Raw genomic sequence first — 72089 nt, forward strand, 5'->3', positions numbered from 1 at the left:
TAAATCTTCTACCTTGACTATGACCACTACCCATTCCAGAGTTTCCTTGGTCATCTTTTCCATCATCCTTTCCTTGCAGTGACTTGTTGGTTTTGCATTTGGACTTAATTACCTTCTCCCCCTTTTTGGCATCAGCAGGTAATAAAAGAGAGATAAGTAGTTCCACTGAGGTCTGGATTTCAGTAAGTTGCGATTGCTGAGAAGCTTGATTTGTCAGAATTTGATCAATCTGAGCTTGTTGCTTCTCTTGAGTTTTCTCAATATAAGCAACCCTGTCAATGGTAGGTTGGAAGAACTTTTTCTTATCAAGTTTCCAAACTTGTTCCTGTTTAATAAAGTTCTCCTGAATCTTGTGTAGCTCTGCATGAGTGTTGGAATGAAGACCTTGTAGATGTTTAGTACTCAATGCAGTGACTCTAAGCTGGGTTTTAAAATCATCAGAATTTAACATTTCATCAGCTTTAGTCAAGTGCTCAGCAAGATGTAAAGCATTTGGAACACATGAAACTGAGTTCCATTCCTTAGTCCACTCCTGTCCTGCAGGAGTTTCACTCCAAGGTACTGGTGCATCCCTGATAACAAACTCCTTTAGCAGTTCAGACTTAGGAAGAGTCAGTGGAGGAGTATGTCCTGAAGGTCCTGCTGCATCAGCATCTACAGTTGTAGCAGCTTCACCAGTATCTCCAACATTTGCAGCATCAGAACTTAAAGAATCAGTATCTTCTGATAAGACAACTGTATGAGTAGCAATGGAGGCTTCAACATCCTCTAATTGCTGATCTGATACTAAGTTCTGATCAACAGCCATATCCTGATGCTCACCTAAAATCTGATCATCATCTTGATGCAGAGAAGGTGTTAGTGATAACTCAGGAGTTTGAACAGCATCAGTAATAGGTGTTGTGAAAGGATTATTTGCTGTTGGAGCTTCTAAGAAAAGTATTTCAGGCACAACCAAGTTCTGAATATCAATTTCAGCACTTGTGCCTGGATCAACAAGAGATAAAGAAGGTAAATTAGCCTTGTCAGATACAGGTTCCTGAAATGGAGTTGATGGAGAAGAAGTGACTGGAGCAAATTCCTTGTCGTGTGAGATCAGAGATTCCTGATCCCCTTCCTTAGCTGCTTCCTCCTCATCATCTGAAACTGGCCTCTGTGCCCTCTGTTTCTTGTACTTTCTTGTTGATTTGGATTCCTTGGGAGTTGCAGGAACCGTCATACGTCTAAGCCTCTTGAGAAGCCTAGAACCCCCAATTGCAGAATCCTTCTGAGAAGTTGCCTTCTCAGCTTCATCTATCATAGGTTCTGAAGATGGAATCTGATCCTCAGAATCTGATTCATCTCTCAAAGTAATCCTCCTCTTCTTCTGAGATGTTTGAGGAACAGTCTTTGTTCTCTTTGGCTTAGAGGATGTAGGCTTCACAGTAGGTGCTGAAGAAGAATATTGAGCAGTCTGTGAAGTGGAGAGATAGGATTTGAGATAAGTTCTGAGGGTAGGTTGAGTAGAATTAGAGGTAGGGACTGAGGTTGATGGATTTTGGTTATGGTGAGTTGGTTGAACATTTGAGTAAACAGATTTGTAAGTAGCTGGATCAGCATTTACCAGAATCTGTTTCACAGACTGAGGAATCTGTAATTGTCTCACCATTGATTTCTTTGTGTCAGCATTTATCAGGTCGTTAAAGTACCTTTTTGCAACCTTAAAAGGTGGGGTTTGAGTGCTGACTAACTGGGGTTCAGCAGTACAATACGTATAAATAAGTTGACAGAATCTAGCAAAATAAACAACATCTCGATCCTCTGTCATCCTATCCCCAATAAAACCAATTATTCCAGTTGCAAAATCAAAATGAGTTTGATGGATAATAGCATACCCGATGTGCTGACTCAGAATTGGGATAGCATCAAAATTAGAACATTTGTTCCCAAAAGCCTTGGTGATGCAATCGAAGAAGAAACTCCATTCTCTTCTGATATGAGCCTGTTTCAACTGTCCAAGTTTCGTCAGACTCTGTTCATATCCCAAATCAGTCATTAACCCCCGAAGTTCTGATTCCTCTGGTATAGAGAAGGTACAATCTTCTGGAAGATGTAATGCTCTTCGTACTGTACCAGGAGTGACTACATAGGAAGAATCACCCACTTGGAAGATAATACTGGGAGTTCCTCGTTTACCACCATCATCAAAAATTCCAGTCCTCCAGAACCGCAGAACTTGTTGACTTGAAAATAATTCAGGCTGAGTTAAGGCGTACCCAACCTCACTATGTGCAAGAAGATCTTGCACAAAATGCAATTCAGATGGAGCGTCAGCATGATCAAGAATTGCAGCATAGTTGTTTGGAACAAACTTTGCTCCATCAATGATTAAATCCTTTGGTGCCATGTGAAAAATATTGAAATTCAAGTATGCCTGTTAGGTGTTTGAGATAATATCTGTATGAAAACAACGGAAATAGTAAAGTGAAGGAGAGTAAAAGTAAGAAGAGAGATAGAAGATGAAGAAATTAAAAAGATTAAAGAAATCTTCTCTCTGCTGTACTTATACAAAAGAAATATTACCGTTGGACACCTGTCAGACAAGCAGTAATAACGGATAGTTACTGGGCTCGAGAAAACAATAATCAATACTTACCTATTTGCCGAGTTTCAAGGAAAAACTGTTCCATTTATCAATGGAAACAATTCAAATTTTAACCCGTTATCACTGATTGGTTATTTTGCACTGCAACATTAATATTCTGAAAATGAATCATGTTAAAAATGACCGAGATAATTTCGATGAATAAGTGCTGACTAAGAATCAGGACTTAAATCAGAACTTAAGACAAAATTTAAATGGTCATCAGAATATCAAGCAGGATTTAACAACACAAGATAAAATAACTCAGAGACAAAATCTTGAAGTAAAAACAATTTTCATTAATATATCAAGTCAATACATAAATGAAATAGAAATTACAGCAATACAAGATTTTCCCTAAGCTTCTAATCCTAACGTCAACAGCTTTAGTCCTAGCTAAGAAGCCTGACAAAGCTGAGGATGAAGAAGAACAGGAAGAAGACGAGATTAAGTCATCTTCCTCTTCCTATCTTCGACAAACAAGATAGCGAGTCGAATGATTCGCTCTTGCTGACGGATAGCTTCCCGCCTTTCCTCCTTCAGGCGCTCCAGATGGCGATGATAATCCATCTCGAAGAATAGAAGGTGAGCCAGCACCTCCTGTGGGACAGAGTCCCAGATCTCCTCAGGAATGGCTGTTATATGCCACTCCTGCTGCCACTCGGCACAACTGAGCTCCATTGTGAAGGTTTGTGTGTTCAAAAACATGTTGTATCGAACCATTGTGTTTTTGACAGAAGAAGGAGGATAAGTGTGTGAGAAGAATGTGATGGAAAGACTGATGTGAAGTGGTTGCATATATAGGCAAGAGAATGCCAAGAGACACAAAGATATTGAATGCAGACAGGTAGAATTAATTCTACCTCGTCTCCCTAGACCTTGAAAAAGAATAACAGTCATTGGAAAAGGAATGGGCACATGTAACAAGAGTGAACTGTTCAAGGACGAGTGCCATTATGTTTTAACCATAGACTATTAATCTTCCACTTCAACATTTCGAAATTAATCTGAGACTGTTACCAAATTTTACTCATAAATAAGTCAAGTAAAGGGTTAGACTGAAAAATCAGAACTTAGACCTATACCAGAACTTAACAGTCATCAGAACATAATGTCTTACCTCGAACAAGGAATATCTATCTTAGTAAATACTCATACAAGTTCTTAGTTATGAACGTCAGAACTTAATCATCAGAACGTGTAACTAGAACTTGTCCTCAGAATTTGTGCAGAAGTGACACAATGACTGTTTATCTAAAATAACATAGATCACCACAGAAATTTCATCATTCATATGGAGTGATGTGTGTGTGCATTAAGCTAAATAACCGACAAAGAGTAAAGTCTGATCTACTTCAGTACATCTTAGAAATAAGTCATAATTAAAATTTTGCTAAAGAACTGTCATTATCCTGAAACCTACTGATAAACGAGTTCATGCATGAGTCCACCTCAACTGTTTTTGTGCTAATTTTATGCATCTTTTGAAATTCTATTTTACAGAGGCTTCTCAGTGTAAGTGAGTCACGACTGTTTATTAGAATTTATGCTATTATCAGAGTATTTCTCCATTAATCATAGAGTGTGAAAAGTCACCAAGAAAATATTTTGCTTTTCTAATGCATATTTACTTAATACCAGCAATGCACTTGGGTCGTCCCTTTCACATTTTTACTCTAGATCTCAAAGGAGTACCTGATATTATTCTTTGTTTTATTGTTCTTCTTCTTTTGATAAGTGAGGTTTATCAGCACTTAGTACATTCAGCAGTTTTACTAGAATCAGAACTTAAACAGATGAGTAGCATTATTCTAATTTGTGACTTAGTAATAAGATATACAAAGTAAACTTAACTAAGCTCAGTTATCAGAATTTGCTTGTGTCATAAGATTTCCACAGAAATAACTACTTCTTTCATGGGATCATTTGTTTATTGAAGACTAGTAGGTCAGTATCTAGCACAGTTATCCTCATAGGATAGAAGAGTTACTGAAACAGACATATCACTTATCAGAGTTTAGACACATATATCAGACAACAGTCAGTACTTGAAGACATTTATCAATTAATGCACAGAATATACAAAGAGATTAATTCTGTAAATACTGATCATAAAGTCTGATAACATAGAACAAGTTTAAGCAGATTTAGAGAAAGAACCTGAAATCATTCCAAGTTCATTTACCAATTTTGAAAAGGTAGCTTCACACAGTGGTTTTGTGAAGATATCTGCTACTTGTTGATCTGTGGGAACAAAATGCAATTCCACTGTACCTTCATCCACATGTTCCCTGATGAAATGATACCTGATGCTGATGTGCTTTGTCATAGAGTGTTGAACTGGATTACCTGTCATAGCAATAGCACTTTGATTATCACAGTAAATAAGGATTTTGAAATATGTTAACCCATAATCCAGTAACTGATTCTTCATCCAGAGAATCTGTGCACAGCAGCTTCCTGCAGCAATATACTCTGCTTCTGCAGTTGATGTGGAAATTGACTTTTGTTTCTTGCTATACCAAGAAACCAATCTGCCTCCAAGAAATTGGCAGCTTCCACTTGTGCTTTTCCTGTCAATTTTGCAACCTGCAAAATCTGCATCTGAGTAACCTATTAATTTAAAATCTGATTCTCTAGGATACCATAATCCTAGATCAGCTGTTCCTTTAAGATACTTAAAGATTCTTTTTACAGCTGTTAAGTGAGGTTCTCTTGGATCTGCTTGAAATCTTGCACAAAGACAGGTAGCAAACATGATATCTGGTCTACTAGCAGTTAGATAGAGAAGTGAGCCAATCATACCTCTGTAATCAGTAATATCTACTGAATTACCAGTATCCTTATCCAGTTTTGTTGCAGTGGCCATGGGAGTGGATGCACTTGAACAGTCTTGCATTCCAAATTTTTTCAGCAAATTTCTGGTGTACTTAGATTGACAAATAAAAGTTCCTTCTTCACTCTGCTTGACTTGAAGGCCCAGAAAATAACTAAGTTCTCCCATCATACTCATCTGATATCTTGACTGCATTAGATTGGCAAACTTTTTGCAAAGTTTGTCATTTGGAGACCCAAAAATGATATCATCAACATAAATCTGGATCAAAAGTAAGTCCTTGCCATGGTTGAGATAGAACAATGTTTTGTCAATAGTTCCTCTGTTGAATCCACTTTCCAGAAGAAACTGAGTTAAAGTCTCATACCATGCTCTAGGAGCTTGCTTAAGTCCATAAAGTGCTTTATCAAGCCTGTAGACATAATCTGGATGTTTGGAATCTACAAAGCCTGGAGGTTGTTCAACATATACTTCCTCTTCCAATTCTCCATTGAGAAAAGCACTTTTCACATCCATTTGAAAGACAGTAAACTTTTTGTGAGCAGCATAAGCCATGAATATCCTTATGGCTTCTAACCTAGCAACTGGAGCAAATGTTTCATCATAGTCAATTCCCTCCTGTTGAGAATATCCTTTTGCAACCAGCCTTGCCTTGTTCCTTACAATTATGCCATCACTGTCAGTTTTGTTTCTGAATACCCACTTTGTACCAACAACCGATCTATTCTTGGGTCTTGGCACTAAGGTCCAGACTTTGTTTCTTTCAAATTCATTCAACTCTTCCTGCATTGCTTGCACCCAATCAGCATCTTGAAGAGCTTCTTCCACTTTCTTTGGCTCAGTCTGAGAGAGAAGAGAATTGTAAAGACATTCATTCGAAGTACCTGTTCTAGTTCTGACACCTGCCTCAGGATTTCCAATTATTAAATCAGGTGTATGTGATTTTGTCCACTTCCTTGCAGATGGAAGATTTTCTCTAGAACTGGATGCTCCCCCATAATTCATGCTGTCTTCGATTTCATTTTCTGATGCTCCCCCTGAAACTATGCTCTCTGAGTTGGATCCTTCAGTATTTAGATTTTCAGCACTGTCAGTACTTGGCTTATCAGAACTTGACGAATCAGAATTTGACGAGCCAGATGTATGTTCTGATGCTTCTTGAGATGTGATAAAATCTTGAGTATGCTCCCCCTGCAATGGTGCATCTTCCTTTGACGTAGTCACCACAGTTTCAATAACATCAGAGTTTAATCCATCAGAATTTACAGTATCAGGACTTTGACTGTCAGGACTTGAGGTATCAGAATATGAATCTTCATTTTCAAATCTCAGCTTATTATGATCAATGCAATCTTCAAGTCCAGTGATCTTCTTGTCATCAAAAGAGACATTGATAGATTCCATGACCACTTTTGTTCTCAAATTATAGACTCTGAAGGCTTTTGTAGAAAGTGGATATCCTACAAAGATTCCCTCATCAGCTTTTAGATCAAACTTGGATAGCTGTTCAGGATGAGTCTTGAGAACAAAACACTTACATCCAAATACATGAAAGTATTTGAGATTTGGCTTCTTGTTCTTCACCATCTCATATGGTGTTTTTCCATGCTTGTTAATGAGTGTTGCATTTTGAGTAAAACAAGCAGTCTGCACAGCTTCAGCCCAGAAATAGGTTGGAAGCTTTGCTTCTTCAAGCATTGTTCGTGCAGCTTCAATTAGAGTTCTATTCTTCCTTTCAACAACTCCATTTTGCTGTGGAGTTCCAGGAGCAGAAAATTCCTGCTTTATTCCATGATTTTTGAAGAACTCTTCCATTATCAAATTCTTGAATTCAGTGCCATTATCACTCCTCAAAATTTTCACAGAATCTTTGATCAATTTATCCAGATGTTTGACATGATCAATCAGGATAGATGCAGTTTCACTTTTTGTGTGCAAGTAATACACCCATGTGTATCTGGTGAACTCATCTACTATGACCAACGCATATTTCTTCTTTGCAATAGACATGACATTCACTGGACCAAATAGATCAACATGAAGTAGATAGTAAGGCTCAAGAATTGATGATTCAGTCTTGCTCTTGAACGAAGATTTTCTTTGTTTAGCCTTCTGACATGAGTCACAAAGACCATCAGGAACAAACACTGATTTTGGCAGTCCTCTCACAAGATCTTTCTTGATCAGTTCATTTATCTTGTTGAAGTTTAAATGAGAGAGTTTCTTGTGCCAATTCCAGCTTTCTTCAGTTGAGGCTCTACTCACTAAACAGATTGCAGAACCATCAGAACTTGTTGAAAGCTTAGCTTCATAAATGTTACCACGCCTGAATCCCTTCAGAACAATTTTTCCTTTAGATTTACTAACTATTTCACAATGTTCTGCAAAGAAATCAACATGATAACCTCTGTCACAGATTTGACTTATACTCAGTAAGTTGTGTTTAAGTCCTGAGACCAGAGCTACATCTTTAATAATGACATTCCCAAGATTGATATTGCCATATCCCAAGGTTTTTCCAATGTTGCCATCTCCATAAGAAACACTTGGGCCAGCTTTGTCCACAAAGTCTGATAGCAGGGCCTTATTTCCAGTCATATGTCCTGAACATCCACTGTCCAGAACTAGAATATTTTTCCTGTTGCCCTGCAATCAAAAAGACCACTAATTATTAGTTTTAAGGACCCAGACTTGCTTGGATCCTTTGGCCTTTTTAGGTTTGTTAACATTTGCAGCGGATTTAACATCAGATTTTATGTTAACAGTTTTCTTATCAGACCTTATACTAGGAGGAACAACAGAAACTTTCTTTAAAGAAGGTTTTATTTGATAATAATCATAGTACAAACTATGATATTCCTTACAAGTATAAATGGAATGCCATAAACTACCACAATGAAAACAAGGATTTTGTGGTTTGTATCTAACAGACTGACTCTTAACTCCTGACTTTGTAGATAAGGAGTTAATATTCTTATTCTTCCTGCAAAAAGAAGCCAGATGGTTAGAACTTCCACAGTTATGACATGCTTTTCTAGGAGCATCAGGAACAGATTTATAGTTATTGCTTTTATTCACACCTTCCTTTCCATTCCTGTTTTTCCTAGGTGATTTTACCTTGTTTGCATCCTTAACATCTTTCAGCTTATGCTTAAGCTGCTTCTTCGTCATTAAGCCTATGTTAACTTCAGCTGTCTTTTCCTGTTTTAGTTTGTCAGAAGCTAATTCCTTTTTAACTTCTGATTTCTCATTTTCGGATTTTTCAGTTACAAACTTAACAGGTTTTAACTTCGGCTTTTGCTTATCAACAGGCTTAATTTCTACAGTTCCTTTTTCATTTACTCCATAGCCTAAACCCTCTTTCCAGTTTCCACTGCTTAGCAAATTTTGAGTTGTTTTGCCAGAGTTAGTCCAAGTTCTGATAATCTCTCTCTCCTTTTCTAACTCAGTTTTTAGAGATTCATTCATTTTTAGCACTTCATCCCTAATATAAAAAGCATTATCTCTATCCTGCTGAGTTTGATGAAACATGACTAACTCTTTTTCTAAGAAATCATTTCTTTTCTTAAAAGCAAGATTTTCAGAAGTTAATCTTTCACATGTTAAAGTTTGATCTCTATAACTAACAAACATGGTTTTAAGATATCTTCTCAACTCATCAATATCATCAGTATGAAAAGCATAAGTAGTCTGAGGTACCTTTGTTTCAGCAGCTTCAGAACTGCTTTCAGAACTTGATTTATCAGCATTTGCCATCAATGCATAGTTCTCCTCACTTTCAGAGTCTGAGGTGTCTGTCCAGCTTTTCTGCTTTGTGACAAGAGCTTTGCCTTTGTCATTCTTGGTCTTCTTGCAATCAGGAGATATGTGGCCTTTCTCACCACAATTATAACATTTAACATTAGCGTAATCTCCTCTGTCGGACTTTCCTCCTTTTCCTTCAGATCTTCTGAAATTCTTCTTATCAGAACTTATGCCTTTCCTGGAAAACATCTTTCCCTTCCTGAACTTCCTGTATGCAATCTTTGTGATTCCTTTCACCATAAGAGCACACAGCTTCAACATCTCCTCATCAGCATCAGTTTCAGGCAAGCTTTCAGAATCTGAGTCATCATCACTCTCAGAACTTGATGACTCAGTATCAGATTTTATGATAAGAGCTTTACCCTTATCTTTCTTTGAGGAAGGTGGTTTGGGGGATTCCTCTTCAACCTTGAGAGCAACTGTCCTTGACTTTCCTCCTTTTCTCTTGCTTCTTTGTTCCATCTCAAGTTCATGGGTCTTGAGCATTCCATAGATTTCATCAAGAGTTGTTTCATCAAGATTGTAGTTGTCTCTTATTGTTGTTGCCTTCAAATCCCAACATTCAGGAAGAGCTAACAGGAATTTGAGGTTTGTATCTTCAAGATCATACTCCTTATTTACTAATGACAAGTCATTCAAGAGTTTGACAAATCTATCATATACATCAGTCAATGACTCATTAGTCCTAGAGTCAAAGTGTTCATACTCTTGAGTGAGTATTGTCTTCCTGTTCTTCTTAACTGTTTCAGTTCCTTGACACCTTGTCTCCAGTGCATCCCATATCTCCTTAGCAGTCTTGCAGTTGATTACCCTGTTTGACATTACATTATCAATGGCACTATGCAATAAGTGACGTACCTTGGCATCCTTAGCAATAGATGCTATATCTTCAGCAGTGTAATCAGTCTTTTCCTTTGGTACGGTCATTGCTGCTTCACCTGCAACTACAACAGCGAGCTTGGTAGGTTTGTGAGGCCCTTCCCTGATTCTATCAAGGTATTCTGGATCTGTTGCTTCCAGAAACATGGTCATCCTTACCTTCCATATGGGATATTCAGATGGTCTCAATATGGGAACTCTGATAGTCTCATATCGACTCTGAGTTGATATCTTTGATGATTCCTCAGTTTTGTTAGGCTTAGTTGGAGTTTCTGTGTCAGACATGATTGTGTTTGGATCTTTAACTGTATGTGTGTTAACAGATAGCTCTGATACCACTTGTTAGGTCACACTTTCACTGTAGAGGGGGTGAATACAGTGTTTATTACAATCAAATCAAACTTCAAGAACTTATGTAACAGAAAACAAACTTTATTTAAACAATAAACTCTGTTTCAATCTGGAACTGTTATCTCTCAGTGATGAACAAAATATCACGAGAGCTGCTAGAGTTATATTAAATAATATTCTCGATAATGATAACACTTCTAGTGTAAACTCTATTTCTGTGTTTATATACTACACAGTTACAAGATATTCGCTAATTGATATGGAATATAATTCTGCTTCCTAAAATATATCAATCAGATATCTTCTATTCCAAGTATTCCATTCTTCACGGAATTCCTTCTTCATGCATATCTCTTCTTATGTTTATCTTGATCTTCTTAACTTTAATCAGCTACTGTCCTTATCTGATCGTCCTTCAGCACTTAAGTTCTGATATCTATCTCCTGATAACATAAGTACTGATATCCCTTAAGTTCTGACTTCCAGTACCTTAAGTTCTGACTTCCAGTATAAGTACTGATCAGTTAAGTACTGATTTGTTCTGTTCAAATAAGATCTGAAATCTAAACATAAAACATATTAGCCATGACATTATCAAATATATCTAACATTAGGTCATCATTCTTATGTCATCCAATTGCCACATGTCTCTTCCTTGTGGTTTGATGATGTCACAATCCTTGGCTTCTTGTACAAGCTTGTCTCTTGGTCGCTTATTTGTTTTACGGTTCGCTTAACTTTCGTTCTCGTTCGACGTTTGAGGGATCATATCCGGGATCTTATTACTTGGGTTCCCCTAAACCTTTCTCAATATTTTATATTCCTTTTTATGATCCCCTCTTAAAATCCTTGAATTTAAATCCTTTTTATCCTGTCACCTTATACTCAATTCTTTCGGTATCTGGTGGATTTTCGGGAAAAAATCAAAGTGTTCGGATTTGGATTCTGACGATCTTTACATACACTTATTTACTTTACGGAGTACTAATACGATCTTAGAATTTCCATAACAGTACTCCTATATAGCGTGGTCTGATAATTTTCCTTAATCAGTATCATCAGCAAAAGTTACTATTCATCCGTGTTTCAAAATTTTCCAAAAATTGGGGTTATTACATGTTGATTTAAAGACACAACTCAAGATCACTGCTCTATCTACCAATCATCTTCAAGGTCTACATTCTTCTACTCATGAAAAGGTTGATACACTAAAGGAACATGCTGATAAGCTAGATCTACAGGTTAAGCTTGACAAGAATAGATATATCAGACCTACTCTTGAGAAAATCAAAGCCATTGAGAAGATTCAAGAGAAGCAACAGGCCCAAATTGTTGAGGTCCTGGCTAACCAAGTTTCTCAGAAAGCTCAATTGGAAGAAATCCAATCTTCATTTGAACTTCTTCTTTCTCTCTTACTTCCTGATAATGCCAAAAAGGGGGAGAATGTAGTTAAGTCCAAATGCTCACCTACTGAAATACTGAAGAAAAAGGATGATAAAGGTGATGATTAGGGAAACTCTGATAAGAATATAGGTCAATGAAAAGTTCAAGGAAAATCTTCTATATAGAACAAGTCATGTTCTGATGTTGTGAATGCTAAAAGTCTAAAGTCAAGTTCTGATAAGCAAAGTCTGATGTCAAGTTCTGATATTCTGATTCAGTCAGGATCTAAAGACTCTCAGAAGTTTTTACAAACTCTGAAGCTAAAGGGGAAGCAGACTACTGTTTATTACAAAAATCCTAAAATCCAGACACTTGATGAGGAGATAGCTAGAAGATTATTTCTGAAACAAAATCCAGGAATGGATTTGGAAACTCTCAAGGAGGAAGAAGCTAGATTTGCTGCTGAGAAGACAAATCTTAAGTCTAAAGCTTCTGATACAAAGAAACCTCCAAGGCCTAAGGAAAAAGGCATTGTGATCAGGGAAAAGTCAAATTCTGAGACTTCAAAGACCAAGACTAGATCACAAACTGAGATTGATCCTAAATCAAAAGGAAAAGAAAAGGTTGGTGAACCTTTAAAGATTGAGAAAAAGATAAGTTCTTCCATTCCAGTCTATCAAACTACAGTGCATGATGTTGATTTGATAGAAGATGAAACTGTTCAAATTCTGAAGAAAAAAAAAGATAATTGAAGAATATTAAACAACCTCTGACACTGCTCAAGTTGTTCTGAATAAAGAACAGCAAGATACAGAAGAAACAACAAATTCTGATCAAGTTAATTTGGAAAAGATGACAATTGCTGATAAGAAGAAGCTGTTATGGAAGAAAGCTACTCCAGTTGAACCAAAATCCAATCTTATGATGAGTCAACTTGCAACATTTGGGTTGAGATCCAAACAACCTAGAGATAAAGCTGGATTAGGTTCTGATGAAGAGAAAATACAAATAGGAGTAGAAGTTACTCTAAGAGATCATTTCATGTTGACAGATAAACCATATGAAGAAATCAAACAAAAGCACCTTGACAAAGTGTTGTCTGCTCAAATCGTGATAGATGCTCATGATAAGGAAAATCTAAAGGAGAAATTGATTTTATTTCTCTATGATGGATTAACTTACAGACTAGCTGATAATGATGTGCTAAAGAAGTCTGTCAGAGAACTTCAACATATTCACTATCTTCTGGAAGTAAAATCTGATATTACAAGAAGATGGTCAGAATACATTTTGAAGGCTATAAGAGATCTATTTAGAATCTCTTGTACAAAGACTTCTCAGTATATACCAATGATTACTGAAGATGATGGAAGAGAAATTCCTATGCTGAAGAATTCTGCTAAGGTGGAAGTTATTCTGAAAGGAAGATGCTTATGTTATAATGAAAATTCTTCACATCTCAGGGTTATCAGACTTGGTGAAGGACTTGAAAGAACATCAATTCAAGCTCTCAAAACAGCCATTTATCAAATTGGTGATAGTAAAGATGAAGAACTGATGCAGGTCAAAGCATAGTTAGTTGAATTTCTGAGGAAAGCTGAAGACAAGCTGGTAAGAGATTTTGTTAAGAATCATTATGGATTCAGATTGATCCAGTGAAGTTGGTAAAGCTATAAGGACTGTAAGTTGTAGTTAATAGTCTTATTAAACTCTTATTACATTTGAACTTAAATGTTTTTGACATCATCAAATCTATTAACTTGTATATTTTTGCATAATTTACAAGTTGGGGGAGATTGTTAGATATATTTGAGATCTCATGTCTAATATGTTTCATGTTTAGTTTTCAGATCTTAACAAACAGGAAATATCAGTACTTACTGAAATCAGTACTTACTAAAAGTCAGAACTTAAGGATATCAGAACTTAGATTATCAGAAGATAAATATCAGAAGATGGATATAAGAACTTAAGTACTGGAGGACTAACAGTTAAGGAAGGAAGATGATTTACAGGAAAGAAGATCGAGACTAATATAAAAGAAGATATGCATGGAAAGAGTTAAAGGACTTAAAAACTTGTATAAGATATCTGATTGATATATTTTAGGAGATGGAATTATATTCCATATCAATTAGAAGTTATCTTGTAACTGTGTACTATATAAACACAGACATAGGTGTACACTATATGTGTTATCATTATCGAGAAGATCATACATTGTAACCTAGCAGCTCTCGTGATATTTGTTCATCACTGAGAGAGAAAAGTTCCATTGTAACAAAGTTTATTATATCAAATATATCTGTTTATTGTTACTTGTGTTCGAAATTGATTTGATTGTATTCTACAATGTATTCAACCCCCTTCTACAGTGTTGTGTGACCTAACAAAGATCATTTTCAATACAATTAAGAAAGCTCTCATCTTGAGACATCAATTGAAGTCTCATTTTCACTTTCCAATAAGAATACTATTCTTTATCCAGCATTGAAATCTTCACACCAACATCCTTCTTACACGTGATTGATCGAACAACTTCAAGATCTTTATATCTTCATTATGTTATAAGGCTCGTTATGATACCAATTGTTATATACTATCAATCAATAACAATGTGATTTGTAAAAGGGGGTTGAATACAAATCAAACGTTTCTCAAACTTGAACTTTAAGATTTACTAAACAGAGATAAAAATACCAAATATAAATATTTCAGATGGTTTGTTGTATAACTTACCACCTGATATATATATATTGAATAAATAATATTTGTAAATTACAAGCTAATCTCATAACTTCTTTTACATTGTTTCTCTCGGAAATATTTTTCTCAACAAAACTCTATGAAAAACTCTATAAACTTATTTCTTACTTGAAGCACTGCTTCTACTTGTTACAATTCTACTAGACAATAAATATTACATGTCTCTAGGTCCAGTTAGATTTCTTCTGCATTCCATCTCATGGCCCTTGATTGAATTGCGTTTATTGATCTTGATTATTGAACCTTAAATGTGTTTCCAATTTGTCATGCATGGAAATCGAATGTTTCTTCTTCTTCAGATTCCAAGACAGTATAGAAATTTTATCTTTGGCTTCCATTTTCAAACAGAGATCTCCATCAATCCATGTGCTTTGTCAGATTGGATATATGTGCTATATTAAGTCACTATCAATTGATATTTGCTACTCTAACCATGGATAGTGTTTTCCTCTAGTAGTTGATGAGTTGATTCCGTTAGTGATTGATAAACTCTAGTATAACGACTCGTATATTTTTGTATTATTTAAAAGTGTAATTATTATATGATTAAATAAATAAAATATGTGTAAGGATTTTATCGACTGTGTATTGCTTTGTTATTAATTATATGTGTTTATTTGAGTGTGAGGATCATTTGTATAGTAAATTATTGAGTTGTATTGTTTTATTTCTAGTTTTAAAGGTGATTTTATGAAAGATTTATTTCCATAAATATTGAGATTGTCTCAAAAATTATTTCTATGATTTTATAATTTCAATAGATATTTTTGGGATTTTATAAAATTTAGAAATCAATATTTTATTAATTATTTATCTTTAAAAAAATTTCTGAGTATATTTATTTGTAAATTCATTTTTTAATTCCAGGATGCTTCAAAAATTACGAAATTCAAATTTTAATAAGTTTGGAATATTTGGAGAATTTTAAAATTATTTTGGAAATTTTTGGGATTAAATCACCCGCACATTTATTCGCTAAATCGTTAAATGCGGGTACGAGTTGTGTTTCAAAAATGGTTTAAAAATTACGAAAAATTTAATTTGTTAGTTTTTAACTATTCCAAGGGTTGTAACATTTATTTGGTATTTTAAGAATTTTATTTAACTACGCGATTATTTGTTAAATGGCAAATTTCGGGGCGGATTTATATTACAGGACACGTGTTCGCAAAATGTTTTTGCTGCGTGTCTTGTTTGTTGCTTCGTGGCAGCAGCAGAACAAATTAGAAAAAATAATAATAAATAATAACCGAAACCCCCCACCCCCTGTTTCACTCCAGTTTCTCTCAATCTCTCTATCGAACTCTCTCTCTCTTTCTTCTTATCTCTCCGTCCTCTCTTTCTCCTCTCTTTTCCCGTCTTTTTTCTCCCCTCTCCGTTCTTATTTCTTCCCCCTGTTGTGTTTGTTCCCGTCACCGTTTTCCGGTGCATTCTCCGGCTACTCGGGTGTCGTTTCTCTGATATACATATATACGTATGTGTGTGTGTATATAATATGTGTGTGGCAATCTGTGAGAGTATGTGTGGATGTGATTTCTGTTGTTGCTCTGATTTGGTGGTTCTGGCGGCGTGTGTAATACACGTGTATGTATGTTTATGTGCAGTCTATATTGCAAATTGGTTTATTATTGTATTAATTATTTTATTCCTTTTTTCTGCAGGAAATATTGAGTATTATTCGTGAAATAAATTACTTTCGCGCGGAAAATTAATTTGTATTGGTGGAATTTGCGTTGGGAATCCGAAATTAATCGGGTACCCGCAAATATTACCGCCGTCGACGATGAGCTTCTTTAAGTCGAAGGTGGACGGTGATGATTAATTCTGAGTCTTAAATTTATAAAATAAATAAAGTAATTCGTAAAATTATTTATCAGAAACGTAAATAGTTATTTATTGTAAAAGTCGTATTGTAGCATAAATTGCGAAACTGTGATTATTGTGTTGTGGACTTCGATTATGTTTTGACGGGTAGTCCAATAAATAGAGGAGTCGCTGTCCAAATTTTCCGAAAATTATTTTAAATACGAGAAGTATACTATTCAGTATTAAATTGTGTACCACTATTTTAAATATCGATTAGGTGAATATGTGTATATCATTATACGAGTCGGGATATCAGATTGGGTTAGTTTAGTTCAAGGATATCAAGCATGTCGGTATAACTAATTAGGTTATTCTGTTACTATAGATCCCAATCAAAGTTCGTGAGGACTAAAGCCAGTCGAGCGCAGCTACCCTAGAAATCCCGAGAAATGCTTGCAAGGCAAGTACCCCTTACCATACTTTTATGGTTCAGTACATATGAATAAACTATTGTTTTATTTTCGAATAGGAACAGAAATGTTTTAAGTTACGTATCCCCTGGAGTTATAATTAATTGTTAAAACCTGTTTTGGGGAAAGGTAACTTCGAAAAGGTACCTATCTCGAATGAAAATGATTTGTGAACCAATTCTACGTGTGCTATTAAATGAACGGTTTAAAACTGAGATAGGTACAAGTGATTTGAAAACTGGATAAAAACGATCAGATATTGGATACATAGGGGCCAGAGTGGCCTATTGAGGTTGCGTAAGCGGCTAACTCGGTTGCGCGCACTACATAACCGATTAGTCCAGCAGGTCAGAGACCTAGCTAGTCTCTGAGTTCCGGAACAGGTTTATGGGATGGCAGATGGAGCCATTTGGTCTGGATAGTCTGATCAGCTATCTTCACATATCCATTATGTATCTGATTTGGCTTTGTGATTCCCGTAACGGAACAAGTGATTTATACAGTTGAATTATAAATGTGAATAGCATGATAAAATTGGACTCTGGTGTTTACATAGCACACAACTACGTTGTTTTATTAAGAGCATGCTAATCAGTGATATCCAGTTTTAAATGTTGTTATCTTGACAGAGATTTGAAATGATTTACAGGTTATTGTTTTACACTATTTCATAGTTCTGTTCCTATAACTATTTAGATTAACTGTTTTCACTCTGCTATTCATATGTTGGTACTGCTGAGCGATTATATGCTCACCCTTGCAACATGTTATATAAATCACAGATGCCTAGATGATCTATCAGACCTGGTCAGAACAGAGTTCCAGCCCCTTTCGGTCCCGGCTCCTGTGAGGTAGTTTGTGTCAGACCATGGGCGGTCGGACGAGTTGCTGAATAAATTGGTGTGTCAGAATTTTTAATAAATGGTTGTGTAATAATGAGTAGCTTAAATCATACTTGAACCTGGATCGGATCTTGATTTTGGGTTCGTGTTAGTATATTAATAATAATCTCATAATTTATATTTGTGGTTTGTTATATTTAGTGACGTGAACTCCTGACCTCGGGGTTTAAGCCGTCACAGTTGTTGTTGTTGTTGTTGGGCCAGCTGAGTAGACTGCTGACATAACAAATCTATCAATTCACTCATGGAGGGTTCCCCAGCAGATCCATTGTTGGGTTGAGGATTCTTCTTAGGTGGCATTCTCCTGAAACATAGTAGTCATATAAAAAAATGGAATGCTCTACATATGTATCAGAAGAGTGCTGCCACAATGAAAATATCCTCATCCTCAGTTAATTGGATCCATCTAGAGTGAATGGCTAAATTCTAGAAATACTAGCAACAGAAGCAACAATACTAGTAACAACAGTAATAATAGCACACAAGTATAGAAAACTGAACAACATAATAAAGCAGCTACTATATAACAACCACACAAAAATCCAACTAGTACAACTGATATCCAACTACTAAACCATCCGAATACACAATAAAATTGGCTAATATAACAGCCTCCATCCACTACCTACTACAATAACAGCAGCAGCAAATCCAACAGCAATAGCTGCAAATCCAACAGTAACATCAGTTGAGGGGGACCCAAACTATTAGTTCTAAATCTTTCCAAGCTGTAAAAACCCCAGAGTTCAAAGGTGAAGTAGATCTTATTGCCTCTAGGATCTGGCTAAAGGAAATGGAAAAGGCTTTTGCTCTCACCAAGGTGAGTGATGATTTAAAGACAGACTATGCTAGTTACTTTTTAAAGAATGATTTGAATTATTGGTGGGAGTCTACGCGAGCCTTGGAAGGAGAAGGTCTTATTCTGTGGACCCGATTCGCAGAACTGTTCTTGGAAAAATATTTTTCGGAATGTCTCCAGAATCAGATGGAGATGGAATTTTTAGAATTGAAGCAAGGAAATAGAAGTGTCACATAGTATGAAGCCAAGTTCACAGAATTGACTCGAATAGTACCAGAGTATGTAAGTTCGGAAGCCTAGAGAGAAAAGCGGTTTCAAAAAGGATTGAAGCCAGGGATTAGGAGTGGAGTAGTAGCTCTACAACTTAAGACATATACTTTGGTATTTTAGGCTGTCTTAGTGATAGAAAGAAATCAGAGGTTGGCTGCTAAAGAAAGAGGTGCAAAGAAGAGAAAGTTTGAAGGTGGTCCTGCGAAGTCAGAATAAGGAAAAGCAAGCCAAAAGTTTCCACGACGGTTTGGAAAGAATAGAGACAGGAAATTCAGGAGGCAAAATTTCCCACAAGTTAGGCCCAGTACCACTTCAGTCAGTTCTACTCTGACAAAGTCTAGCAAGCCAGTGAACGATTCTAAGATATGTGGGAATAAGCACAGTGGTCAATGCATAGTGGAATAAGCACAGTGGTCAGTGGTCAACTGTTTCAAGTGTGGCCAGAAGGGTCATTATTTTACGGAATGCAAGTCTGAGAACCAAGGAGTCACCTGTTTCAGCTGCGGTAAAGTGGGGCACATTGCTAGGAATTACAAATCAGCTACCCAAAGTAGTATAGGAGGAAGTGCATCTCAAGGACCAGCAACAAGTACAGCTAGAGCCAGAACTTTCAAAATGACCAAGAAATCTACGGCTCAGGATTCTGATGTAGTTGCAGGTACGCTTTCTCTTAATTTCATGCCTATTAACATTTTATTTGATTCAGGAGTGTCTAAATCTTTTATATCCCTAAATTGTGTGAATAAAATGCAAATGATATTGGAAGACTTAGATGAACCTTTGACCATAGGAGTGGCCAATCAAGATAAGGTACTTGTAAGCCAATTCTCCCCTAAGTGTTCCATAGAGATTTCAGGTCACTCTTTTCCCACCGACCTAATACCTTTTGAGTTAGGAGAATTCGATATCATTCTATGCATGGATTGGTTGTCTCTATCTAAGGCAAGTATTGACTGCAAGAAGAAGAGAATTGTTATGTATAAACAGATAATGTAAGGATAAACTATCAAGGATAGAAACTGGACAAAAAGTTTCTCTTAGTATTGCAGGCAAAGAAATTGTTAAGGAAAGGATGCGAAGCGTATTTGGCTCATGTGGTGGACACCAAGAAAGAGACACCTACTCTGGATGAGATTCCAATAGTAAGGGAATATCCTGACATTTTTCCGGAAGAATTGCCAGGATTACCACCTGATCGAGAAATAGAGTTCTCTATTGATTTGATACCAGGAGCTGAGCCAGTTTCTAAAGCTCCATATCGAATGGCCCTAGTGGAAATGAAGGAATTGGCCAAGCAACTTCAAGAACTGTTAGACAAAGGAATCATCCAACCAAGTGTTTCTCCGTGGGGTGCTCCAGTGTTATTTGTCAAGAAGAAGGATGGAAGTATGAGGCTATGCATTGACCATAGGGTACTGAACAAGTTGACAATCAAGAATAAGTACCCTTTACCCAGAATTGACAATTTATTTGACCAGCTTAAGGAGCATTCTATTTTTCAAAGATCGACCTAAGATCCGGGTACCACCAACTAAAGATCAAGCCTGAAGATATACATAAAACTGCATTCGGAACAAGGTATGGCCATTATGAGTTTTTGGTGATGTCGTTCGGATTGACCAATACACCAACGGCTTTTATGGATTTAATGAACCGGGTGTATAAGGAATACTTTGATAAGTTTGTTATTGTATTTATTGATGACATCCTCATCTATTAAAAGACTCATGAAGATCACGCAACACAACTAAGGATTGCCCTCCAAAGGATGAGAGAAAAACCATGGTACGCGAAGTTTTCCAAGTGTGAGTTTTGGTTGACAGAAGTACAGCTCATTGGACATGTCGTAAGCAAGGAAGGTATCATGGTAGACCCTATAAAGATTGAAGCCGTATCCAAATGGAAACAACTGAAGACTCCGACAGAAGTAAGAAGTTTTCTAGGGCTAGCAGGATATTATTGAAGATTTGTAAAGGATTTTTCTAAGATCGCAGCTCTGTTAACCAAGCTAACCAGGAAGAACGAGAAATTTATTTGGACGGAGAAGTGTGAAGGAAGTTTCCAGGAACCGAAGAAGAGACTACTGTCAGCTCTAGTATTACCATTACCAGATGAGACGAGGAACTTTGTGATATACAATGACGCTTCTTTGAAAGGTTAGGTTGTGTACTGATGCAACACGATAAAGTCATAGCCTACGCCTCTAGACAATTAAAACCTCATGAGCAGAAGTATCTAGTTCATGATATCGAGTTGGCAGTGTTAGGCACAAAGCATGCGCTAATTAATTCATGCAAGTATACGTGTTCACAAGTAATATAGAATGATTTCTAGTTCGTTCCCACAGAGACTCTGATTAATTATATTTAATTAACACTTACTCACCAATGTATGATTATTCTTCAATGTCAAGACAATAACAATTAAGGTTGATTAACTAATAATAACTACGAGAATTAAACACTTAAATTAACAATATTAAACACACATGAGATCATAACTTCATTACTACTTCATTCAATAGTTGTTGTTATTACCCTTAGCATGTAATGGTGATGATATTAATCGAACAACACGAAACTAATAAACGCCAACTTTCATTGTACGAATACCATTCTACCAAGCATCCACAATTAAGATAGAAGTTGAATAGGCATCAATTATGTTGAGACCCTATATGTCTACAGAATTTGACAACATAACGATTTAAGCGCAAGTTATTTATTATGATTACACGGGGCAAGTAAAACGGTTAGAGTTATCCACTAATCATGTATACAATACATGAACCTATGCTAGCCTGGCAAGTTCTAAATCTCAAGATTCACTGTCGCTTCACAAGAGAATAACAGACTATCTTACATGTTCGCGACGCACATAAGATGAATAAGCACAACCTATGTTAGATATCATACAATCACCGCATATCAAGGTATTAAAAAATTAACTAATGAAATCCATAGTAAATCCGCTATGATCCCATGATCACAATTAGCCCATAATAGAACTCATCGTCACCATGGGTTCATATGAAAGCATGATAAAAACACAACGATATAAACTAATAAAAATACTTAATAAATAATGAAGTACGTCACAAGAGTATTAAGGTTCAAAGCATAAAGAAAACTAGCATCCACTGTTACAACGAATTAAAAGAATCACAAGATAAATGTATGCTTCCTCTTCTTCGTTGTTGCATGCTAAAACGATCTTCTTAATCTTCTTGCCTTCGCTCATTGTTACTTGTTGTCGAAAACGTCTTCCACGATTGTTTATATAATAGCCTAAAAGAACCAGCGCTAACAAAAGCCCAATAGAACTCGAATTCTAAAAATCAGATTTTGAAAATCCGCACCTAGGCGGCCGTCTCCTCGTTCCAGGCAGGCGCCTGCTACCAGGCGGTCGCCTGCTCTCATCAGGCGGGTCGCCTGATAAATGAATTTCTCTAGAATGCACTTGATCTCTCTATTAGACACTTCAGCTTGACCATTAGTTTACGGATGATAGGCAGTAGCAATACGATGATTCACATTGTAGCGTTGCATCATAGAAGTGAACTTATGATTGCAGAAATGCGACCCTTCATCACTTATGATAACTCGTGGCATTCCAAACCTTGTGAATATCTGCTTATGAAGAAAACTCAACACTACCTTTGCATCATTAGTCGGTAGAGCTTTGACTTCTACCCATTTCGAGATATAATCGACTGCCAATAAGATGTACTGATTATTGCAGGACGAGATAAATGGTCCCATGAAATCGATTCCCCAAACATCGAAGACCTCAACTTCAAGCATCACAATTAAAGGCATCTCATCCTTTCTGGTAAGATTCCCAACTCTTTGGCAATGATCACACCTTAAAATGAACTGATGTGCATCCTTAAACAACGTAGGCCATAAAAAACCTACTTGAAGAATACGAGTTGATGTCTTTTCACCACCATAATATCCACCATAAACTGTGGAATGACAGTCTCGTAATATCCCCTCCGTCTCACAGAATGGGATACATTCCATGATGATCTGGTCAGCTCTTTGTCTAAACAAATATGGTTCATGCCATATGTACCACTTTACCTCATAAAGAAACTTCTTCGTTTGAGCCGCATTCATATTAGGAGGCATTATATTGCTAACAAGATAGTTCATAATGTCTGCAAACCATGGCTCTTCCTCTTGAATTGCGAACAACTACTCATCCGGAAAATATTCGTTGATCAATATCTTATCATGTGAAGTAGAATCGGGATTTTCCAATCTAGAGAGATGGTCAGCTACTTGATTTTTAGGACCTTTTCGATCCTTGATCTCTAACTCGAATTCTTGTAGCAAGAGAACCCAACGAATAATTCTAGGCTTCGAATCCTTCTTTGAGACCAGATAGCGGATGGCAGCGTGATCAGTGAACACTGTCACCTTTATCCCAAGTAGATAAGATCGAAATTTTTCGAAACCAAAAACTATTGCCAAGTGCTCCTTCTCAGTGGTGGTGTAGTTCAGTTGGGCTCCATTTAGCGTCTTACTAGCATAGTATGAAAGATATTAGACTTTCGCTGCCCAAGAACTGCTCCCACTGCATAATCACTTGCATCACACATCATCTCAAAAGGATCTCTCCAATCAGGTGCCGTAATAACCGGTGCGGTGATTAAACTCTTCTTGAGAGTCTCGAATGCTGCCAAGTATTCATCATCAATTTTGAAAGGCACATCTTTCTCGAGCAAGTTGCACAACGGCTTAGATATCTTAGAGAAGCCCTTGATGAAACGCCGATAAAAACCCGCATGACCAAGAAAGCTACGGATTCCTTTCACAGAAATAGGTGGCAGAAGATTTTCAATGACGCCCACCTAGGCTTTATCCACCTCAAGACCTTTACTAGAGACCTTGTGCCCAAGAATGATGCCTTCCTGCACCATGAAGTGACATTTTTCCCAATTAAGCACTAGATTGGTTTCCACACACCTTTTGAGCACCAAACGGAGATTATTCAAGCATTCATCATACGAATATCCAAAGACGGAGAAGTCGTCCATGAACACTTTGACATTATTTCCAATCATATCAGAGAATATAAGCCAAAAGAAACTCTGCGAAAAGCAAACGTGCCAAATGGACAAGTGAAAGTAGTTTTCTCTTGATCTTCTGGTGCAATACAAATCTGATTGTAGCCCGAATAGCCATCCAGAAGACAATAATACTCATGACCAGCCAACCTGTCAAGTATCTGATTAATAAATGGAAGAGGGAAGTGATCCTTCCTCGTGGCTTTATTCAACTTTCTCTAGTCCATGCATACCCTCCATCCTGTGACTGTTCGAGTGGGGATGAGCTCGTTCTTCTCATTTGCTACCACAGTAATACCTCCTTTCTTAGGTACACATTGCACGGGGCTCACCCAAGAAACTGTCAGAAATAAGATATATGATTCCTGCATCCAGCCACTTTAGAATTTCTTTCTTCACCACTTCTTTCATGATAGGATTAAGCCTTCGCCGTTGCTCAACAGTTGGCTTGCTACCTTCCTCTAGCAGAATTTTATGCATGCAGTACGAAGGGCTGATCCCTTTTATATCTGCCATAGTCCATCCGATGGCCGATTTGAATTCTCTCAAAATCCTCAAGAGCTTGTCCTCATCACTTCCTGAAAGTTCAGATGCAATAATAACAGGCAAAGTAGATGCATCACCTAAAAAAGCATACCTCACGTGTTCAGGCAGTGGTTTAAGCTCCAAAGTAGGTGCTTCCTCAATAGATGGTTTGAGCTTTCCCTCAGCATTCTTGAGATCAGTATTTCCCAGAGATTCAAATGGCATGTCTAGCTTTCGTTTCCAAGGAGAAGCATTTAGATATTGTAACTGCCCATTGCCTTCCTCATCATCACTGTCAAAATTCCCCCAATAAGGCTTTTTCTAAGGCATCAGACCTTTGCACATGATCAAGTTCTGAAGTAACTGCAGAATCAATCAAATCTACCTTGAAGCACTCCTCATTTTCTGTAGGAAATTTCATCGCATTGAACACATTGAATGTCACATCTTGATCTTGCACCCTCATAGTGAGTTCACCTTTTTGCACATCTATCAAGGTATGACCTGTAGCCAAGAAAGGTCTTCCCAAGATTATGGGAATTTTCTTATCTTCCTCAAAATCCAGAATGACAAAATATGCAAGAAAGATGAGCTTGTCCACCTTTACTAGCACGTCCTCCACGATGCCTCGTCGGTAAGTAATCGAACGATCAGCCAATTGTAGAGACATGTAGGTGGGCTTCGGATCAGGAAAATTCAGCTTTTTGAAGATAGACAACGACATCAGATTGATGCTTGCTCCCAAATCACAAAGGCACTTGTCAAATGACAACTTGCCAATGGTGCAAGGAATGGTGAAGCTACCCGGATCCTTAAGCTTTGGAGGTAACTTTTGCTGCAGCACGGCACTGCACTCTTCTGTCAGAGCAACGGTATCAAGATCATCCAGTTTTACCTTTCTTGAAAGAATACCTTTCATGAATTTCGCATAACTAGGCATTTGCTCCAGAGCCTCAGCCAAAGGTATGTTAATGTGAAGTTTCTTGAACACCTCCAGAAACTTACCAAATTGCTTGTCCAACTTTTATTTTTACAATCGCTTAGGAAAAGGTGGTGGAGGCTAGAGCTGTTTCTCCCTATATTACCCTCAGGAAAAGTGTGTTCAACAGTAGTCTTCATTGGTTCCCCATCTTTATCCTTTTGCTTTTTTTCTTCATCTACAACATCAGCTTCTCCATCTTTTGCTTTTTCAGCATCAACAACTTTTCCAGACCTTAAGGTGATAGCTTTGACTTGCTCTTTAGCTTCCTTCCTGCCTGGCACTTCAGTATCACTGGGAAGTGTGCCAGGTTGACGATTGAGCAAGGCATTGGCTATTTGTCCAATTTGATTTTCCAAGGTATTGATAGAAACAACCCGACTTTTGCACAACATCTTTAACTCCTCAAATTCAGCACTAGAAGGTGGAGCAGCACCTTCTTGTTGAGGATATGATTGCCTTTAAGAAAATTGCTGAGGTTGCTGGAATCCAGATGGATTAAACTGTTTACTGGAAGCTTGCTGATATGGTTGCTGAACAACATTCTGATTATTGCTCCAGCTGAAATTGGGATAATTTCTGTTATTGGGATGACAAGTAGCTGGCACAGGCTGCTGCGGTCGCTGATAATTGTTCACATACTGAACAGATTCATTAACAAGAGAACACTGATCCGTAGCATGAGAGCCTGCACAAAGCTTACAGACACTAGCTATTTGATTTACTCCATAGTTGGATAAAGAATCGACCTTCATAGACAGCGCCTGAAGCTGCGCTACAATAGCTGGAGCCGTATCAACTTCCAGAATACCTGCTACCTTCCCAGGCATCATCCTTTGAGTCGGGTTTTGATACTCATTTGCAGCCATAGTTTTAATAAGATTATAGGCCTCAGTATAGCTTTTGGCCCACAAGGCGCCTCTAGAAGGTGCATCGAGCATGGGCCGAGATTAGGCCCCCAAACCATTGTAGAAACCAGTGATCACCATCCAGTCAAGCATACCATGATGTGGACACTTTCTAAACATCTCCTTATAGCGCTCTCAAGCCTCACACATGGATTCTCCTTGTTGCTGCGCAAACTAAGTAAGAGCACTCCTCGTAGCTGCAATCTTGGCCATTGGATAGAACTTCACCAGAAACTTTTGCGCAAGATCTTCCCAAGTAGTGATGGACCCAGCTGGTTAAGAATATAACCAGTCCTTAGCTTTATCCCTCAAAGAGAATGGGAAAAGCCTCAGTTTGATAGCCTCATCAGTAACACCATTATACTTGAAAGTACTACAGATCTCGACAAAATTTCTGATATGCATGTTGGGATCTTCAGTCGCAGCACCTCCGAAAGAAACAGAATTATGCGCCATCTGAATAGTGCCCAGCTTGATTTCAAAAGTATTGGCCTGAATAGCCGGATGAATGATGCTTGACTGAATGCCATCAATTTTAGGCCGAGAAAAGTCCATAAGAGCTGGATCAGCTTGAACTATACGATCACCCATTGTTCCAGGTTCTTTCTTTTCACTCTCTTTATCCGAATCTTCAAAAAATATCTTCTCCGGAAAGTCAAGAGTTGTATCTATCTCCTCAGCTTTATCCAGATTCGTCTTGCGAGTGTGAGAACGTGTTTGCATAAACGCTCGCTAGAGTACCTGAAACACAACCGGAAGCAGTAAGTAACAAGTCTTAATCAATGAATCCTAATGACCACTAATGGCAAGTACATAAACTAAACTAATTAACACCGAATCCCCGGCAGCGGCGCCAAAAACTTGTTAGGCACAAAGCATGCACTAATTAATTCACGTAAGTATACGCGTTCGCAAGTAATATAGAATGATTTCTAGTTCGTTCCCACAGAGACTCTGATTAATTATATTTAATTAACACTTACTCACCAATGTATGGTTATTCTTCAATGTCAAGACAATAACAATTAAGGTTAATTAACTAATAATAACTATGAGAATTAAACACTTAAATTAACAATATCAAACACACATGAAATCATAACTTCATTACTACTTCATTCAATAGTTGTTGTTATTACCCTTAGCATGTAATGGTGATGATATTAATCGAACAACAAGAAACTGATAAACGCCAACTTTGGTTGTACGAATACCATTCTACCAAGCATCCACAATTAAGATAGAAGTTGAATAGACATCAATTATGTTGAGACCCTATATGTCTACAAAATTTGACAACTTAACGATTTTAGCGCAAGTTATTCATTATGATTACACATGGCAAGTAAAACGGTTAGAGTTACCCACTAATCATGTATACAATACATGAACCTATGCTAGCATGGCAAGTTCTAAATCTCAAGATTCATTGTCACTTCACAAGAGATTAACAGGCTATCTTACATGTTCGCGACGCACATAAGACGAATAAGCACAACCTATGCTAGATATCATACAATCACCACATACCAAGGTATTAAACAATTAACGTACAAAATCCATAGTAAATCCGCTATGATCCCATGATCAAAATTAGCCCATAATAGAACTCATCATCATCATGGGTTCATATGAAAGCATGATAAAAACACAATGATATAAACTAATAAAAATACTTAATAAATAATGAAGTACGTCACAAGAGTCTTAAGGTTCAAAGCATAAAGAAAACTAGCATCCACTATTACAACGAATTAAAAGAATCACAAGATAAACGTATGCTTCCTCTTCTTCATTGTTGCGTGCTAAAAAGATCTTCTTAATCTTCTTGCCTTCGCTCCTTGTTACTTGTTGTCGAAAGCGTCTTCCAAGATTGTTTATATAATAGCCCAAAAGAACCGGCGCTAACAGAAGCCCAATAGAACTCGAATTCTAAAAATCAGATTCTGAAAATCCGCATCCAGGCGGCCGCCTCCTCCTTCCAGGTGGGCGCCTGCTACCAGGCAGTCGCCTGCTCTCATCAGGCGGGTGCCTGCTACCCTTCTGGAAAAATTATTATTTTGCTTCTATTTTTGCTGAATTCTTCGCACATCAACCCGGGACTGACTCCAAACACTTAAGCTTATTTTGATGAAATCCACATATCTAAGCAAGTTTACCCTGAAATGCAAAAAACACTAGAAAAACGCGTCAAATACACAAAATACTCAAGTTCAAGACACCAATTCAAGCCGCTATGAGACGCTCTAAGTGGTATAAAATGCCACTTATCAGGCAGCTATAGTTTTTGCATTAAAATTGTGGAGACATTATCTATATGGAGAAAAGTGTGATATTTACACGGATCATAAGAGCTTAAAATATATATTCACTCAGAAGGACTTGAACGTGAGAAAAAGAAGATGGTTGGAACTAATTAAAGACTATGATTATTTTATTAACTATCACCAAGGTAAGACCAATGTCGTGGAAGATGCCTTGAGCAGAAAAGAGAGGCTGAATATGGTTCAGATTGCAGAAAAGTTAGCACGAGACTTGGAAAAGATGGAGATTGAAGTTCGAGTACCACAAAAACATAAGGAACAATTATATGAGATTACGTTTCAAACAGCCTTGATGGATAAGATTAAAAGGTGTCAAGAGGGAGTTATGGAGCAAGAATTAGATAATCTGATAGAAGAAGAACTGTGTACCCAAAAGGATAACCAAGGTATGCTTAGATTTTATTCCATAATTTGGATTCCCAATGTGACGGAACTGAAGAATGAAGTTTTACACGAAGCGCATAACTCTCGGTTTTCTATCCACCCTGGGAGCACTAAAATATATCAATATTTAAAGAAAAACTTCTGGTGGCTAGGAATGAAGAAAGAAATTGCAAATTGGGTTAATAAATGTCACGTGTGCCAGACTGTGAAAGTAGAACACCAAAGGCCGAGTGGATTGTTACAACCCTTAGAGATTCCCCAATGGAAATGGGAAGAAATTGTAATGGATTTCATAGTAGGATTGCCGAATACTAGAGCAAATCACGACGCTATTTGGGTAATCATCGACAGATTGACAAAGTCAGCACATTTCCTCCCTATCAATGAAGGATATTCTTTGGAAAAGTTAGTTAAGTTATATTTGGATGAGATGGTGACTAAGCATGGAGTCCCTGTCTTCATTGTATCATATCGAGACCCGAGATTCAATTCAAGGTTTTGGACTAAGTTTCAAGAATATCTAGGAACTCAGCTGAATATGAGTACCACCTATCATCCCCAAACAGACGGTCAGAGTGAGAGAACCATCCAGACAATAGAAGATATGTTAAGAGTTTATGCTTTGGATTTTAAGGGGAACTGGATGACCACTTACCTTTAATTGAATTCTCATACAACAATAGTTATCATGCCAGCATTGGAATGCCACCTTATGAATCCTTGTATGGACGCAAGTGTAGATCACTATTAAACTGGGATGAAGTAGGAAAAAAGAAAGTGTTAGGTCATGAGCTAGTTCAACAGACAAAAAATGCAGTGACATTAATTAGGAAAAGATTGGAAGCATCCCATGATAGACAGAGAAAGAACGCTGATTTACATCGAAAGGATATGAACTTCGAAGTAGGGTCATTGGTATTGTTGAAAGTATCACCTTGGAAAGGATTGGTTTTTTTTGGTCAGAAAGGTAAGCTCAGCCCAAGGTACATAGGACCATTTGAAGTTTTGAAGAAGATAGGAAAAGTCGCTTACGAGATAGCGTTATCACCGCAGTTGCACCATATTCACAATGTGTTCCACGTATCCATGTTGAAGCCATATATTCCTGATTCGAATCAAGTCATAGAGTGTGAACCAATAGAGCTTCAGCCAGATTTGTCCTATGTGGAACAACCAATCCAGATTTTAGATCGTAAAGTGCGAGTCCTTAGAAATAAATCGATCCTCATAGTAAAAGTGCTTTGGAGAAATCCTCGAGTACAAGAGTATACATGGGAATTAGAGTCGGACATGTTTGATAAATATCCTCATTTCTTTAGTTAGATCCGATTCTGAGGACATAATCTTTTTAAGGGGGGAAGGATATAACGACTCGTATATTTTTGTATTATTTAAAAATATAATTGTTAAATGATTAAATAAATAAAATATGTGTATGGGTTTTGCCAACTGTGTATTACTTTGTTATTAATTATATGTGTTTATTTGAGTGCGAGGATCATTTGTATAGTAAATTATTGAGTTGTATTGTTTTATTTCTACTTTTAAAGGTGATTTTACGAAATATTTATTTCCATAAATATTGAGATTGCCTCAAAAATTATTTCTATAATTTTATAATTTCAATAAATATTTTTGGGTTTTATAAAATTTAGAAATCAATATTTTATTAATTATTTATTTTTAAATGATTTTCTGATTACATTTATTTATAAATTCAGTATTTAATTCAACGATGCTTCAAAAATTACGAAATTCATATTTTATTAAGTTTGGAATATTTTGAGAATTTTAAAATTATTTTGGAAATTTTTGAGATTAAATTCACCCGCACATTTGTTCGCTAAATCGTTAAATGCGGGTACAAGTTGTGTTTCAAAAATGGTTTAAAAATTACGGAAAATTTAATTTGTTAGTTAATTATTCCAAGGGTTTTAACATTTATTTGGTAATTTTTAGAATTTTAATTAACTACGCGATTATTCGTTAAATGACAAATTTCGGGGCGGATTTATATTACAGAACACGTGTTGGATGTGTTTTTGCTGCGTGTCTTGTTTGTTGCTTCGTGGCAGAAGCAGAGCAAATTAGAAAAAAAAATTAATAAATAATAACCCAAACTCCCCCCTGCTTCACTCCAGTTTCTCTCAATCTCTCTATCGAACTCTCTCTCTCTCTCTCTCTCTTCGTCCTCTCTTTCTCCTCTCTTTTCTCGTCTTCTTCCTCCCTCTCCGTTCTAGTTCTTCCCCCTGTTATGTTCGTTCCCGTCACCGTTTTCAGGTACATTCTCCGGCTACTCGGGTGTCATTTCTCTGATATACGTATATACGTATATGTGTATAAATAATATGTGTGTGATAATTTGTGAGAGTGTGTGTGTGGCTGTGATTTCTGTTATTTCTCTGATTTGGTAGTTCTGGCGGCGCGTGTAATACACACGTGTGTGTATGTTTATGCGCGGTCTGTGTTGCAAATTGGTTTATTATTTTATTAATTTTTTATTCCTTTTTCTGCAGGAAATTGTTTTGATTATTATTCGTGAAATAAATGATTTTTGCGCGGAAAATTAATTTATATCGGTGGAATTTGCGTTGGAAACCCGAAATTAATCGGTTACTCGCAAATTTTACCGCCATCGACGATGAGCTTCGGTGAGTCGACGGTGGACAGTGATGATTAATTTTGAGTCCTAAATTTATAAAATAAATAAAGTAATTCGTAAAATTATTTTTCGGAATGTAAATAGTTATTTATTATAAAAGTCGTATTATAGCGTAAATTGTGAAACTGTGATTGTTGTGGTGTGGACGTCAATTATGTTTCGATGGGTAGTCCAATAAACAGAGGAGTCGCTGTCCAAATTTTTCGAAAATTATTTTAAATACGAGAAGTATACTATTCGGTATTAATTATTTTACCACTATTTTAAATATCGATTACGTGAATATATGTATATCATTATACGAGTCGGGATATCGGATTGGGTTTTTATAAGTTCGAGGATATCAAACATGTCGGTATAACTAATTAGGTTATCCGTTACTATAGATCCCAGTCAAAGTTCGCGAGGACTAAAGCGAGTCGAGCGCAACTACCCTAGAAATCCCGAGAAATCCTTGCAATACAAGTACCCCTGACCCTACTTTTATGGTTCAGTACATAAGAATAAACTGTTGTTTTATTTTGAACGGGAACAAAAATGTTTTAAGTTATGTATCCCCCATAGTTATAATTAATTGTTAAAACTCGTTTTGGGGAAAAGTAATTTCTAAAAGGTACCTATCTCGAATGAAAATGATTTGTGAACCAATTTTACGTGTGCTATTAAATGAACGGTTTTAAACTGAGATAGGTACAAGTGATTTGAAAACTGGATAAAAATGATCATATATTGGATACATAGGGGCCAGAATGGCCTATTGAGGTTGCGTAAGCGGCTAACTCGGTTGCGCGCACTACATAACCGATTAGTCCAGTAGGTTAGAGACCTAGCTAGCCTCTGAGTTCCGGAACAGGTTTATGGGATGGCAGATGGAGCCGTCTGGTGTGGATAGCCTGATCAGCTATCTTCACATATCCACTACGTATCTGATTTGGCTTTGTGATTCCCGTAACAGAACAAGTAATTTATATAATTGAATTATAAATGTGAATATCATGCTAAAATTAGACTCTGGTGTTTACATAGCACACAACTACGTTATTTTATTAAGAGCATGTTAATCAGTGATATCCAGTTTTAAATGTTGTTATCTTGACAGTGATTTGAAATGATTTACAGGTTATTGTTTTACACTGTTTTATAGTTATGTTCCTAAAACTGTTTAGATTAACTGTTTTCACTCTTCTATTCATATGTTGGTATTGTTGAACGATTATATGCTCACCCTTGCAACCTGTTATATATATATATATATATATCGCAGATTCCTACACGATCTATCAGACCTGGTCAGAACAGAGTTTCAGCCCCTTCCGGTCCCGGCTCCTCTGAGGTAGTTTGTATCAGACCATGGGCGATCTGACGAGTTGCTTAATAAATTGGTGTGTCAGACTTTTTAATAAATGGTTGTGTAATAGTGAGTAGCTTAAACCATACTTGAACCTGGATCGGATCTTGGTTTGGGGTCGTGTTAGTGTATTAATAATAATCTCATAATTCATATTTGTGGTTTGTTATATTTAGTGACGTCAACTCCTGACCCCGAGGTTAAGGCCATCACATCTAGCAGTCGATAGACTCTAGAAGTTGGTGGCTCTTAGCCGTTAATGATTTATTCTCCTTAGCCGTTGATAACTCACTTCACTTAGATAAAATTACGTGATATTTTATATTTACAATTAACCATCTTCTATTTATCTATTGAGTTAACATGACTACGGAATGAATATTTACATCAACGACTATTATTGAGATCTACATAAAAATGTTAAGCTTTATCAATTAATAAGTTATTCTGTCTACGACTATCAGACAATGATAATTAGCCACTGACAGCTGCATCTACTTAATGAATAATTAGGCTATATATTTTGTTTATCATCAAAAATACATGTGATTCCTAACAAAGTCATTAAAGGCCCAAGTTAATATATAAAGTAATAATTCTAGAATAATCTATATATAATATATATGAGTTACAAAACTCCATTCTTTTTACAATATGTATATATAGTAGCTTTGTCAACTTTCCACCGAAGCAAAAATTAACCTTATCCTTGACTTTATGCAAAGTATATAAATAATTGATGGCATATTTTGCTCGTGTTGTAACAAGTATTTGTTCAAATTGTTGATTGTTTGAAATATTTCCTTTACTGATACGCCTAGGATGACATTGTTATCATCTAGTTCAGGATTAGTCCCTTCATCGGTGTTCACTACCAACTCAATAATTTCTTCATTCGTAGGTGATTCCATAATCACATCATTTTCGCTTGGATAATTAATAGATCCTCGACATCCATCACATTCCTATATCGTAAATAAGAGATAACTTCATTTAACCATTTGAAACCTTCATTTATCTCACCAAGTTTTTGTTCACCATATTCTTCTGAACGAACCTTATAACGTTGAAAACAATTTGTTGTTGTGATTATCTTCGCATCAATATTTCAAGTCATGTCAGTAATACTAATAACATTTAAGATATTAATTCGGTAAAGTAATAAAAATATTACTTTATCGATACAGTAATATAATAAAGTACTAAATTATTATAATATCAATTAAGTAATAAATTTGATAAAATAATATTTTTTACGGTACGAAAGGTATTACTTTAAGAGGTTTACTGTATATGACATTTTTTCATTTTAATTCATGAGTTACTTATTTAAGGAAATCACAAACTACACTCGTATGGGCCTTTACATAAGTCTTAGATAAGTTTTTTAGGCTTATTAACCTTTTGACCCTTAAAGTATATGTGTTTGTACCCATAAATTTATGAACTCTGTGAGCGTATTCTTTGACCCCCAAGGTATGTACTTTCATACTCTTTAGCCCTTTTTACCGTGACAGTAAAAAATTGAAGGGGCAAAAAAGATATTTGACCTCCGAGTTGTACCGTTATTCGGGTTAAAAGGTACATTTTTCATATCTTGAGGGTTAAAATATACATTTCTCAAAAATACTGTTGAGAGCTTCAAACTTCCAAGAAATGATTTCCCTTACCGCGAGGTACTGATCAATTTCCCACCCAGCCTGATGTTCGCTATCATACCAGTAGTTGTACACATACACAAGCTATTATTTTCCTAGCACCAGGAACAAATTAAAGGGTTCAACCAATGGTACTGGTAGTTGCTGCAATAAGAAATCATCGAGGAAGGCATTGTATGGCCAACCTCACGATGGAGACTCTTCTTAGAAGGAAAAACGAATTAATATCTAGCGAGACATCCGCGATTACTGAATCGGGCTCCAATATTTGCTAAAATGGCATCCTTAATGTTTTCAATGCATAATGACTAATATAATGACTAATGAGTTCCATATAAAAAATTTATATTTTTTGCAAATGTGATACTTAGGGGGTGTATTCATTTCAGATTTTAAAGGATTGTTAATAATCTACGGATTTTAAAAGATTTTCGTTGATTTCACGTTCTTCGTGGATTTTGATTGAGTTGATCCAAAATCTTGTAGAGTCTTGCAGATTTTGTGGAGTTTTTTAGAAATGCATCAAAATCTCATGTATTTTGAAGAGATTTCAAGATATTAAAAATGTACTAGCAAATCCATCAAAATCCACAACTTTTTTAAATAAAAGAAAATTCATAGACTTTTGAATACCATCAGATTTTGATGGATTTTTTAAAATCCAAATTGAATACCAACAAATTTTGATTGACTTTTTAAAATCTAAATTGACACTCAGATTTTAAAAGACTTTTTCCAATCCTTGTTGAATACCTTCAGATTTTAAAGGATTATTTAAAATCCAAATTGAATACCCCATTATTTCTAAAATCCATAAAAATCTTTCAAAATTCCAATTGAATACACCCCCTTAGATTACTTGCTTTAGCTTTTTCTATACTAGTGGCTTCATAATATTGTTACTAGCGCCACAAATTTACAGAGTAAAAGAATGAATCCAATTATTATAAATAAAGCTGAAATAATATATGGTAGTCCAAACCTCAAAAGCCTTTTCTATTAGAGATTGCAAGCGCATGTTTTACACCTCAATTATGGTTTGGTTAAGAGCCATGCATCTCCATTTTTCTTTCTCTACAAAGTCTGCATCGAGGAACTTTGAAGCGAATGCCTAGAACCTGTAAGAATCTTCGAAGTTTGACAAGAAACCAAGTGAAGCTGTAATAATAGATATTCCTAATTCACCTTTATCCTTTTTGCTTCTTAATGGTCTTTTATCCTCATTAATTTTTATCTCTAGTAAAGTTTTCTCGTTATGTTGCATGTCCGAAAAGTATATGTTTTTTTTAAAATCCACAACTAACAAAAATATTGTTTCAGTCAGCTAGTTTTTGTACAAGTGCAGGATCAACCTTTTCTCCTTTCCGATCAAACATATTAAAAGCGAGAGATGGTCCTCGACGGAATATTAATTTCGGTCCATATATTGTAACTAATGGAAGCCCCGTCTCCAAATGTGAATGTTTAAGACTTGTGAGTGCATTTACTAGCCAGTTGACTAGGTACCTTGCTCTGCAACTGATCAATATAAGACCTAGTGAATCTGCGTGATCTAATCTTCATTATTTAGTGATTTGGATGTGTTGAGGGGCTTATCTTGTTCAATCGTTTCATACAATTCAACAATCTCAGACACTGATCGTTACTTTTGTCTATCTAGTTTCTTGTGACTTTAAAGATTCTTCATTTTGCTGAAATGACATTGAGCTGGGCGATGAACTAGGCTAGGTAAGGCCAAGGTTGCATGGTGGTTGCATTTTTCTGCTATACTATGTCAAATAAATACCTGTTAGCCCTTAAAGTATAGTACGGAGTACTTATTTACTCTCAAAATCTCAAAATATGATAAATGTACATTTTAACCCGAATAACGGTACAACTTGGAGGTCAAATATTTTTTTTACTTTTCCTATTTTTTACAATTACGGTAAAAAGGGACCAAGGATATGAAAATATATATATTTGGGGTTAAAGGTTCCTGGCCAAGCGGAGACAATAGAATTTTCAAAAATAGAGTAAAAAAACAGCCCGCCTTATTTTTGGAGAATTTATTTACTTGTAAATGCAATAAACCCTAATTGAAAACAAATCTCAAATTGAAATCGCAGAAAAAAGTGTAGAAAAAGATAGAGTGAAAGAAGCGATGGGAGCACAAGCAGCACGATTGAATCTTCGAATGCAGAAAGAACTCAAGCTTTTACTCACTGACCCACCTCCCTCTTCTTCTTTCCCACATCTCTCCCACCATTCTCTTTTCTCTCTCTCTTCCATTCTCGCCCGTAAGTGCTCCCTCTCTCTCTCTCTCTCTCTATATATATATATATATATATATATCTTTCTCACACACGCACACACACTATCATATATGAATTTTTGTAATTGTTTTACCTTATTCCCTAACTTGTTTATTGAACAGATATTGAAGGTCCAGAAGATACTGTGTATGCTAATGGGGTTTTTAAGATCAACATCCAGATACCCGAAAGGTACATATATCTTATAGTATTAATTTTTGGTTTATTTAATTGGGTTGTGGTTGAAATGATTTGAAATTTATGTATGATTGGGGATCTCAGGTATCCATTTCAGCCTCCGACTGTGACATTTGCTACACCTATATATCACCCTAATATCGATACTGGAGGTCGAATTTGTTTAGACATTCTCAATTTACCGCCCAAGGTTAGTTTAATTGCTCTGTTATCGACTTCTGATGCATATGATTTGCCTTGCTTCTTTTATTATTATTATGTTGACCTCAATTATTAGAGCTGACAGCAGCAAAGTACATATTATCAATTTCACATCACCTGTGACTTATTTTTACGATTTCTATTTTTCTTTAATTTAATATTGCTTCAAAATGAAAATTGATATACGGTTGCAAGGCTATCTGTCCAATAAACCCCTCTTATAAAAATTGATCACTAGGGGGGGGGTATAGGGAATAACTTGCCCTCATAAACACTTAAGTTTCAACTTTCCCCAGGGCTGACATTTCTTTTCTTCAGGTCTAATTTGTTGACAAATGTAGTAAGTATCTATTTCCAAGCAAAGCCATGCTCCCTTTGAGCCACCTTTTAGTTTATAAAACTATTTTAAGCAAGGTTATCACGGCGCCAAGTCGACCCTTGACGCCTTAGTACCTTCGTGAAGACTAGTCGACAAGTCGTCCGACTAGTCGTAAAAAGTCGACAAAGTGTTCATTATACGTATAATTACTAGATTTAATATATAACATATTTGAACACGTTAGTTTTATAATTTAGATCAAAAGTAGTAGAATACTTAGTTCAAAATAAGCATGGTACATCACAATTATGAAAGGCCCCAAGTCGGGTTACGAGACTCTTGGGTGACCTTCACGTCAACTAGTCGACGACAAGTCGGGCTTGGAGACTCTCGGCGCCTGAGTACCTTCGTGTCGACTAGTCGCTGACTAGTCGTTGACTAGTCGTCTTCGTGATAACAATGATTTTAAGTATATTTGCGGGGGTTCTTGTTTTTGTACATTTTATATACTAAATAGTCTTATGTTTTAAGGTTAACAACCATTTCTTTTTCACCTGCAAAACATGGCTATGGTCCATATTGAATATCACCATAGTAGTTAGTGTAACAGATATTTGGCGAATTTTAAACTGAGATTTGTGAAGTAACCTGTTCGGCTGTTCTTTATTACTGTTCTTAGAAGATGGATTAGAATCTGATTAATTTATTACTCTATATATTCTTCATCGCATATTGTGAAAGGTTTATATATATATTGCATTGTTATATTGCACAGTTCTGATTTTAGTTTACAGATAGTTTCAAATTTTAACGAGGGATCGGATTTTTATTGAGGCAGGGTGCATGGCAGCCTTCTCTAAATATTTCAACAGTGCTAACGAGTATTTTGTTGTTATTAACTGAACCAAATCCTGATGATGGCCTTATGTGCGAAGCAGTAAGTAATTTGTCTCTTAACCCAATTTCAGTTAACAAATGCATGGTTGTCGTGTTAGTTCTTTGTAATTCTTGACTTTATGTGTAGAGTAAAGAATACAAGTATAATCGACAAGCTTTTGATCAGAAAGCACGATCGATGACAGAGAAGTATGCCAGAGCTGGAGCAACTGAGAATGGAAGTTGTAGCCAAAACACTGAAAGTCATCTGAAACTGAGCACGGTGAAGCATGACATCTTGAGACATGATGTAGTATTTCTTTACTAAGAGTGATGCTTAACTATAATTTATATTGCTAAATTGCAGAGGAATACAGAAGGGCCGCATTTGTCTAAAGTTGAGGTTGATGAGTCTTTGGGAAAGCTTAAAAAGTTGTCACCGACAAAAAGCAAACTTTCTTTGATATCGACAAGTTCAAATCTGAAGAGGGTCACTGACAAAATAGCAAAAGAAGCCTTTAGTGATGATCTTCTGGGGAATCAGATAGAGGGAAAAGCACCAAACCAGCAGCCAGCGGGAAAGTTTAATTCACATCAGAATAATGGTGAACTGCACAGTACTAGCAGGAAACTATCATTAGAATCTTCTAGTCGGAACAAGAAATTAAGTGTTCAGTATAAGGAGAATGTTTTATCATATCAGTCTTCACCTGTTTTGAAACCCAAAGATGCTGCTATGGGTTCTACAGAGTGTGTGCTTCTGGAGAAGAATGTCAACCACTACGAGCAGCCGTCTCACCATCTACATGAAAGTCGTGTTCTCAAATCCGTAGGTGCCACATGCAAAGGATCTGTGAAGATACGTATAGACCAAAGTAGAGTTAGTAGTACTGATAACACATTGCCTCAACCATTAGTGAACCCCCCTATTAAACAATCACTTATACCCTTGCCTATGCCCTCGAAAACTAGCAGTTGTAGCAAGCTACCCCAGAAGGATTGTGTAGATAAAACTGGTAGTGGCTTATTCAGCATAAAACACAAGAGACTAGGTTTACCTGGTAGAAAACCGTCTTTGGGACTTCCAACATCATTGCAAAGTCAAGAGAAAGATAACAAGGAGAACATGATTTCTGTTTCTGGTGTGCTTCTCTCGAGTAAAGGGAGTGGTGGATCATTGCATAAGAAAATAGTTAACTCGAATTCAAATGTGTACCCTAAGAAGCAGCTGGGTATGAGGCGAAAGCTAACATTGGAGCCTCTTGATAAATCAAACTGGAGCAATGATGGTAACATCCAGTTGAACTCCTGTGATGAAAAACTGAATGGAAATCCATCCAAGTTATTGCGTGCGACAGAGGAAAGCAGGCACATTCAGAAACTGATGGAAGAGAATGATGATAAATTTACTGGACAGATCAAACACCACAGTGAAGTTTTGCCAATTTCTGATTCGGCAATTGTTGAAGACAGTGAAGACAGTGATGATGACAAAAAAGTTACTGTGAGGCATAAATTATCTTTAAAACGGAAACGTTTGATTGGGAAGTGGAATGTTAAAGCATGAGACATTACATGTCCTTGTGCAGCCTATGATCTTGTGTCTTCCATCCAGGTGATAGTAGCTCTTAGTTGGACTTTTTGTATATGTGCTTGCTTAGTTCTTCCAATTTGTATGTAGACATTGGGTAAAGCCCCTCCTTGGCATCTCAGCACCAACACTCACCGAGTCTGATTCAACTACAATGCAGCAAATAATGCTGCACCATCCGAACAAGCATTCATAGGTCAAATTCTCACCTTCGTTATGGGCTTGAATGGTGCATGTGGTAATAGGTCAAACTCATAGTAAGATCGTGTAAGACACATGTATGAGGTAGATGTGACTATATAATCGTCGTTTTCTGGTAAATTTTTGATACTATATAGCATGTCTTTTGTGTTAGTATTCGTAGAAAGTTGGCCTAAGACGCATGCATAATGTCGATGTGACTATATTATTGTTGATTTGCTAGTAAGTATTTGATACTATATAGCATGTTCTTTAGAGACGTAATCAGATTATATGATAAAATAGTTTTAAAAAAAAATTACTCAAAATTGTTTTGTTTGAGTATTCCAATTTAGTTTGTGATGATTTTCTTTCCCAACCACTTGAAACCATAAGTAATATGATATGAAATCATGCCATATTATTATATAGGCTCATGTTCAAATAAAAACCAAGTTTAAAATAAAAAATAGGCTCATGTTCAAATAAAAACCAAATTTAAAATAAAAAATAGAAACCACTCATAAATAACATATTATATTCATATTTTTTACAACCCCTACCCCAGATAAGTGGTCTACTACTGTATCTCTCTCCCTAACTTCTACCTCTTCCCGTGCCATCCATATTTCATCTCCGATCAAACCCACCCACCCACTCACCTCCTTCACTTCTACTTATTAATAAATTAATTATACCACCGGTTGCAGTAAATCATTAACTTTTCTGGCAAACAAGATTGATGATATTATCAATTTAAGTAGAAAATATATGCTCGTGTATGTATCTAGTGTATTTGGTAATCTTTATAATACAAGTGTTAGGTCATGGTGGTGGCGAAGCTGGATGGGAGATGATGGTAGAGGTAGATTGGAGATGGTGGGTTTGATCGATGATAATCAGAGATGACGTACTGGTTTGTGCTGGTGATATGTGTTGTATAAGTATATAAGCGTGCATTTTTTAGTGCATTTTTAATATGTAATCAAACTGATTTAATGGGCCGAGCTGTTCTAATTAAAATGGATTAGGCTAGTTTCTAATTTTTGTTATAAGGTTATTTCTATTTGAACAGTACCTTATTATATATATATATAAGTAGCCTAAAATCAGTGCAGATTGTTTTTAATATTATATAATTTTTGAATTTATTTTAATGTATAAATTTTAAGCTCTAGAATTTATTTATTAGAAATATTTGATAATTATTTTAAATATGCATGTATATAATTTTGTGAAATTTTAGTTTTTTTAAAAAATATCACTGACTGAAAGATTTAGTTTTGTTGAAATTCATAGGTGTGTTTATAAAAGATAATATGTTTTAATTAAAAGATAAATTTTAGGTCACATAGTAAACGAATTATCTTTATTTTGGTATACCAAATAAATCTAACTAATTATATTCAAATTTATTTTGGTTTATTTTGTTTAAACCCGGATCAATGATAAAAAGTTTATGTATCAATAATTAAAAATTATGTTAACACGAATAAAAGTACATATTATTTTATTTTAACTGGTATAGTTATTTTCTTATTTTAAATTTTGAATTATCATGAATCAATTGTATAATTGTTTTAGCCCGGATGCATAACATGTACTGATTTTATTTTACTCCGACGCAATTATAATACCTAAGAAATCATCTTTATTTTCATTTTATTAAAATAGTTTTGGATATTATAGAATTATAAAATACCTGTAATTATATAAACCCAAACATTTTACACACTGATCTGCAATCGAACTTTTAATATTTCGGGTCGGATCTCAGCTATCCCACAATCCTAAGCCTACATTATACTTAATAACGAATTAAGTAGACTTTAATTTTATTTTAACACGGATCAATAATATCAGAATTACATTTAGTGTGAATTTAATTTTCGTTTTATCATAGATCAATAATATACATTATTTTGTTTTAGCCTTAGCCCCGTTATATCATCATCTAATTACATTTAGTTTGTTTTTAATTTTATTTTAACTCTAGTTAAATATTATTTTATTTTAAGCCGAATAAATTATATATTTTGTTTTATTCTGATGACATTATATCGAGCAACACATTTTTTAGTAGTCTGGTTTGATAAAATATTTTTTAGTTATATCGGTAATATTTATTATATTGTCTTAGCATGAGATAGTCTCAGACCCGTTATGTCAACCAAATCCAGCTAATTATATTTAATTTTTGATTTAATTTCATTTTATCTCGGAATAAATATTATTATGTTTTAGACCAAATTGATAATATGTATAATTTTATTTTAGTCTGATGATATTATATCTGCCAAACGAATTTACTTTCAATTTATTTTGATTTAACTTGTTTATTTTTTTGCTTTAGCCTGTTGACATTATATCGACCAAACGAATTTGCTTCAAATTTTTATCAGTCTTTATTATTTTATTTTAATATGAGGATGCAAATCCAACTAATTGTACGCAATTTTTTTTATTTTTTTATTTAGGATTGGATCAATAATATAATATTATTTAATATTATATATTATTTTGTTTAAATCAAAACCGTTAGACATATTACAATTCTATTTGTATTTATATAAATATATTGTGAATAGTAATCTATTTATAAGAGTGTTTAATTTTAAATATTACTATAATTACGGTGACCAGGCCGACTGCCAACCAAACTTTCATTATTTCATCTTTAATATAATAGTATAGATAGATAGATAGATAGATAGATAGATAGATAGATAGATATGTAATAGATACTAAATTTTAAAGATAAATTTTCAAAACTATTCAAATTCAAATTTTGATTTTTTTAAAATTAACTATATTCTCACTTTTTAATAAATTAAATAAAGATAAATGATGGAAAACTTTATTCAACTATTTTTTTTGGGTAATTTTTTTTAAAAGAAACATGAGTATATAGAGTGAGAGTATATTCATATAATCTAATATGGGATAATTAGCAACGTAAATTATATGATTGGTTTAGGCAATTAGTAAAAAAATGTGCGGCTACTAAACCAGCTTGCTCCAAATAAGACTGTTGTGTTGCGCTTTTTAACGATAAGGCGAAGTTCCACAACCACTGTTGATTGATTCTGGGTGGCTGTGGAACCAACAATAAGGATCCATAATGATGCATTGTGGAAGTCATGTGTACTTTCGCAATAAAATATTGTGGAAGCTATTTTCTTCTTTATTTTTTTTTAAATAAAATAAATATAGTATTCTTGGATTATATTTAAATAATGTTGTCGATATTAAATAATTCAACTATAATAAAATATTTCATAAATTTAGTAAAAATATGTATCACCGAATAATAAAATTTTAATTCAAATATAATACTCATTTGATATTTATTACTATTAGAATATTTCGAGAAACGTTTATCGAAGAAGGTTTTTGATACCATGAGTTTATGAATCAAAAATCATACCGGGTATACGTTTCTCAAAATAATGTCATAGTAATAATAATTAAACGAGTAATATTTAATAAAAAATATTAATATTGTATTATTTAATAAAATATATTTTTACTAAATTTATAAAATACTTTTCGAATGATATAAATGTGAACATAAGAAGCCCACTTTGGAAATAGTTTATTTAATATATTTGAATATATATATATATACATATATATACATATATATACATATATATATATATATATATATATATGGTGGGTTAGACTCAAATGAGAACTAGTTCCTTGGAGAACTATTTTGTTCTGTAATTATGTTTTATGTGTTATGCAATTTTTTTTTCCACTTTTTTTCCTGAATTGCATAAAAAATTCTCATAAATATATTTTAGTTTTATATAACACGTCAAAAAACTATTATGTTGTAATTATGTTTTATGTGTTCTGCAAATTTTTTTCACTTTTTTTCTTGAGTTGCATCAAAAAATCTCATAAATATATTTTAGTTTTACATAACACGTCAAAATTTTAATAAATATTGTCATGATTACTATAGAACACAAAATATAGAAGTATAGTATGTTCTGTGATTCTGTAAAAAAATTCTCATATTTTTTTTATCTATATACAAAATTTTGTTTTCATTAACATAACATATACATTTTGAATAAGAGATATAAAATGTTATAAGAAAAATTAAGTGTTCTCCGGTGTTCTCCAATTAAGTGTTATCCATGGAACCCTCTCCTTATCAAGAGAACTAGAGAACTCAATCCTAGTGATTGATTATCTATAATACCTAATGACTACTCCTCAGTTTACCTACGGGTAAAAAGATTTACACACGACCCAATTCTTATACATTTTACTAGATCCATGGACTATCCAATTAAGTTAATTTTGATCCATCTTAATTAATATGGTTATTTTTTGAATTTCAAAAATAAAGCTATCTATGGAAAAATTCTAAACAAATCAAATAATGCATAATTGTCTCCAGTCTGTTACATCTCTCTCTCTTTCTCTATCTATCTCTTTCTCTCTCTCGATTGACTGGAGATTTCACGATGGATCACCATTAAATCTCAAACTCATTACTTGATAGTCTGACGATAACAAAATCTCAGAATTCATACCTTCTTGATTTGTAAATTCAGTTAAATTAGATTGATATATACACGCCAATTACTCTTCTTCTCTCAAATTTCAAATCTCGGATTCTCATTTTCTCTCTTTCGTTTTGCAGGTTACATGCGGATTTTAATTGGGTTTCCGTGCTAATGCAACACAACGAACAAACAGGTTAGTAAAACATATTTCTTTTTTTTGTTTTTTATTCGTCTCTTCACTTCTTCCTTTATGTAATTTTAGTATTGTTGTTTGTATACATTTAATATGTTTGTACTATTATTATTTACCTATATTAGTTTTGTTTTAGGCGGAAGATGACAATGGGTTTATTAATTCTACAACAGTGGTTATAGAATCACGAATCAAGGTATGTACACCAACTGTTTGATTTTAAATCTCAAACATCTCATTTTTCTCTATTTATTTTTGTTTTTCTTCCTCTTCCTGTGATTTAGTAATATATGTTTGTACATATTATATGCATATCCAATATGTGTTTGTTATATTTTTCAAATCAGTATTTGACAATTTTTGTGTGTTGATTATCTAAAGATCAATGAGAGTGGATGTCAAAAGAGCTATTATGTCAAGATTACGGTTATCTCTGATGTTTCAATTTGTAAGATTAATTTTTATTATCTTTTATATGATCCTAGTATGAGACGATTTTGGTTTTATTATCTTTTTTCTCATATTGATTCTCTGTGTATTGTAACTTTGTAGTTTTAATTCTTAAATTTTATTTTTACCAAATACAATATTGATATGTTACAAACTTATTCATTTTTGTCTTTTACATTATATTATTTTTCATTAGCGTTTAAACTCGATTGCAGCAATATTGTTGTATGACTGGATCTGGTGAGTTATTGTCGTTCTTTTTAAATGTTGTATTTGATGTTTATGCCTTTAGTCTCTGTTCTTCTCGATCTTATAAAGGTGATTATGGAACTTTGGTTCTTTTTAAATGTTGTGTTTGATGTTTATTATGAGATTCTAAATTATCCTGATCGAGCATGCATCCTCTAGAACAGGTTTTCCACCAATTTTTGTAAATAAACACATTAGGCTTTATTTAAGTTTTTCATAAATTGTTACCGGTACTTGCAATATTTAAAGCTTTCGATGAAGCTTTTGCAGAGCTTAATACTGTGGGAGAGTCTTTATACAAGGATAACATTCTTATTATGTAGTTTCTTCGAGATAATCTGATCCTATGGACTTCTAATATGTAAGTATGTATTTGACCAAGATTTATAATATAAATTGTGCATAACTTCAGTCTCTGGTGCCAATATACTGATTTATGTTGATTGTCCACGATGACGGGGCTGATAAGTTGAAAGATGTAGCACCCAAGCAAGAAGAGAAGCCAACAATGAAGTTCACAGCTTATGAAGAAGAAGTTTGATTCCTTTCCCATCTGATAATTTGATTTTTCATTTGTAATGTTTTATTTTTAAACCTTAGATGAATATTGATCATTGATCATCAAACTATTACAAAAGTAGAACTATTTAGGGGGTCGACTTGGCCAACAGTCTATACTTGGTAGTTTCTAAATAATGGTAAGAATTTCTCGGTTTTTTAATTGTATTTCGCAGAAAAAAATGATGGCAGAAGAAGATTAAAGATGAAGAGGTGCTACATAGAATTCTCAGGTTACATAAGAACTTTTTCTTGACAGTTAAAATATAATTATTTCTAAACTTTATTGGATCATGGTCTATTAATATTTGGTTAGGGGAAATAGTTGAGTTCAATTTATTAAGGTGAGGTAAATCCAAGGTATAACTGCATGTTTGGCCTCCAGGCTCCCTTTAATCCAGTCGCGCTTCTTCAAGAGACTTTACTAACTGATTTAATATTTCTAGCAGGAACTGATGCCAGGATTATGGTTGCATCTCAAAAAAGGTTGTATGTGCAACTTCTTGAAGATCAGTTGGTTAAGTTGCAGACATAACTTTCTAGAAGGGGTGGCACTCTGGATATATATATTTTGTTACTAATCTTTCTTGGATATATGGTGTTAATTATCACCTACAAGTTTGATCTTGATGAAGGTTTCTTTTAAATGCTTGGATTTGAGAATCATTTTTTTGATCTAGACAAGTGCTATTTGATCTTGGCCTAAAGCTTCTAACAAAATAAAAGAAGTTACCAAGGTATGTCACCTTATTTCATTGAAGAATCGGAAACAAATCATGTTCCCAGGATAAGTATTTCATCCGATTGTGGTTAAATTCCTTCATAATCATAGATATTCTCTGTTTTAGTCTTAGTAGCTATGGTTCAAATTATTAGCTTCACATTTAAATTTGGAATGAGATATGATAAATTTTAAACATATATATTACTATCCTTAATGGTCGCTTTTTATTTTCAGAATTCAAAATAATAATTGATTTGATGCATGGGTTGCTGAAGGACTTGAGGATCAACTAGCAGATAGTACGATTACACCAATTTGCTTAGATCAAAAGGTAATGATGCAGTTGGTGCATAATTCATGATCTAAGTTATCAATTGGAAGGCAAACAAAAAAGTTAAAACCTGTAGTCTGACATACAACTTGATGGTATGTTATTCTAAACACATTTACATGTACAATCATATTAGTTAATAGATCATTGTTATTATATGAGAAGATGATTTTATTAAAAAACTATTGGGTACAATTAATTTTAAACCTTCATGCTTGAAATATGGTACACACTTATAGTCGTACTATCAGGTTTTTGGCTTTTTAATAGATGAGACTAATGTCATGTATGAGTTTACCTGAAAGATTATTATCCTGTTTTATATATGTCAAAAAAAGAAAGGTAACTTAAATTTACTCATACTCCTATAGTGTTTATGTTTTTTAGATTTTCATGCTATCGAAAATTATAACTGATTTTAAATTTGTTAGTAAAAATTGAGATTGAGCAGATAAAATCTTAAAGATTCAGCAAATCTGGGAAATGAAAGAGGTTAACTAAGATTTTGAATTGATCATTAGTAGCCTATTTAGGCTATGAGTCTTACAGCTTCAATAGTTGAGCTAGCAAGACTATTCTCATAGATGTCTTGGATGGTAGGAGAACATGTGCCTCGGTTGAAGGAACAAGGACTATATCCCCGGTGAAGTTAATTGGTATATAACAATCAAACACATTTTCTCTCTTCCCCGGTATTATAATTTCCTTAAAAAAACTTATATAGAAAATAACTTCTTATTACAAAATATTCTTAAGGAAAATTTCATCAGTAATATTGGTACCATGCCTCTTAACTGTTGTAGCTCTTAAGGGAAAGTAATAATTTACCACCATGTTGACCTGCTTTGTTATGGACGTCTATTTTGTCTGCATATTTTATAAGCAAACATGTTGATTTTGTGAAAAACTACAAATGTAAATCTGAGCATCACATTGATCCAAGGAGCATTACAATGTGTCCGACCTCCCTTTGTGAATTAGTTGGAAGATTGAAGCACTAGAAATCAATATGGAGGAATGACCTACATAAAGTTCAGATTATTTTCATTTTATCAATCTGGAGATTCCAGACCAGTACATCATTGATCAGGTAGTTTCTCTTTGGCTTTTGGCTGTAAAAGTTTCGCTGGCTGGGAGTAAGGATTGAGTGAAAATATAAAAACAGTTGAACCAACAGCTGTACCAACAGAAGTAATAATTGTGGTTGTAAAAGCTTCCTTACTGGATCCTGATATAAGTTCAATTGTATTGATATTATAATATTAGAACCAAATTTACATTCTTATATGTTAATGTTTTGCTGGAATTCAGGCTGACCAGGTCTTTCTGGAAAAGCATGGTCTTTGCAGCATCGACAGTTAAGTTTAGGACCTGAATATGAAGGAGTTGATGAAGATAATTGTGACAAATCATAAATGGTCCCGCTCCTAAACTGGAGACAATTATATATAATTCTTTGTTGTACTATATGGTTGACATTGAGTAAAATGTATATTAGGATACTAAAGTTTTTTATGAAACTGTTTAAACTCTATAACCAAAAAACTCAAGAAGTCTGTGTTAACCTCATAGAGAAGTTGTTACAGAGTAGTTGTTCAGAGTAAGTTTAAATTACTTATGGAAGCAGGTTGCCAGTTTGGAAGGAGCTAAGCATGACATACACACATAAGTGATGGAAAATAGAGATAACATACATAAAAAGGTTTGCACAACAAAATTCCAAGTTCTAATTTGAATTTTTTGACCAAGAGAAGTGCTGCATTTTTTTGTTATAAAAATGTTCCTCATGTGAACTTCAATCAAAATTTGGACTCCATTATAATCTTAAATATCTTAAAAGTAAGTTTTGAAAAAGAAAGCAACTTGATACATTACGAACAATGTCCTAATTCAAGAAACGATAAAAGGGTCACATAAATAAAGAATTCAAGAAAGTAATATAGATAACTCTCATTGTTGAGAGCGTCTTGCCCTCTGGCATGGTTAGTAAGTCTGTGTTTTATTGTCTTTTGATCTGTTAATCACCATTTTTGTCTTCATTCTTTGTTTTATTATCGATATCACTAGTAGTCATGACGGGACGTGGAAATTATATTCTAGGCTAGAGTGGGATTTTCTGAAAGCTATGCTGAGCAGAATGGGATTTAGCGATCAGTGGATTAAATTGACAATGGCATGCATAACCTCAGTCTCGTATAATATAGTGCATAGTGTTCATACGTTGGGTCCTATTGTTCCTACTCGAGGGATCAGACAAGGGGACCCTTTGTCCCCTTATCTGTTTATAATGTGTGCTGAAGGCTTATCAGCGTTGCTGCAATACTATGAATCAAATCACAGGATCCACGGTATTAAAGTATGTCGATAAGCTCCGGCAATCTCCCATATGTTATTTGCTGATGACAGCTATCTTTATTGCAGAGCTAGTATTGCTGAGGCAAATCGAGTTATGATGCTTCTTCGTCTGTTTGAGCAGGCCTCGGGGCAACAAATTAGTGTAGAAAAGTCTTCTGTGTTCTTCAGTACGAATGTCATCCCATATAATCGGCAAAATATTTGTCAAGTCCTGTCTATGGGAGAAGCAGATACTCACAGCAAGTACTTGGGCGTCCCTAATATATTGGGTCAAAAGAAGTCTGTATTACTTGGTTTCCTGAAGGAAAGAATGGAGAATAAAATTCGAGCGTGGGAAAGAAAACCAGTGGCTAAACCAGGTCAAGAGGTGTTGATCAAGATGGTAGGACAGTCCCTTCATAATTTTGCTATTAGTGTTTTTCTCCTGCCTATGGATTTGATCAAGAACATAGAGAGAATGTTGATAAAAATTTTGGTGGAATTCTACTCATAAGGGCAGGAAAAAGATTCATTGGGCGAGTTGGGAGAAATTGTATAAACACAAGTCAACAGGAGGCTTAGATTTCAGAGATTTTCGGAGCTTTAACCTAGCAATGCTAGGTAAACAAGGCTGGAGGTTTTTATCAAACCCTGACAGTTTGGTCTCTAAGGTTTATAAAGCAAGTTACTTCAGAGATGGGAATTACGTAAACTCGACACTTGGCTCAAATCCTAGCTTTACATGGCGTAGTGTGTGGGAAGCTAGAGAGCTAGTTAGTGTTGTTACATGCTGGAGGATTGGATCAGGGGCGTCAATAAATATAACAGGGCAACCGTGGTTGGCAGATGAGGAGAATTCTTTTATTTCAACGGAATGTGAGACACTCCAGAATAATAAGGTTCAAGGTTTAATGCATATTGGTAGGAGGGAATGGGATCATGATGTGATAAAGGATCTATTCAGTCGAAGAGATCAGGAACGTATTCTGCGTACGTCCATCTCTGCAGATGAGGAAGTGGATAAAATCAGATGGAAATTTGAAATCTCCGGAACTTATACGGTCAAGAGTGCTTACAGACTAAATTAGAGGTTGAAAGGTGCCTTCAACTTGAATGAGAGATCGACAGTTTTCATGTCTCTGTGGAAGATCAAAGCTCCCCCTAGAACCCTCAATGTAGTATGGAGAGCCATTATGGGTTGTTTACCAACTCTTAGACAGTTGTCTCAGAAACGAGTACCTGTCAACACTCGATGCCCGGTCTGTGTAACGGAGGAGTAATCAATCATGCCTTGCTTGGTGGCCTGCCCGTTCGCAAGTATGTGCTGGAATAAAATCTTCCCAGGGATTCAGGGGTCACAGGCTGGAGATTTTGAAGAATGGCTAGGGGATGTGTTTCAAGGTAACACTCAGAGTAAAAGTGCAGAGGTGGTGACAGTATGTTGGGCGATTTGGAGGCATAGAAACGATGTTGTATGGAACAGCAAATTCTCAAATGTTAACAGAGTCGTAGCGTCAGCAAAGCAGTATCTTTTACAGTGGAAATGTGCCCAAGTTAATTGTTCTAGTGCATCATCCAGATATGTAGTTCAAGGAGATGGTGCTTTTTCTTGGGTCAGACCTCAAGGTAACTCAATAAAGGTAATGGTTGACGCGGCTCTATTTGCAAATCGAAAAGAATATGGGCTTGGTGTGGTAGCTAGAGATTCTGATGGCAAGGTGGTTGTTGCTAGAACTAGGTGTTTCTCAGGTAAGGTGGCAGCAGAATTCGCAGAAGCTCTGGCCATCAAAGAGGCTTTGTCCTGGATAAAAGAGTATGACTGGCAAGAGGTGGTTTTGGAATCTGATTGTTTAGCAGCTGTTCAAGCAGTTAGAAGTAAGGTAGAAATGAGATCGAGTTTTGGTCTAGTGGTGGAAGAGTGTCGGAGGGAGATCCGACTTTCAAACATAATTTCTTTGTTATTCATTAAACGATCTGCTAATACGGTTGCTCATTGCATTGCTAGAGCATCGTATAAATATCCTGATCGTATATTTGGTAGGAATGACATACCTACGGAATTTCTTGATTGTATTTCGTTGGAATCTAGTATGGAATAAAATTTCAAGCTTCTGTAAAAAAGAGAAGTAAGTTTGGAAAATCCTAAAACCAGTAAATTGTAAATACATAAATATATTAATATTTCTATTATTATTTTCACATTATTGTATACTTATTTAATATCAATAAAAATGTTGCACATTAAAAAAATGCCAAGTATTTTTCTTTTAGGTATTAAAAAGAAACACCAAATTATTTAGCAAAAAAAAAAGAAACGCCAAATTGATTATTTTGTTATGGTTTGTTTAAATTTATGTCTTTTAAAAAAAGGAGTCTCATGTTACTATAAATATAATTTATTTCTTTTATCATTGTTTGGTATTTTGAGTTTGATTAAAATGACTAAAATTTTAAATCTTGAACATTCACAAAAAAAAAATTGAATTTATTGTGCATGATATATATTTTTTATTACAAGACAAATTTTAAATAATTATTCATAAGAATTTAAATAATATGTATTATCGTACCCATTTAAATATTTGGACAAATATTTCTTGAACTAATACATCTCAAATGCTATACATATTATCTTAAATTTAAAAATTATGTATCACATAATAAAAGAATATTAACATGATTCAAATTAATATTATATTAAAATAACAAATTCTGTGCAAAAGAATGCACATTTATATGTATGTACAAAATTTGTTTCAATTTTAAATATGATACTATAGATAATTTTGTTAACACCGAAAAGAAGAAAAATACTTTTATATGTATTAGATTTTTTTTGACAACTTATAAGATGCAAATATTGTTATAAAAGCAAACAAATTTTAACTATTACGATAAATATTTAAACAAATGAATTTTTAATAAAATGAGATAAAACAAAAAATTAATTTAAAAATATGATACAATCTTATTTTGCAGAGATTATTAATATTGTTTATAAGCCTTAGGTGCAACTTTAATTGGTGTTGACAAAATATAATTTTATTTTTACTGAAATTAAGTTTGAGATTTAAGCGGCAAAGAAGTATAAACAACAACTCAATCGAATAAAACAAAAATACATAGTGCGACAAATATTTTGAACTTTTGTCATAATTTATTATCTTTTTTAATTATAGTTTTTTTAATTTTTCTACATATTATCAATAATATAAAAATTAAAAATAAAAAACACTTATTTACGAAATAGTATTGTATATAAATTAAAACTAAAAAAAAGCACAATAAATATTTAAATTAAAAATACCACATACAACACAATAAAATAATATTAAAAACTTATAAAAATATAAATATTTATTTGTGAGCGCACATTTTTAAATTTTTGTATTATAAAAACAAAAAAATATAAATATTATTCATTTTTTGATGAAATGTTATTCAATTAAATACATATCATACAGATACTTTCTCGGCTTTAATGAATATTATCATATATGAGCATCTGATAGGGATAAATAAATCCTGATTACATAATTAAATATTACAGTTTGGGCTGCAAGGCCCAATAAGAAGATGTATAACATTCAGACCAAAAAGGTCAACACATTGATCAGGCCTGATGGACCAGATCAGGCCAGATGGAACAAAGAAGGCCCAAATACCCTTATATTAATTAATTTCATAATTAATTAATAAGGGAAAAATCATCTATTGAGAAGAGTCCCGATAAGGATATAAATCCTTGCAGATTAGCCTCAAGGGGACCTAAAAGGATAAGGAATCAGTTTCCTACTATCTAGGACTCCAAAGTCCATTCTAATTATGAGACTTGCCCACCGAGTCTCCTATATCAAGTCCAATTCAAGGACCACCAGCATCTATATAAGGGACCTCACCCCACAAATCAGAACTACGTTTTTTGACTTGATCCTTGGCAATCAGCAAGGTACGTAGGCATCTTGTTAAGGCAGATTGAGTCACGAAACACAAGAGCAGTCAAATCGAGCCTCGAAGCTCACGTTCCTTAGTAATAAATACAGCGATTATATATATTAGTTTTTAATCCATACCATTTGGCGCCGTCTGTGGGAAAGCACAACAACAACCATGGCGAGAACACGGAGAACAATTAGAGCTCTGGAGGAAGGAACACCATCGGGGACAACCCAGGTGATTTCGTCAACTGTAGGGATACCCCCTCACTCAAATTATGCAACTACTCAAGGGGAAGCCCAGATAGGGGCAACTCAACCTCAGCCACAAGGGACAACTCCCCCAACTATTCAAGGTACGAATCCTCAAGTTCAACAAGTACATGTACCTGTGAATTCTCAACCCGTCGTGTATGAATATTCAACCGTTGTTACTACTAACCCCCCTTATGGGATGCTGTTAGGGCGAAAACACGCGCTAATAACACACGCAAGTATAAGCGTTCGCAAGTAATATAGAATACTTTCTAGTTCATTCCCACAGATACTCAGACTAATTATGTTCAATTAAACTCACTCACCAATGTATGATTACTTCTCAATGTTAAGACAATAACACTTAGATTCATTAACTATTTATCAACTACAATTAACTACTAAATTAACCACTTAATTAACAATTCGAATTAACAATATTAAAACACTCATGAGATCACAACTTCATTACTACTTCCTTCAATAGTTATTGTTATTACCCTTAGCATGCAACAGTGATGATATTAATCGAATAACACGAAACTGATAAAAGCCAACTTTCATTGTACTAATACCATTCTACCAAACATCCACAATTAAGATAGAAGTTGAATAGGCATCAATTATGTTGAGTCCTTATATGTCTACAGAAATTGACAACATAATGATTTAAGCACAAGTTATTCCTTTTGATTACACAGGGCGAATAAAACGGTTAGAGTTACCCACTAATCATGCAACATCATACATGAACCTATGCTAGCATGGCAAGTTCTAAATCTCAAGATCCACCGTCGCTTCACAAGAGATTAACACCCTATCTTATATGTTCGCGACGCACATAAGACGAATACGCACAACCAATACTATATATCATACAATCATCACACACTAAGGTATTAAACAACTAGCTAAAGAATTCCATAGTAAATCCGTTACGACCCCATGATCACGATTAGCCCATGTTAGCACGTATCGTCATCACGGGTTCATATGAAAACATGATAAATAAACACAAGAGAATAATAACTAAACTAATTATATTAAACCAGAGTACGTCACAAGAGTAAATAGGTTCAAAGCAAGAAAACTAGCATCCAACGTTACAACAAAATAAAGAATCACAAGAAAATATGCTTCCTCTTCGTTGGGGTGTGCTAAAACGGTCTTCTTCCTTATCTCCTTCTCTCCTTGCTTAATACAACGATTCAACCCTGTGAAAACGTCTCTGAATCTACTTATATAGAAGTCCCATAAAACTCAGATTACACAGAAGTTGGAAGCCAAACAGAATTAGAAGTCTAAAATAATTTATCTTTTTTCCCGACCCTGCGCGGGCGCTCAGCATAGCTGCGCGGCCGCTCAGCTATGCTGAGCGGGCGCTCAGACCTCTACTGGAATTTTTCTGAGTTTGCTCCGTTTCTTCGCTGTAATCTGCTTCTCTCTTCCCTCTCGCAATGCTAAACACGTGCCAAGGCTTATTCTTGATGATTACTCCCCCGAAATACAACTAATACCCTGAAATGCACAAACACTAGAAAAATGCATCAAATACACAAAATACTTGATTTCAAGACACCAATTTAAGCTATTTTAAGACGTTCTAAGTGGTATAAAATGCCACTTATCAGATGCCCCTTTACCCCGAGGTTGGAGGAAGCGGACATGCTGGGCGAAGTGAAGCACGAGGGTAATCGCCCCCTACATACGAGGTTTGGCTCCTATCCCCAAGGATCGAGAATTTTCTGGTCCTTACACTGAGAGAGACTCCGAATCTTCGGATGATGAAGTGGCCCCAAGAAGGGTTGTTGTCCCAAGGGCTGATCCAAGCAATCTTCTTCCCCTTGGAGATCCTGATGATCCTACTCCGCCCTTTACTGAAGATATAATGAATGCTCATATCTCAAGAAAGTTTAAGATGCCAGCTATAAAGGCTTATGACGGTACGGGAGATCCCACTAATCATGTTAGAACATTCTCTAATGCACTGCTGTTGTAGCCCGTGAACGATGCTATTAAGTGTCGGGCCTTTCCTCAAACCCTGTCGGGTATGGCTCAAAGGTGGTATATTCGTTTGCCCCCAAACTCTATTGGGTCGTTCAGAGAATTAAGTCAGGCTTTTATTAAGCAATTCATTAGTGAGAGAGTTCATGAGAAAAGTTCAGCATCACTTATGAGCATTGTGCAGGGAACAAAGGAATCCTTAAGAGATTACCTGAATCGATTCACAAAAGAGGCTCTAAAAGTCCCGGACCTTGATGATAAGGTAGCTATGATAGCACTGCAACAAGGAACTAGGGATGAGTTTTTTAAGATATCCTTGGCCAAACGTCCCCCTGAAAGTATGTTGCAGCTCCAGGATAGGGCAGGGAAGTATATCAAGGTTGAAGAAAGCATGAGGAAGACCGTAGTAAGTAACGAGCCCACGGGAGGCAGGAAGCGGAAAACTGATTTGGAGTATATTGCTAAGGACAAGTATCCTAGAACCGAACAAAACTCTGATTCAACCCCCAAGAAGGGAGGACCTGGGCAAAAGTTCACTGAATCCGCTAAGCTGAATGCTCCTAGAAGCCAGATTTTGATGGAGATCGAGAAAGATAGAGATATATGTTGGCCTAAGCCCTTGAAGGCTGATCCCGCCAAGCTAGATAAGAGCAAGTATTGCAGATTTCACAAAGATGTTGGCCATGACACCGATGAGTGTAGGCAATTGAAAGATGAAATTGAGTTTCTGATCCGAAAAGGAAGATTGAACAAATATACTGGAGAAGGAGGGGATAGAAACAATAACATGAGAAGGAACTTTGATGACCGTAGGAGAGATCAAGAAAGAGGAGATCAAAAAAAGGCAATAAGCTGTTATGTGGCCTCTTTGAGGGCAGATGGAGTTGGGGGGCAGGTTCTTCCTATTGAAGATCTGGATACCCGAGAAAATAATGAGAAAAGGGGAAAGCCAGCAGAAGACTTGGTTTCGATTCCTTTAGACCCCGAGAATCCTGAGACGATGACTTTCATTGGAGCCACATTAAAGGAGTCCCTTAGAGGGAAGTTGGTGAAGTTTTTCCAAGAAAATAGTGATGTTTTTGCATGGTCAGCAGCTGATATGCCTGGTATAGACCCGGAATTGATTAATCACAAGCTGAATGTAGACCCAAATCGGAAGACGGTAAAATAAAAGAAAAGAAGTTTTGCTCCAGAAAGGCAAGAAGCTATAAAACAGGAAGTGGAGAAGCTCTTAGAGGCTGGTTTCATTGAAGAGATTCAATTTCTAGAGTGGTTGGCAAACCCTGTAATGGTGAAGAAGGCTAATGGGAAATGGAGGATGTGTATAGACTTCACTGATCTGAATGATGCGTGCCCTAAAGACTGTTTTCCGTTGCCAAGAATTGATACTTTGATTGATGCCACTGCTGGGCATGAGATGCTGAGCTTCATGGATGGATTTAGCGGGTACAATCAGATTAAGATGCACAAGGATGACATTCCAAAGATATCATTCATCACTGACTTTGGTGTTTATTATTATCTTGTTATGGCATTTGGTCTTAAGAATGCAGGAGCCACCTATCAAAGGTTGGTAAATAAAATTTTTAAGGATCTTATTGGTAAGACTATGGAAGTCTATGTTGATGACATGTTAGTCAAGAGTCTAGTAAAGACTGATCATATAACCCATTTGAGGGAAGCTTTTAAGGTCCTAAGGTACCACAAGATGATGTTGAATCCTACAAAGTGTGCTTTCGGAGTAGGATCTGGAAAATTTTTGGGATTGATGGTCTCCAAGAGAGGGATCGAGGCTAACCCCGATAAAATAAAGGCAATCCTGGACATGAAACCACCAAAAACTGTCAAGGATGTTCAGAAGCTCACAGGAAGGGTTGCTGCGCTGGGACGATTCATCTCCAAGTCAGGAGACAAGTGCCTATCATTCTTTAAGTCACTAAAAAATGTTAAGGACTTTGTATGGAGTGAAGAAAACCAGAAGGCTTTCGAGGAATTGAAGAAATATATGGCGCAGGCCCCGTTGTTGGCCAAGCCAGTTTTGAGTGAAGTTATATTTTTGTACTTGGCTGTTTCAGAGATTGCCTTGAGCGCGGTGTTGGTTAAGAAGGAACTAAAAGTCCAGAATCCCGTATACTATGTCAGCAAAATTCTGCATGGTGCTGATTTGAATTATTCAACTATTGAGAAATTTGCTCTAGCCATGGTAATGGCTTCGAGAAAGCTGTGTCCTTACTTTCAGGCTCATCAGATTGAGGTGCTAACAAATCAGCCCCTGAGAAATATCATTCACAGTCCCAAGGCAAGTGGGAGATTGATTAAGTGGGCAATAGAGCTGGGTGAGTTCGATCTCAAGTATAAGCCACGAACGGCAATAAAAGCCCAGACACTAGCTAACTTCGTGGTGGAATGTACCATACCCAACCTAGAAGTCGGGGGGCAGGAAGATACCATACCTCAAGACAAGGGAGTCATTAATGGGGATAAAGAGAAGGATGATAAGGAGAAAGAATATTGGGTTCTCCATTTTGATGGAGCATCAAAAACAAACTCCAGTGGAGCAGGATTGGTTTTACAAAGCCCTGACGGGTTCTTGATCGAGTATGCCATGAAATTAGACTTCCCAACCACAAATAACGAGGCATAATATGAAGCCCTGATAGCTGGCCTTGGCCTAGCTGGGACATTTAGAGTCAAAAACTTAAAGGTCCGCGGAGACTCGAAGCTGATCATATCCTAGGTAAAGGGAGAATTTGAGGCAAGGGATGATACGATGGCCAAGTATGTCCGCCTAGTAAGGGCTGTGATGACCCAATTCAATGAATGCCATGTTGAGCACATTCCAAGGGAGGAAAATGCTAAGGCAGATGCCTTATCCAAGTTTGCTTCATCTGAGTTAGATTAAAGTTCAGGAAGTGTATACTTCTGTGTTTTGAAGACACGGAGCATTGATGTTAAGCTTGTAGCTTCTATAGGCCTGGGGACGTCGTGGATAGATCCCATTAAGGCCCACATTCAAACCGGTTGGTTGCCAAACGATGCAATTGAAGCACGAAAGTTGGCTGTTCGGTCACTAAGGTACTCTTTGATAGATGGGATTCTGTACAGAAGATCTTTCGTGGTTCCTTACTTAAGGTGTCTCAGGCCCGATGAGGCACGCTTGGCTCTTGAAGAAGTGCATGAAGGTATTTGTGGGCAACACTTGGGAGGCAGGGCCTTGGCTCATAAGATAACCCGTTTAGGCTTCTATTGGCCAGAAATGATGGCTGATGCCAAAGTATATGTAAAGAAGTGTGATCGCTGTCAAAAGCATGTACCTATTGTTAAACGACCCCCCGAGATGCTGACCTCTATAAACTCGCCCATTCCCTTTGCTATGTGGGGAATGGATATTCTGGGGCCTTTCCCCATGGCCACGGCATAAAGAAAGTTCCTGATTGTAGCCATTGATTATTTCACCAAGTGGATTGAAGCCAAACCCTTGGCCAAGATCACAACTAAGCAGGTTACATAATTCTTGTGGGAAAATATTATGTGCCGATATGGAATTCCCCGTATCCTAGTCACCGACAATGGAACACAATTCAACAACGAGGAATTCAAGAAGTACTGTAAAGAAAATGAAATTGAGTTACGGTTCACCTCTGTGGCTCACCCGCAAGCCAATGGGCAAGCGGAGGTAGCAAATCGGATAATCTTGGATGGATTAAAGAAGAGGATCGAGAAGTCAAGAAATAATTGGGTGGATGAAATACTTCCAATATTATGGGCCTACAGGACTACCTGTAGAGTCACGACTGGAGCAACTCCCTTCATGATGGCATATGGGGCAGAAACAGTAGTTCCCGTGGAGATATCCCATTCCTCTCCAAGGATTCAGGCTTTCAATGATGAGGAAAATGAGGAAGGACAAAGGTTGGCTCTGGACTTAATCGATGAAGTGCGAGATGAGGCACATGCAAAGATAGTAGAATATCAGAAAAAGGCTTCATTCTACTACAACCTAAGGGTTAAAGAAAGGTTTTTCAAACAAGGTGACCTAGTCTTGAGGAAGATAGAAGCTTCTGGTGTAGGACAGAAAGGGAAGCTTGCCCCAAATTGGGAAGGGCCGTATAAAGTCAAGAGCGTTCAAGGTAGAGGAACCTACAAGCTGGAGACAATGGATGGTTTTGAAGTCCCAAGAACTTGGCATGCACAAAACCTGAAGGTTTACTATGTGTAGGGCAACTGAATATGATTCTCATTTGTCAAGATGACAAGTAGGTTGAAAAGCACCTTGAAGCTTTGTTTGCGTAGGATTTTATATTCCAGTAGAATTTACATTGTCAGGTTATTATTGTTAAGGGTCGGACCCATACTATGTAAGGTTTTGGAAAACAAACTTCATATTAAAGAGTTTGAAATTATTTCAACCTATGGATGTTTAAGTTGTGATAATACCTTGTGAGGTTTTAACAAAAAATCATGCTTTGATCATTGAAAAAAGGAAGACTTCATGGATTCTTTTATAAGAGTGTACGTTGCACAATTCAAAGGGCCAATTAGTTCAAGTTTAAATACATATTAAGTATTGGAAAGATAAAGGAGAAAGAGGCGAGTAAGAAAAGCAGCATATGAAATAACCCCGAAGGGTAACAAGTTCTGATATAAAAAAAGTTCACATTTTGTCTAAAAAGAAGAAATACAAAAAAAAACTTAGGCCTTGGAAGGCTGGGATTCCTCGGAACCACTATCCGAAGTCTCCTCGGATGTCTCAGTCGTCCCCTCGGACGTCTCAATCGTCCCCTCGGAAGTCCCCGTAGAGGTTCCATCAGAACTGCCTTCGGGCACTTTGGATGCTGCGGGAGATGCTGGTTGCTGAGGCGCTGCCCTTGGAGGCTCTTCCACCCTGATCTTCTTTGCAACGGGCTCAGACTCCTCTTCGGAAGAAGCTTCCTCCTCTCCGGAGCTGGACTCAAGCTCCTTCCTCTTTTGGCCTTGGCTCCCCGACGGGCCGTCCTTGATCAGGCCAACGAGCTTGTCGGTAACACCCCCAAGTTCTGGAACTCGCACAGGGCAAGGAAATGAGGACTGCTCGAGGACTTCTGGAAATTCATCCTGAATGGCCTCCACAGCAGCATCCCAGCCTTCTTTATAGCTAACTGGGTGTAGGAGGGCATCGTGTTCCACCATTAAGTCCTTAAACTCCTGAGTATCCATCCAGCCGTCAAAGGCTTTATCCTTCTGAGCCTTCAGGATAACATTTTCGGCCCGGGCCGTTTCCAGGTCAGAAGTGGAAGAGGCAAGTTGGGCTTCAAGGGCCTCTATTCTTTGGTTGGCCTCCTCCAACTTCTTGTTAGCATCCTCCAAGCCAACCTTCCAAGCCTTGGCTTGGTGAATCGCCCCTTGAAAATGGGCGTTCGCCTACAAGAGACACAGCAAAAGTATGAGACGAGAAAATCAAAAAGGGCAACTATGAAGGGCAAAGGAAAGAGACGTACCATCGCCAAAGCCTGAGCTCCGAAAAGCTCGTTCCCCTCCAAGTCCTGTTGAAGGACAAAGTCTTGATAGTCCACCGGGGAGATGGAATGCTTAGACCATTCCTTGGCAAGCGCCGTGCTGCCAAGGATTGAATCCTTGCCCCGGATTCCCCAAGCAGGTTGAAAATAAGCCCCTGGCCTCTGCTTGGTGCGCAAAACTTGGCTGGGGCCTTCTTCGCCTGGTTCCACTGCTTGGAGTAGGAACTTGGGGAAGCGATCCCCAAGGCGCGGGTCTTTAAAGACCTTTCCGGCACGCTTCATCCTGTTTGTCTCCAGGTCTTTAGGCCTTGTAGCCTCCTTAATTTTCTCAGCCACTGCAGCAAATGAGATAAGTAAGTTGAGGAATCAACAAAATAGAAAATGAAGGAAATAAAAAGATATGTATAAGGAAGGAAACTTACTTTTCTTAGGGATGGGAGAAAGGCCGCGTTCTACAAGAACAGTCTCCCTAATAAGATCCCAAGAATGGGAAGTCCTATTATCTTGCGTCAGGAGGTTGAAAGCTCTGGCCTCCTCCTCAGACAAAGTAATATCGTTTGGGCTCCCATCAATGGCGAGCCCAAAAGACGATCGAAATAGGGTGCCCCAATCGCCACCCTCCCAAACGACGAACAAAAAATCTTTCTTCCACCCCAAGTTGTTGTCAGGGATGGACTTCCCGTTCACAATATGAGGAATAGTAGGGCGCTGGTTTATAGAAATCCAACCCGGATTCTTATCAGGGCTGTTCTTGAACTGAAAAATCTTTCTGAAGACAGCAACAGAAGTGGGGACATCATGCTTGGCACATTGTGACAGATAGCACAGAATGAGCCTCCTAGAATTAGGGGGAGTTGGCAAGGGCTGATGCCCACGTCGGTTAGCAAAAGAGGTATGAACGGGTGAAAGGGGAGTCTGATACCTGCCCTTAGAGTATCCCTATAGACGCATAGTGCGTCCTTCTTCCACTGGCAGACCCTATCGGCCGGACCTGCAAGAACCAGTTTGAAAGATTCCTTGATTTTGAAACAACTACTCAACTTTTCCAGCTTTTTAGGATCCCACAAGGCACTAATATGGTCGTGCGCGTCCAGATGCGCATCAGACGGGTACTCATCCCCTCGGGTGTTGATCATGTCGATCAAGGAAGTGTACCTTGATCGAATAGGGAATTCATTGGACATTCTAGCCACGTTCATTTTGGCCAAGCGAGTCATTTTCTTATCAGCCATCTGAAAAAAGGGCACATAAAGAGATAATTTTAAAAGCGCACACTATGTAAAGATAAGCACAAGGAGTAAAGGAAGGAATTTTACCTGAAGAAATGCTCCTAAAAAAGGCTTTGATACTCCGACTTGCTGTTATTGCTCTAAGATTATTAGCAGGAGAAGAAAGATGAAGAACTTAGAAATGAGAAAGTGAGGAGCAGTAGACTCTACTCACTCCTTTATATAAGAGGAAAAGTGAAGTTGAAGGGACAAAAGCCCAGTAAGGAGAGAGGCCCAAAGAAAAAAGCCCAGAAAAAGGAACATTCCAGAATATTCCAAGGAATTCTAGAGAATTCTAAACAGGGTATTTTGGTATATTAAGCCCAGATCAATAAGAGGCCTAATAAGAGTTAGAAGGCCCAAAATCAAATTAGTATTTTGGAAAAGCCCAGTAAGAATTAAGAAGGCCCAAATCCAATTAGGATTTGGAAAAGCCCAGTAAGAATTAAGAAGGCCCAAATCCAATTAGGATTTGGAAAAATACAATGCCCTAAATTGAAGCCCTAAAATATGTAAGGCCCAATAAAGAAGGCTAGGCCCAAACTGAGGCCCAGTAAAAAATGGAATAAATGGAAGTCCTAAAAGACCAGGATTCTAGTCAAAATCCAGGTCGTGAATCCTGCTCGAAATCTTTCGAGCAGGCACCCGAAAATAACGGGTATAAAAGACCAGAATTCAGGTTGAATTTCAGGTCGTAAATTCTGCTCGAAATCCTTCGAACAGACACTCGAAAATTACGGGAATAACAGAACTGGATTAAGGTCGAAACTTAGACCAGGAATGAGGTCGAATCAAACAAAACATTTTTCAAGTATGGGGTTTAGAAACCTAGACTAAAATCCAGGTCGAAGAATCGACTAGGATCCTGGTCAAAAACCAGGTCGTGAATCCTAGTCGAAATCTATCGACCAGGAAGCAAGAGATATCAGAGAAATTTTGAACTAGATTCAGGTCGAGGTTTCGACTAGGATCCTGGTCGAAAATTCTAGTCGAAACCTCAAGACCAGGAATAGAAACAAGGGTAAATATTCGACCTAGATCCAGGTTGAAAGTTCGACTAGGATCCTGGTCGAATTCCAGGTCGTGGATCCTAGTCGAACTTCTTCGACCAGGATTGTAAGGCTGGCCCAAATTTCGACTAGGATCCTGGTCGAAAAAGGGCTGGAAATTTGAAAAATTTATGGAAAATTGCAGGAAAATAAGGAAATTTCTCGAAATATTTTCTGAAAATGTTAATATTTTCAGAAATAAGGAATAAATCCAGAAAATTAAGGATTAAATCCCGAAATTAAGGGAAAAATCCCAGAATAAAGGGAAAAATTCCTGGAAATTAAGGAAAAATCCCAGAATTAAGGGAAAAATTCCTGAAAATTAAGATAATTCCTGAATGAAAGGAATAAAAGTAAATCATTGTAAACGTGTAGATCGCTCCACACTTTACGCAAAACGATACCCTGTAAGGGAATAAATGAACTTAACTCTCGCGAAATCTTATACGATTTCCCAAAAGTTGGGGGGCAAATGATAGGGATAAATAAATCCTGATTACATAATTAAATATTATAGTTTGGGCTGCAAGGCCCAATAAGAAGATGTATAACATTCAGACCAAAAAGGTCAACACATTGATCAGGCCTGATGGACCAGATCAGGCCAGATGGAACAAAGAAGGCCCAAAAATCCTGTATATTAATTAATTTCACAATTAATTAATAAGAAAAAAATCAGCTATTAAGAAGAGTCCCGATAAGGATATAAATCCTTGCAGATTAGCCTCAAGGGGACCTAAAAGGATAAGAAATCAGTTTCCTACTATCTAGGACTCCAAAGTCCATTCTAATTATGAGACTTGCCCACCAAGTCTCCTATATCAAGTCCAATTCAAGGACCACCAACATCTATATAAGGGGCCTCACCCCACAAATCAGAACTACATTTTTTGACTTGATCCTTGGCAATCAGCAAGGTACGTAGGCATCTTGTTAAGGCAGATTGAGTCACGAAACACAAGAGCAGTCAAATCGAGCCTCGAAGCTCACGTTCCTTAGTAATAAATACATCGATTATATATATTAGTTTTTAATCCATAACAGCATCTAAATATAAATTTAGATTTTTCTCTTCCTTTTTTACTTTTCTTAACAACACAAACCTATATTTTAACCACAAAAAAGACTTTTGTGTCTCAATACTAATTTATTTTTTCTTCAAATTTTCTAGAAATATCAGTATCGAAAATAAAATTTTAAAAATTAAAACACATTTATCAAATATTAATTTATATTAGTTTTAATTATGTATCATACATTTTTTATCATATACATCTGTTATTTTTAAAGATTTTCAGTTAATATTAAATAAATTTAATTTCTCTTTAAAATTACTTATAAATAATGTCATTTCAAATTATTTTTTAAGAATAATTTATTTTTTAAAATGATGTACAAACAATGTTGTGTAATTTTATACTATTAAAAGATTGAGTTTTATGGATAAATTTCTCCCTTTTTTGGTTCAAATCCAACATAGGCTATTTTCAAAAATGTCGACTGTTATACATTATAATTCTACACTCTCACTCAAGAAGATTTAAAATAAATTGAAATAAAGTTTTATTAAATGACAAGTGTAATAAATTCGAAAAATATATCTTACAATAAATGTTATCTAAATTCCAAAAAAAGTTTATACATTTTATTATAAAGTATTCATGATAATTACAATTTATCGTAAAGGACAGTGTTAATTTTTTTTATTACCAAATTTAAAGCAGATTTCATTAATAAATTAAAAAGATACTCAATCGGGACAAATCCCCAATCGATCATGGGTTGAAAAATAATTAAACGAGATAAATAGTTAGCAGTTTTACTTCCAGATTTCTTAACTAACTGAATACAAATATTTTTAAAACTAAAATTAAGATAATGGTTTCCTGAGCAAACCATCCTGCATCTCCCTCAGTAGCTTCACAATTGACACTCACATTAATTTCATGGATATCAAAGGAGCTTTTCTCTCAATACTATGGTTATCTCTCACATTATAAGGTTTGTCCATATGCTATTTCTATTTTTAATATCTACTTTATTATTTAGGCCTACGCTCTTTGTGTAAATTTTTCTACTAATATACATGTGTCTACATGGTTTGTTTACATCCATAGTTGTTGCTTATATATTTGCTGAAGTTTACCTTATATTATCACTCCCGGTGTCAATGAATGAAGGGTTTAGGTAGAAAGATAGTTTTTCATAGCATAACTGTTGAATCATTTCAGGAGCAATTATTTAAGGAGCTACTGGACCAGTCAAGAGAAAAGGTACAAATCTACATCGTCGATAGTTTGTATCAAGAAAAGGAAGTCATGTTGGAGAATCAAAATTTGTGTCGACGGGTATTTCAACCATCCTTTAGTACTTCTATGTCATCTGTGTCATTTTCAAACCTAATTATCATTTGATAACGTCATATTTTTTTCTCGAGCCCTCATCTCCCTTTCTAATCTAAATAAAGTAGGTTATAAGGTTAATATCGGAAGCAAGTGCATATACTACATCTGTTTATATAGATATTTGGTTATTGTTACAATTTTGTCAACATTGTTTTGTGTATGATGCTTCATGCACGGGTAATCTTAGATTTATGTGAAAAACTCAAATATGATATCGGTTTTAAGCATGCTAAAGGGGATTTTGACTCACCTACAAGAAAATGTTTATCAAAACAATTTGGTAATCATCACACGCTGCTCAAGCATATGGGAGTAAAAAGATGTGGTATCACTGATACACATCCTACATTATTTTCTTTTATTACTTATTCTCCTATTTTTTTTATTTTGACATTATTAGTGGCAAGTTAAAATACAACATATCTTATAAATATTTCAGAATTTAAATTTTTTAAGGGAAACTAATGAATATGATTTCTATCCAGGTGATTATGCTATTGATGTGCACATTTTTATACCTATATCACTTTCATCACCCTTAAATGCAAGTCACGCGTGACCAGTTATATTGTTCCATTTCTTACTGTGTTAGACAAAATATTCATTAAGCAAGTTTTCTAAACTCTCAATTATATTCTCTATGATTACAATTCAAAGAGAATATTGTGGATACACAAACTCTCAGTCAATTAATCAATGAAAATAGTGCATATCTATTTAAAAGTTGAAAAGATTATGCAACTCTACCATAATCAACTTCGTTTAATTGTACTATATATTTACATGCCTGGGCTCCCAACCTATACTCAAACATCAGAAGAAGATAATAGAGGTACACATTCTTGATTTCCTCAAATATACATCGAAGTTCCATATTAATTTATTAAGTTTCTCCTCTTCTTGCATTCAGATATGAACGACCATCAGCATTTGTCCATTTTGGATGCTGCTCAAGCAGCTTGGACATTGAAGGTTCGAGCGACAAGAATGTGGATATCAAGGAATGGTTGTGGGGAGACGGTCAGGCACAATCTTATTCTGTTGTACTGTGAGGTGTGATTTAATTATATCAGTTGCATTCAAACCATTGTTCACATCTATTGGAGCATACTCTGCATATTAACATCCTAATTTTAATTCTGATGCTGAGAAATCCTGATTTCTTCTGTAACATGATATAAATCAAGATCATGATATGTTCCTGGATTCCTCTTTCATCAGGATATGAATCAGGATCAAGATATGAATCCGAATTTGTCAGTATCAGGATTAGAATCAGGATGTGATTACAATCTTAACTCTCAATTTTATTCTCCGTGATTACAATTCACAGGGAATATTGTGGCTACACAAATTCTCAGTCAATTAATCAATGAAAATAGTGCATATAATGTTTAAAAGTTAAAAATATTATGCAACTCTACCATAATCAACTTCGTTTAACTGTACTATATATTCACATGCATGGGCTCCCAACCTATACTCAAACATCAAACAAAGGTAATAGAGGTACGCATTCTTGATTTCTTCAAATATACATTGAAGTTACATATTAATTTATTAAGTTTCTCCTCTTCTTGCATTCAGATATGGACGACTATCAGTATTTGTCTGCTCTGAATGCTACCCAAGTAGCTTGGACATTGAAGTTTCGAGCGACAAGAATGTGGATATCAAGGAATGACCGTGGGGAGGCAGTCAGGCACAATCTTATTATGTTGGACTGTGAGGTGTGATTTATTTATATCAGTTGCATTCGAACCATTTCCCACATCTATTGGAGCATACTCTGCATATTAACATCTTGATTCTAATCTTGATGTAGAGAAATTCTGATTTCTTCTGCAATAGGATATGCATCAGGATCGGGATATATTCTTGGATTCCTCCTTCATCAGGATATGAATGAGGATCAAGATATGAATAAGGGTTTTTCAGCATCAGGATTAGAATAATTATGTGATTACAATCTTAACTCTCAATTATATTCTCCATGATTAAAATTAATAGAGAATATTGTGGCTACACAAACTCTCAGTCAAGTAATCAATGAAAATAGTGCAAATATGTTTAAAAGTTGAAAATATTATGCAACTCTACCATAATTAACTTCGTTTAACTATAATATATATTCACATGCCTGGGCTTCCAACCTATGCTCAAGCATCAGATGAAAATAATAGAGGTACACATTCTTGATTTCCTCAAATATACATGGAAGTTCCATATTAATTTATTAATTTCTCATCTTCTTGCATTCAAATATGGACGACCCTCAACATTTGTCCGCTCTGGATGTTACTCAAGTAGCTTGGACATTAATGGTTCGAGCGACAAGAATGTAGATATCAAGGAATCACCGTGGGAAAACAGTCAGGTACAATTTTATTCTGTTGGAATGTGAGGTGTATCAGTTGCATTCGAACCATTGCTCACATCTATTGGAGCATATTCTTCATATTAACATCCTGATTTTAATCATGATGTAGAGAAATCCTGATTTCTCCTGTAACATAATATGAATCAGGATCAGGATATGTTCCTGGAATTCTCCTTCATGAGGATCATGATATGAATCAGGGTTTGTCAGTATCAGGATTAAAATCAGGATTAAAATCAGGATGTGAATACGCATAGTATATTGTTTCATATCTATGCTTTTTGTAACTTTTTTTTAAAAAAATTGCAGAATACACATATTCTTGATATCGTGCCATTAGCTATTTGGAATCAGTTTGTGATTTCCATGACATCTAGAGTTCAAGAGGCTTCCAGCAAATCTTTAAGAGAACCGGAGAATCATTTCATCTTGCGCATCATCTGGATTGTGGTTTCCAATCATCTCCACTATTGGTATTCGAACACTGGCTTCTACATTATTATCATTTCCTTCGACCTCCATATCACTTTCCGCATCCACAATTTTTACATTGTGTTCCAAGTACAAATATAAGACAATGTTAAAAATTTGACTCATGCATATCTAAAAGGAGACTACAAATTAATAAAGGAAATATAACAAATTTCATACCCATCTCAGCAACTGGAACTGGACCTGTATCCTCAAAAAGAAAATAATTTCCACTCGGCGAACTCCTCCTGCTACTTTCTACTATAGAATGTGTTATTTCTTTTCCTTCACACATAACAATCCTTCCACAAAAGCCACCATTCACATCAAAACTAAAAAATATCATATTATTTTCCACCAGACCAAAAAACTTAATCAATTCTTTTAACCGATAAATTATAATTCATTTAACATTGTATCTCACTTGCCATTGAATTCCGTTGACTATAATATGTTCAACACCAAAGAGCTGCTTTTCAGTCTCCTGGTCTACAAACCTCGTGATTGTCTGTATAATGTTGAAACATACAAGAAATATTAATAGTTTACTAAAAACGCTATAAGAACATTATAAAAAACAATAATTTACGCACAACATATCCATGCTTTGAAGGTCCCTCAGAAAGAATTTTATAAAACGATCTTCTTTCATTCTTATCCCCTATTTGTTAATTATCAAATTTGAAATGAAAAATATTCCTTACACTTAAGGATTTTTCGGGTTATATAATAATTATAAAAATATATTACCCAACAAGTTACATATAGGGAGATTATTTAAAATTTTCAGTTACTAAAATTTTCATTTCCTTTTTAAAAGCGTGGACATTTACAAAGAAATAGTTGGCGTATGAAAAAACGTGAAACGTGCGTTGCTTTTATTAAAAACAAAATACATTAACCGATATTTATGTATAAATAAATTATGATATTATTATGTTAAAATATATTTTTAATTTATTTTTCAAAAATTAAAAAATAGGGAGCACGTGTAGCGCGGATAAAATCGGGTGATGGCCAAAAATACCTTTTTTTAGAAAATATAACAGGAATACCCGATTTTGAAAGTTATGGCCAAAAATACATTTCTAATACGCATTTCAAAAATGGGTAAGGCTATTACGCATTTGACAAATGAGTACTATTTAAAAAAACAAAAAAAAAATAAAAAAAAGTAAAATCCTTACGCATTCATGACATGCGTATCATGTTTTGCAAAGTCATGATACGCATCTCAAGAATGCGTATCCAAAATTATTATTTTTTTTATTATTTTTTTTATTTTTTTTACACAAGTTACCCATTTCTAAAATGCGTATTACTAATACCCAATTTTAAAATGCGTATTAGATAGGTATTTTTGGCCAAACATTTCAAAAAATGGTATTCTTGTCACAAAGTTTAAAAAAGAGGTATTTTTGTCATTTTTTCGTAAAAATCCCTAGTTTAAATAATAGACAAATAAAAAATGTAATATCCGGGATATATCGTGTAATTATTTTTGCTATTATATAATTATTATTTGTGTTCAGTATCTATTCTGTGAGCTAATTGTTAAGTGTTATCTGTACTTGAATATTCAAAAATAATATTAATTGAGTATTTTAATTTTTATATGTCCAAAATAAAATATAGATAATTGTCATATCTTCCTAATTATTTTTATGTTGGTTTATGGATTTATAAGAATCATATGAAATTTCTAAAATCTTTTTTCCGGGTAATTAAAATCTATTTTATAAAAACGGGAACCAACCGACGTCAACCGTTGTTACGTTTTTGGAACCCGAAACTCTTTCGAGAACTCCTTCCTAACCTAATTGTAATATTCCGAGCATATTCAATGTTTCGACTTTTTCGATCCGGCTTACGGTTTGTCCTGCGCGGGTCCCGGCGCAACATTTTTGATACAATATTCGTTTCGGTAAATCAATAAAACCCGTATTTTCGATAAACGGGAGCTTTTTATTAAACTATCCCAATTATCACTTCGTAATACGTGTAACCAGGCGCTGAGACCAAGACCGCAGTAAAATTGTACTGATTTGGATAATTATCCTGAAAACCGATACCGTTTGGATCAGTTTTTACAAATAAACGTACCGTTTTATATCGGGAATGATCCAACGGGATACTAATTTTCCGTAATTATAAATAGCCTTTTACCGTATTTTATTTCGTATCAAAAATCATTTGCAGACAGATAATTATATAATTTTCAGATAAAAGCCCTAATTACATAAACTGTTCTAAGAATCAAACAGCAAAACGAAGGCGTTACCGATCTCTTTTTTCAAAGCTTGAGTAACCAAAACGAAGGATTTGAGGTGTTCTATCAGATTCTGAGCTTTGTTTCACTGCAGAAATCAAGAAGAGGCAAGACGTAGAAAAGGGAAACAGGTAGTTGAGGAGTAAAACGGTTGTGATTGGAAGCGAGTGCAGTGTAGTAAGCTAATACCAGGCAAGTGTTCTGAACTTTCTCGAGATATTGTAGTACTTGATAATCCTGTGATATTGCAACTGCTTTGAAACACAGAAACCTAAATCCTGATTTCAGTTATTTTCCTTGAGCCATGAATCATATTCTTTCTAATCCTTTGATTATTGTATACCCAAATAAGAACCACAAATCTACGATACTACTCTACAAATACATACAAACTAAATACCAAACACTGAAATGAACTATTATATACTCAACTCATGGTATCTTATACTTTGAAAGATCGAATCCTTGAAACCTTGAAATGTTGATTCCTTTGTTATCCAATTCTTTCATTACCCAGCATCCAAGCTTTTAAATTGCCTTATTGATCCTTACAAGGATTGAAACCCTTTCATTGTTAAACATTTATTGTTGTTAATGATTTCGGTTATTGTTTACTATTGCATATTCTGTTATAATGTTAGAATTGGATTGTTTTTATAAAATTGTGAACCAGATTCGTGGTCAGACCATATAATGGTCAAGTTAGGCCAATGTGTGCCTTGGATCGAGTAGTAGAGCAATGCTGTGTGCCTTGCTCGGGGTTAGTGCGTGACTGATCAGCAG

At 35.6% G+C, this 72089-nt stretch overlaps 2 protein-coding genes and 1 non-coding gene across 4 annotated transcripts; all 3 read left to right on the forward strand.

The window, feature by feature from the left end:
* The first annotated feature begins 26466 nt into the window (after positions 1–26466).
* On the forward strand, positions 26467–26572 carry LOC141709812 (small nucleolar RNA R71). Its single transcript, XR_012570370.1, has one exon. It is a non-coding gene; the product is annotated as a small nucleolar RNA R71 (small nucleolar RNA).
* A 10195-nt stretch (positions 26573–36767) lies between these two features.
* LOC141708655 (uncharacterized) lies at positions 36768–40712 on the forward strand. 2 transcript variants are annotated; one of them, XM_074512395.1, is made up of 6 exons: positions 36768–37030; positions 37168–37237; positions 37328–37433; positions 38602–38700; positions 38827–38922; positions 39007–40712. In XM_074512395.1, the coding sequence occupies exons 1-6, from the start codon at positions 36895–36897 to the stop codon at positions 40204–40206; spliced, it is 1707 nt and encodes a 568-aa protein (XP_074368496.1). In that variant the 5' UTR covers positions 36768–36894; the 3' UTR covers positions 40207–40712. The 2 variants fall into 2 exon arrangements, with proteins under 2 accessions (XP_074368496.1, XP_074368495.1); XM_074512394.1 differs by having other exon boundaries at positions 36769–37030; positions 38788–38922; positions 39007–40711.
* A 10382-nt stretch (positions 40713–51094) lies between these two features.
* Positions 51095–51874, forward strand: LOC141702670 (uncharacterized). Its single transcript, XM_074506304.1, has one exon. The coding sequence runs from the start codon at positions 51095–51097 to the stop codon at positions 51872–51874; it is 780 nt and encodes a 259-aa protein (XP_074362405.1).
* Positions 51875–72089: the final 20215 nt, after the last annotated feature.

The sequence above is a fragment of the Apium graveolens genome, chromosome 2, assembly GCF_009905375.1.
Source record: "Apium graveolens cultivar Ventura chromosome 2, ASM990537v1, whole genome shotgun sequence".
Taxonomy (NCBI): Eukaryota; Viridiplantae; Streptophyta; class Magnoliopsida; order Apiales; family Apiaceae; genus Apium; species Apium graveolens.

Bases quoted from the DNA above. Each gene is read 5' to 3' on its own strand.
- LOC141708655 (XM_074512394.1), top strand. From the start codon at position 36,895: ATGGGAGCACAAGCAGCACGATTGAATCTTCGAATGCAGAAAGAACTC. The intron at 37,434-38,601 runs GTTAGTTTAATT...TTATTGAGGCAG, and splicing joins TTCTCAATTTACCGCCCAAG to GGTGCATGGCAGCCTTCTCT. The intron at 38,923-39,006 runs GTGAAGCATGAC...GCTAAATTGCAG, and splicing joins GTCATCTGAAACTGAGCACG to AGGAATACAGAAGGGCCGCA.
- LOC141702670 (XM_074506304.1), top strand. From the start codon at position 51,095: ATGTGCTGGAATAAAATCTTCCCAGGGATTCAGGGGTCACAGGCTGGA.